This window comes from Sarcophilus harrisii, chromosome 3 (assembly GCF_902635505.1).
Source record: "Sarcophilus harrisii chromosome 3, mSarHar1.11, whole genome shotgun sequence".
In the NCBI taxonomy this organism is placed as follows: Eukaryota; Metazoa; Chordata; class Mammalia; order Dasyuromorphia; family Dasyuridae; genus Sarcophilus; species Sarcophilus harrisii.
In genome coordinates, this window is record NC_045428.1 from 340298862 (window position 1) to 340355570 (window position 56709).

At 36.8% G+C, this 56709-nt stretch overlaps 1 protein-coding gene across 1 annotated transcript; it reads right to left on the minus strand.

Annotated features, from left to right (window-relative positions):
• Positions 1-403: 403 nt before the first annotated feature.
• Positions 404-42312, minus strand: MCM6 (minichromosome maintenance complex component 6). Its single transcript, XM_031960019.1, has 17 exons — positions 42103-42312; positions 37381-37527; positions 35413-35523; positions 32619-32868; positions 28924-29089; positions 28335-28480; positions 25005-25155; positions 17696-17837; positions 16250-16391; positions 14786-14893; positions 14038-14193; positions 13286-13414; positions 10609-10770; positions 8646-8781; positions 8075-8230; positions 5475-5614; positions 404-927 (listed from the first exon to the last, which is right to left on the minus strand). Exons 1-17 carry the CDS (start codon positions 42207-42209, stop codon positions 811-813), a joined length of 2466 nt encoding a protein of 821 aa, XP_031815879.1. The 5' UTR covers positions 42210-42312; the 3' UTR covers positions 404-810.
• Positions 42313-56709: the final 14397 nt, after the last annotated feature.

Consider the following 56709-nt stretch of genomic DNA (forward strand, 5'->3'; position numbering starts at 1 on the left):
GATGCACATCAGATTGAATGAATGAAAAAGCATTTACTGACTGCTTGCTATGTGTAAAATCCCAGGACGAGGTCCTTTCTATACTTTAATAGACTTAAATGAATCACTATGACAAAAAAACAACCCTTCAAAACCAAAAAAATTTGTGGCCAATTCTCTGGTGATGAGTTTTTTTGAATCTAACAGATCCTCTGATGAATACCCTTGAAGCCCTTCCAGCAGGGTTCAGGTCCCAAAGGCAGATTTCTAAAACTTGGGGTCATTGCCATATCATGATAAAGTATTGAACAAGATCATAACCATTAAAAACCCTCCTGTCATTTCTTTCTTCTCCACCACCAATATGAGAAAAACGATCAATAATCACACCATCAAAATTAAGTAGGAATAAATTGTATACAAATGAGCTTTTGAACAAATTATTTTATTTTTCATTTGAAAATTAAAAGCAGTGTCAAACAAGAAAGGCTGCTTTTTTTCAAACAAAGGAACAGAATTCATGAAACAGACGCAATGTTTTATCTCGTGAATTAAGAATTAAAACAGATGTAGTTTTAAGTTCTTCCTTTGATTACAGAGACTACATAGTTGCTGGGATCTAGCCTGAACTGGACAAGAACTGGTGTGAGCATAAGTAAATTCAAGGAAAGTGAGACAGAAACATATATTCCTTTTCTTGCCTTTAAAATGACCCTCTTTCCTACTGCATTTGTGAATATGCCATCATTCCAACACTAGACATGTTTAATTTATACTTTTCATCAGTTTTCCATCATTAAACATTAAAAATAAAGTCACTTAAAATCCCCTTTAATCTTCAAGCAAGTAGTTGGGGTTAACGACCAGGTAGGGGTCTGCCTCAAAACTCTCGCTTCCTTCTGAAGAACCTTTCAATCCAGCTTGAGTGAGTTCGATTAGAACGTGATCCTGAAAAACAGACAAATAATTCTCAGAAAATAGAAGTATTGTGCAAGACCTAAGCAGATGGTGATCCCCTTCAAGAGCCTTGCACCTGTCACCTTATCAGTAGCTGCCATGTTCTCTTTTTCACCTCAAAAGAAATCAATACATTCCAACACTACCAATTCTCTTGCTCAATCCCCTTTCAGAAAGACATTGACCCTTTCATAGAACAAAATGCATTATGTGTAAAATCCTTGTTTAGATGGCACCCCATTTTCACACCATGATATCCTCTCTCGGAGTCTACCACCAAGCCTGGCTTGTTTGTCTGAAGTTATCTCCCCGCTTAGGATTTTTTTTAATTTAAAATTTCTAATGATGCTTATCTTTATATTAATCACTTCTTCTACCTCACTGAGCCCTCCTTTCTGGTAAAGGAAATTTAAACAAAAATATCCAGTGCAAGAACTACCTAACAATTTATACATTAGTGACTGCATCTAAGTGGTAAGTGCACAGGGCACCAGCCTGAGTCAGTAACCACTGAGTTTATATCTAGCCTCAGACATTTTCTGTAATGTTCTCTGGTTTGTTTTTTTGGGGGTCTTTGAGGCAGCCGTCGTTTCAATTCAGTAATCACCACAAGGACAGCCAGGTGTTAAAGTCCAAATCCTTTATCTCCTTCCTGGGGCTGGGCAGCTTTCTGGAGAGCCTTTCAGACCGGCCTTGGTCTGGAGGAGAGCCTGCCACCAGTGCCCTGACGGAAGATCGAATGAATGTCTGTCCTTGGTTCCAAGAGCTTGCGCTCCTGCCTGTCTTCTCTGCCCTCTAAAAGCTTCTCCTCTGTGGTTCTGAGTCCCAGCTTATATGCTGAGTATAAACCAATCATTATATCACTAGGAAACCATTATGTGTTGTAAGATTAAATCAATCATACTGAACCATTCTAAACTAAATAATTGTCTCATCAATTCCACTGACTTAGCTCCTTGTTTCAAGTTCAGAGTTCTGACCCACAAAAATTTTCTCCCTATATGATGCTGGACAAGTCACTTAATCTGTTTGCCTCAGTTTCCACATCCGTGAAATAGGTTTAATAGTACCTACCTCCTAGAGTTGTTATGGATCAAATGAGCCATGTGTACTTTACTTAGTACAGTGCCTGGCACACAATAAGCACTATGGAAATGTAATTATTACTTATGCTAGCATAAGTAGAGGGAGCATAGAATGCTCTCCCTCCACCTCCTGATTTCCTTCAAATCCCAGCTAAAATTCCAGTTCTTTAACTTCCTCATTTCCTATCCCATGACAGCTATATACAGAGAAAAAGATACCCTTCCATCTTTCTGCCATTTACAAGTGTTCCACACAAAACCTACATCTGATCCCCATCTGTGGTCATGGCTTTGCTTCCTCCGCCTAACAATTCCAAACCCTGTTCTCTCAGGACCTCCACTCTGCAAACCAGTTCCTCTGAAGCCTCTTCCCCTTGTCCTATGGCTGATCTTGTCCTAAGCTGCCCCAGCTGTGAATGTCTCCTGCTGAACAAAAACGGAGAAAATGAAACTGCTCTTCTCTGACCCTGTGCTCTCACCTTCCCTGCCATCACTAAATGTCCTTTGTAGGATCTTCATCCACCTCACACTCAATGGAGAGGTCCATAAGGCTCTGTCCTGGGCCCATACTTCTTCTCTTGGTGACTCCATCAGCTCCCAGGGATTCACTTATGCAGATGACTTTCAGGTCTGCTCACCAAATTCTGAGCTTTCTCCCAATCTCTAGTCTTCAGGGGTAAAGGGGTATAGGAGAGCACATGAGGAATTACAATTCCTCTCTACTGCCCAAGGTCGCCCAGGTCATACTATTGAGCGTCTGAGGCTGCCTTTGACCTCAGACCCTGCTGACCCCAGGGCCGATGCTCTATCCACTGCCCCCACTTTCCAGTCCTGCTGGACGTCCTGCAGACACCTCCAACTCAAGAGTCCACTTGTCCTTGAGCCCAAACGCTCCCTAAGCACTGCTGAGGATTCCACAGGTTCCCAGCCTACCTGAACTATCCCTTTCTCATTTCCCTAGGTCCACTCTGCTTTCAAGGTCCATCATGTCTAGCCTGGCCCCTTTCTCTGCCCCCAGCCTCCTTCCTGGATGCCAGACAGCCTCTCATCCTCCTTCCTTAGTGCTGACCTTCTTTCCTCCTCCCCTATCAGTTAACCTATCTTCTGCCCAAGCGTCCCCGCAGTCCAACAAATACAGGGGGCTCTTTTCTGCCCCCAGAGTCAAACATGAACACCTGGGCCCACCATCCTAATTTCCCTGCTTCCACTCCTCTCCAGGACACTACAGTTCTGGATGTCCCAATGCCTGGCAGGCCAGCTCTCATCTCCGCCCCCCAGCTCTGCTCACGTCTCATCTAAGGAGTCAGGGGCTCCAAGAAGCATTTCTCCCTAAGCTGAGCACTTCCCTCTAAGACTGCCCTCAGTTTATCCTGTACAAAGTTATTGTACAAACATAGTGGTTTGTTCCCATTAGACTGTGAGCTTTTAGAGAGCAGGAGCTGATTTTTGTCCTACTATCCATTTTCAGCACTTAACAGTGCAGGCACATAGTAGGACCTTACTAAATGTTTAGCTGATTTATAAGTCTCTTAAAAAACAGGGAGACAGTGTCTACTGAAGTTGCTTGTATCACACTAGGCACAAGCTTAATAAATAGGCAGTTAATGAATAGCACTGGCATAGTAAGCCATAAACACACCATACCATATGGTGATAACTTTTAAAGACATGATTTATTTCAAAGCAGATGGACCATACCATCCTAATTTTTAAATTTTACAAAATGGCACAAATTCCTGACATTCAAAATTCTATCAGATTTATTTCAATATTACTCTTGATGACTTTTTAATAAGTGACTAGGTAAATTCCTCCTCACACATGTCTAATCTACTTTTTAGTATCATTTTTTATCATGTTTCACTTGGAAACATTTTCATCTTGTGCTTAAAAAAAAAAGTAAAAACATGCCATCTGGATTATTTAATGGCATATGGCTTCATGCCCATGTTTTCTTTTGATAGCAATGCCTGTACCACACTTTCCAAAGTCAATTTAAAATTTCCACTAAAAAGAAGAATTTTCTTAGCCAAGTCTAAAGAGAAGTAGAAATTAGGAAACAGTTCAATAGCACTCAAAGAATAAAAACAATCCCAAAAATTTTAAAATCACTAGGAAATCTGGGAGCAAAAAGCCCTAGCAAAGGTACACATCGTAATAATAGATAACATATAATAGATAGAATATAATAATACATTATTTGATAAGACAAGGGCCATATATTGCTAGCTCTGTGATTTCCTGTGTCCAGTTAGCACATTTGCATAAAACACAGTAGTAATAGTTTAACATTTATATGCACTTTAAGGTTTGCAAAGTGCTTTATACCTAAATATATATCTCAGTTGGCTATCGTAACAATTCTGGAAGGCAGACACTATTGTTATCTCTATTTTTACTAATGAAGAAATTGATGCAGATAGAAATGAAATGACTTGACTGAGGTCACCTGACTATTGTCGTCCCAACTCCAGGTTCAACACTGCCCATTGTGCCACTTAGCTATCCCGCCCCCTCTACCCCCAATTAATCAAAATCTCACAAGGATCACAGAAATGGCTCTCTCATTCTCTGCAGTCTCACTTGGGGACTTCTCCACCATGTCCCATTATGACCAAGATGACGTCCCCGTCTGTGAGTTCTCCACTTCTCCCCTGGCTTAACAACTCTGGGGCTCTGACTGACGCCCCCATGCCCCGTGTTGGGTGCCTACCCCTCCCAAGGCTTCTGTCCCCATAAGCTTCCTTTATCTTCTCCACCAGACTGTAAGCTCCTTAAGGGCAGGGAAGGCCTTTCTCTTTTTGTATTTTGTACCCCTAATACTTCTCAAAGTGCCTTAAGCAGAGGTATTTAACTGCTTATTTGGTTATGGAGTGTAAACTCATTCTCCACTAGTGAAGAGGCAACTCAACACACACACACACACACACACACACACACACACACACACACTCCTATTTTAAGACAAATTAACACACCATAATTTGTTATTATTCAATTCTGATTTTCAGTTTGCTGTTTCCCTAATACAAATCTGTCCTTTATAACAGCAATCATAACCAATAGATACAAGAAATGAAATAACAACAAAAATTAATCCTGAAACCAGATCTGCCCTTATTATCTGAATATAAGAAAATAAGCTAAACAAAGCTAACCAAAAAAACACCAGGAGAAGTTTGATCAGAGATCCTGGGGTATTATTTACCTCCATGAACTTAATCCTTAAGCAAGCCTATGTTTCTTCCATCAGAAGAAATTAAGGTCTTTGGTTTACCTAACAGATTCTCTAAGGCCCAACTTGCTTTGGAATTCATAAGAATCTGACTCTTTGTTAAAACTCCAGTGTTAAATACAAAATTGATAAACATTTACCAATGAAATTCCAAGCCAACAAAATAATGTTAAAATCTTCCCCCATTAAGATCTGGGCACATGAAATTTTTTACATACATAATGTATGAGCCGATGAATGACTTTCTCTATGATTCTCTTTTTATTTATAAGTTCCTCTTCAGAGTCTATTTCCGATTCTATTTCTTTCAAGTACCAATTAACAAGTTCACTCTTCTTTAGTGCTGACTCATCCTCTTCTGCAACGAGAAATAAATTTTTAAAGGGTAAAATTATTCTTCTACAAAATGCAATGCCAATTCCTTGGGTTTATGTACACAAGAAGATACACTGTGCAGTTTAGATTATTGCCAACCTGTCAGAAAGCACAGCTGCTATAATAAAGTTCATATTGCACCAGCAGGAGTCTGAAATAACCTGTCATATTACTTGTATTAGAGAACTTACTTTAGGCTAAAAGGAGAAAAATCTAATAAAACAAGGATTACATTTAATGAGCTGCTTAAAGTTATTAGAGTTTAACGTACACAAGTTTTTCTGTCAGAAAAATTTCTCCACTCTATAATCTGAGAAGTGAGTACCTACCAAATTCAGCTGAAAACAGGAGCAGGATGTCAAGGATCAGCGTGGCAAGCAGAGCCACTCAGAAGAACAAATGTGTAGTAAGAGAAGTTCATTAAAGCGAGGTTTTAAGGAACAGGGAACCTTTGATCCCCAGTGATCAAGTACATATTAACACCAGGGTAGAACTGTAACTTCTAGCCAGGCTGAAGTTAGGACTCAATATGTTGCTGCACAGATCAAAACTTAAAAGTATTTTAACGTGTGTTCATTGAGCTTTGTGAACTTAAGCACCACGCTCCAGATGTCCAAGAACGGGTTTGTAAATCAACGGATCTCAAGCTTCTTAATAGCAGTACTCCTTTATGTTCTTAAAAATTACTGATGATTCCAACCTTCTTATTAGACTATTTCTACTGACTTATTATGTTAGTAATTAAAGCTGATAAAAACATAAAATATCTATTGATTCACAAAAATAATAAACCCATTTAAGCATGTTTAACTATATTTTCCAAAAAAAAAATAAATAAATAAAATTAGTGAGATAACTAGCATTGTTTTTATATATTTTTGCAACTATTGTTAATGTTTGGCTTAGAAGACAGCTGGATTCTCATATCTACTTCAGCATTCAATTTTTTGTGCTATGTTGTTTTGATTGAAGTATATGAAGAAAATCTGGTCTCACAAAAAGTATGTACTTGGAAGAGGGAGGATTTTAATAGGCAAATAACTATTAAAATTTTTGATATTGTATACTTCTTGATAAGGTTTCAGGTACTCCTAAAAGTCCATAGACCCCTTGAAAACCAGTTATAGATATGCCTCCTGAAATAAATAGATAAGCTAAATTATCAGTCTTTGTCTGAACTCCAGGATAAAGTGGAACACAAACTTTAAACTGACATGTCAATGAGCTGAAATCACTTGTCTTAAATATCAACTAACTACATTCCACTATGGGCAGGAACCACCCACTACATAGTTGGAAATTTGATATTTTCCTTGATTAGTTGACCTGCCCCCTCACCAGTATCTTTTTCATAAAGGGGGGAAGGGAAGATGATACAATTGCAATTTTTTTGGAAAACAGTCATTATGACTTGGAAGTTAGAGCTAATCTTGGATTTCATTTCCTGTCTTTCAAACCTCTTCACGACTCAGTTTCTTTATTTGCCAAAGGAGGAGGCAGAAGCTGATCATGTCATAAATCATTTTGTAGATGTTATAAAACAAGTTATATTAAGAACTGATGAGCTTCCTTCTTGGGAATTCACTTCTTTCCTAAACGAGAAGCAAAGGAGAGAGACAGATCTTGATGCTTCTTCTAAATGGCAGCTAATCTGTCTCCTTCCCCCTCTTCCCACTCCTAAGTGGTCGAGCAGCTCGGGGTCACTCTTTCTTAGTCCTTGACAATAAAGCAGATCCCACGTGGACAATGTGCACAGCTTGGATAATGTCGGAAATTAGTCTCAAAAATTATTCTAAGAACCACCCACCCCCCACTGATTTTTAAGGAGTTATTTTTTTAAAATCTCAAATCTTGTACCCCAATTTTCTTCTTTCCAATCTCTGAAAGAAATGAAGAAAACTTTTCCAAGTACAATTTACACTAGTCTCTGGACTTCCTTCCAAATCAGGGAAATTATTAGAACGGTAGGGTGTACAAGGAAGATAACCTGATATTGAATTAAACACTTGGGTGCTTAAAATGATTAAGATGAGGAATTCATTTTATTTCTAGCTCAAAATGGCCTTAAGATAGTTGACATTTATTTCCCTGGTCTTAATTTCTTGGCATGTAAAATGTGAATGCTTATATAGCACATAGAGCAACTGTTAAAAGCAATAATTCTGAGTGTTCAGGAATAAAACAAAGTCATTGGGGTTTTTTTTTTCAGCTTCCAAATAAATGTCATTTTAAAGCGTTAAAAATACCAAATAAGTAACAACAACAACAAAAAGCAACTGAATATATTCTCTTGACCATACCCCAAAAAAAATTTGCTGGGCAAGTTAGATATTTTCATAAATTCATTCTTTACAAGACCTCAAATGTTAAGATGATAGAGTCAGTATTTCAATAGAATTTGTGCAAATGCCTGAAAACATATGTATTAAGCCTAGATTCTTACCTTCTTCCATCTTCCTAAGGTGTAACACAATGAGATTAGAGATGCGGCAGTATTCAGAGAAGCCAAGTCTCAAGGATGCTTTGGGAGCTGCATCCTGGTTCACATCTTCACTGTGACCGTTGATTCCATTGACAGTAACTGGGACGTCAGCATGACCTAATTTAAAAAGTCAAATCTAGTAAATATTTTGGTGGCCATATACAGTTACTCAACTTGTATGAGTATGAGGAGAGGATCACTCAAAGAGACACTGAAATTTAGCTTGTAAATACTTCCTTGCCAGGAGTAACTAACAAAGATTTTAGGACTAAAAATTTTTCCAAGTTCACTTAAGTTGTTAATAATAATATTAATAGCAAATGTTTCTATACAAAGTTGAGATTTATAAAGCACTTCCCTAAATAAAAACAAGCCTGTACAAATAAATGCACAAAATTTTGGTATATTTTTCCTCCCTTATCCCAAGTTTCTCTACTGAAATGACCTTTTGCCCAACAAGTTTTTCTGAAAAACTTTTAGGAACCGTTTTGGGTTTCTTTAACTCAAATAAGCTCAGATTGCCAAAACTCACCATTGATGCCATCTGGACCTTCTTCTACTTCCATTAGGGGCTCTTCCTCTTGATCCAAATTGATATCTGGTGTCTCTACTCTAATGATAGACTTATTCAATAACCTGAATGCTTCCTTCACATGTTTAGGTTGTACCTGAACAGAGGGAGAGAATTAAAGCTGATGTTCATTGGAGTTGACTCACCAAGCAGAATCCATCTAAGCGTAATTAACACACACAACATACCAGTTAAATATAACAAGGATTAAATGAAAATCTAACCTCTCTCCCTCTCTACAATAAAAGTATTGAAAAGAAAAAAGAAACCCTACACAAATGGAAGGTAGTTCATTATCTAATTTTCCTCCCCCAATTATCAACTAGTTGATAATAGTGACAATACTGATAACATCTATGTGGCACTTGAAGGTTTACAGCACTTTGCTTAAATTATCTTGCTCTAAAAAATTAGCCAAACAAATTTTCACACTATTCTCTTGGAGAGAAGAGAATAGCTGTTTTCCACCAATTCTAATTTTAAGGAATTTGGCACTGAGAAACTCGGTACTATTAATTACACAGAGTACTATATCTTTACTGTTTGGATGCAGCTGAATATAGTCCCATGTTTCCATACATATTACTACATTGCCCAGCACATGCTGAGGATGGAGTGCAAGATTATAGGAGATCTGAGATGTTCAAACAGATGAGGACTGTGAGAGTAAGCTACTCAGGTCTAGAATACATTACCTAGCCTTATGAATGGGCCCTTCCTTTTATTTATATTATTTCTCCCTCTTATATTATTTCACTTGGAAATCTCATCAGCTGCCATGCATTCAATAATTAGCTCTATACTGAGTGTTCTCAGATCTATTTATCTAGCCCTAACCTCTCTGGGGATCTTCAGTCTTCTGTTTCCAACTTCTTATTGGACACCTCAATCTGGACATCCCACGGATATCTTAAACTCAACACATGTCAAACTGTATTCATTCTTTCTCCCCCAATTTCTCTCCCTTCCCCATTACTGTCAAGGGCGCTACCATCCTCCCAGTCTCCAACACACCCCACCTAAATGTTAATCTTGTCCCTTGTTATTTCTACCCCCACCCTCAGCCCCAATCCAATCTGCAGCCAAGATCTTATTGACTTTTACTTTTGCATTATCTCATATATGGACCTTCTCTCCTCTGAAAAAGCTGTCCCCCTGCACAGGACCTGACCACCTCACACTGGGCCTGGGACAATGGCTGGCTACTTGGATCCCTGCTTCAATTCTCTCCCCACTCCAGCTCATGTTCTCCTCAAGTCAGAATGACCTTTCAGGCCTGACCAAGTCACCACTCTCCACACAATAAAGTGCCTCCAAGACCAACAAGAAATTCTCTGCTTAGTGCTTAAAGCCCTCCCCAACCTGCCCCCTCTACAACCTTTCTCCCACCTTCCACCACCACTCTACCCTGAATTCCGGCCTCCCCCTGCTCCCCAAATAAGACTCTTTACTGGCATCCTCCCTCTTTACTTCCTTCTCCAGGAAGTCTATCCCATTCCACTCCTAGCATTTTCCTCCTGCTGGTCACCTCCCAGGACCCTTGTGCTTGTAGTTTTTTGCATGCTCTTTCTCCTTCCCTGATTACTCAGAGCTGCTTGCAGAAAGGCCAATGCTCAGCTTGTGGCACAGCGCCCAGATCCCTGCAGGTGCTTAGTAACCATTTACACAGCCGTGGGGACCGGGCCGGTGACTTGGAGAAAGAACTCTGGGTGAGGGAGTCCCTTCTTGCCAGGACCTTTTTCTGCCACTCACTCTTGCTCGCTTTATCTCCCCACCTTGTGAAAGCTCCTAAGTGCTCACTGATGGGTAGCTTAGGAGATCCTGCCCCATAGCTGTCCCTCACAGCGATAAAGCCTGCTTCCCTATAGATAAAGATCTGCTTCCCTATAGAGCCACCTCTAGCCCTCCTCTTCCTCAGCCAGACCTCGTCACAGCAGTGCATGCGAGCCATGGCCTCCGAGAGTCGGATCATGCTCTCCAGCTGTCGCACGGTGATCCTCCAGGAGGACTTGGTCACCCCGGAGCCGTCCCTCTGGCGCAGGCGCTTGTACTGCTCAACGATGAAGTCTTCCGACTCTTTGGAGATCTGTTCCAAGACACCCGGGGGAAGGGGGAGCAGGGGGGAAGAGAATTGTAAAGGCCTCTGTTTACAGGGAGGACTGGGGTCGGACAGGCGACATGTCTTGTTTAGTAATGTGCCCTAAGAGCCTGGAGACACCTCGATAACTGGGCCAAGAGTAAATGCTTCAATGGCAATGTCACTGGACTGCCATATTAAAGTTCCTTACAAAACCTCCATGCCCAGGAAAACTTGTGACTTCACAGTGCTCTTAGAAAATGAAATGTTCCTATATTGGACTACCTGCCATCTAGGGAAAGGGGTGGGGAAAAGGAGAGGAAAAGTGGGAACAGAAGGTTTTGCAAGGGTCAATGTTGAAAAACTATCCATGCATATGTTCTGTCAATAAAAAGCTATAATAATAATAATAAAATGAAATGTTCCATCAAGTTTAACGTACAGAGGGTGGGCTCATTGTAAGCAAAGGATTGTTTCAAGATGTATGACTTGCTGAGGCATGGGGATGTAATGCCTTTCACATGGGGATGTCAAAGCTCATTAAATGCATTAATACTCAAAGAATCCTTGAGAAGTAGTTCATTAACTCATGTTATCTTTGGAAGGATTAAATGGTAACTGCAAATATAAATGCTAATGATTTTAGAAAACTCTACTTCCTGAATTATGCAAAGGAAAAAAAAAGAATGGAAGATTAAGAATTATCTCAAATTTTCAGATCAAATTGATCTGAATATTAATTGAGCTGTGTCAAGGTCAGAGTATTCAGCTCTGGAGAATATTCTGGATGGACTATCACCTCTCTGAAAACTTTTGCAAATAATATTTATTTCCACACAGTCTCATTCTGCCTAAGCATTTAAAAATCAACTTGAATGCCATGGACAATCAGACAAGTATGGATAATTAGAATCTAATCTAATCTCAAAATAACATTTTTATCAATACAACCAGCTCTCAATAAGTTAGAATCTAATGGCATTGTGTTTGTTTTGAGGGGGAGGTCTCTCACTTTTAAGATAAAATAATAAAATGACAAGAAAATAAGATCATTTTTCTGAATTTATTAATGAAACAATCCATTCTTCCCTTCCCCTCCCCTCAAACAAACCACAAACTTCTAAGGGCTGCCCTGACATCAGTACAGATTCAGGTCAACCTCCTATATTATATTATATTATATATACTATAAAAATATAATTGAAATTCAGAAAGATGGCCTACACAACCATTACCATACATCAGAATGATTTAATTATATTAATAATACTAATCTAAAAGAAATGAAAATATATTTTATTCATTTATTTGGCTAGACAATCAGGATTAAGTGACCTGCCCAGGGTCACATAGCTAGTAAGTGTCAAGTATCTGAGGCTGCGTTTGAACTCAGGTCCTCCTGATTCCAGGGCTGGTGCCCCATGTAGCTGCCCCCAATACACTGTTTACTTATTTTCATTTTTCCCCCCAGCCAATACATTTCAAAGAATTTTTAGGAACAAGAGTAAAAAAACAAAGGACTTTCCTGATTTGCTATAAATGATCCAAGAAGTTACGTTCATAAAAACATGACATTCTGAATATTTGATTAGTTTCAAACTCTACTCCCCACATCTCCATTTTTTTAAAGCCAGAGTCTACCTAACAGCCAAATACAAGCTGAATTTTCTCCCTGATAAATCTGATTTATATTAAATTTGAGTGTAGTTTATAAAGTATAGTTTTTTTAGTGTATAACTATAATTTTTCTTTCAAAAAGTTTAGAGGTATGGCTTATAGCAGATTGTATAGTAGAGTGCAGTACTGGGAAAAGAACTGTAGATGTAAACTCAGAAAATATCAGTACCAATCTGAGCACTTCTCTTCGTTGGCTATATAAACTTGAGCAAGTTGGAAACTTAGTTTCTCCATTTATAATAAGGGAATATACTCACTATCTATATCATAGGGTTGTTATGATGCTCAAATGAAATTAAATAAAGCACTCTGTAAACTGTGTAGTGACATGGAAATATCAACTACGTTGATAGGGAAAGGGATTCAGATCTGTCATCCCATATAGTTTTTTAGTATATGGAACTTCCATTATGACCAGAGTAAACTGGCACACTGTGAGTTGTCTAGGGCACATATGCAAGTTCAAGAAATGAGACTGAAACTCGGGTCTTCCAGACTTACCGTTGGTTCTCTATCACACTGAGATGTCTCAGCTATTATCATTACTCAAAATATATAAATATGAATTAATTTAACTTTCTTACTTCCCCTCTGATAGCCACAGAAAAGTTCAAATGTTAGGTAGCTAGAGGACCCAGATAACATTTAATTGGTAAGTGGAGGCTGGACATGTGTACTTGATTAGTTATGTTTGACTCTGTTCTTTTCCTAAATTCAAATATGTCTTACATTATAACAGAAAACTTTTAAAGCCAGCAGAATTCATTCCCCTTGACATTTTGTGTAATGCTCCTGCCTGAAGTACCACCTTGTACATATAATAGAATGGCAAAGAAGGTTAAATTACCTTAGGTTTAAACTGCCTTGCAAAGAGCAGATACCTTCTAATGTCATCAAGGGAGTAGACTCGATCAATGGATTCCTCTATTCTTGAATGCAGATCCACTATCCGCCTGGCAATGGCATAATCTGTGACCTAAGTCAAACCAAACTTTTTTGATTAGTTGCTCGCTGTCTGCCTGTAAAGTCTATACCCAGCTGCCAGAGATATTAAGAGACCTTCACTTGGTTCTTTTCTAAAAAAACGCCCCCTTAATCTTTTTAAGTCAATGTTTTGTTTAACAACAATATAACATAGACTTTCAGAAACAGCACGGAAAATGCTAAATGCTGGTTCTAGATGTAAATAAAACATTTTTAAAACAATAGGGATAGGAGAAAAATGTACCCAATTTTAATTAAATTTCTATCCATACATTTTGCAGGATCACCCTGCCCTCTCCCAAATTTGGATGATCAAACTTAACAATAAGTAAATAAATAAATAAATGGGGGTGGGGGAGGATCTGAAATGCTTGTAGGCTTTGGATAGTAGCTCAGTCCAGTGTAATTCTCACCTCCAGTTCCACTTAAGTAAGGTTAAAATTCAAATAATTTTTACTTCAGCTGTCTAACACATTTCCTGCCCACCCCTTGATATAAAAGGTCACTGCACACATGTGTGTCAGCTGTTTATCAGTGTTAACTTCCAGTATTGTTTCCCTCATTCTTTCAAAGGGAAAACAAAAAAGGAGAGGGAGAACAACAGCTCCCAATTACCTCATTACACTCATCCACAAGAATAAAGAAGAGATCAAATCGCGACATGATGGGAGCCGAGAGATTTATGTTTTGCTTCAATGATTTTGACCTGTCATAGCGTCCACTCACTGGGTTTGCTGCAGCCAGAATGGATGTTCTGGCATTCAAAGTAGCCTGGCCACAAAACAAAGAAAAAAAAATTAGAATGGAGAAACCCAACTCATTCCCCTTCTTTGATACAAAACAGCAACAAAAAAGGCGACACTTCCTTTTAACTACATTTGTCCATTTTTAAATAGCATACATCTGGGATGCAAATCCAGGGTCAGAGCTAGAAAAGGATAAAGGAGATGCTGAGAATCTGTCCGAAATACCTGGAGCCCCAGGCAACCAAGGAAGAGAAGAGAGAGAGAGAGAGAGAGAGAGAGAGAGAGAGAGAGAGAGACAGACACACACACAAAGAATAAATGGAGAAATCACCAGAATTTCAAGAGTAAAAAGTCTCTAGTGCATGCTTTCTTGCAGAACAGATCACCTTGGAAGGGAGGTTATTTTTGATCTACAAACAATCCCAATATTTTCCCGACTCTTTCCATATTAGTGAGTGTCAAACCCACAAAACTCCACAATACCCCAAGAAAACCAGTAATTTCCAGTGATAAAAGACAGTGTTCTCAATTCTTATGAAGTAGTACTTTATTTGAGGGGCCCCCCATTACCTATTTCTAGACCTACTCTAAATGGTGAGGCTAGAGCTATGACATACCTTAACTCCAGCTTTGGTAATGGAGATTGTTTGCTGTTCCATTGCTTCATGAATGGCAACCTGATCCCTCATATCCATTTTATCAAACTCATCAATACAACATACACCCTGAAAGTAAATGAAGAATCAAGAATGGGCAGTCTAATTACAAGCTTCAAAGAAACAGGACCAACTTACCAAAAACACAAGGTTTTACCAACACGACAAATTAAGTTCTCATTTTATTAACCAATAAGCATTTCTTTGTTAAGGGCCTACTACATTCTCTGCCCTCTAGAAACATTGGACTTGGAGTCAGGAAAACCTGAATTCAAATCCTGCCTCAGACACTTATTTAAGCTATGTGACCCTGGGCAAGCAACTGTTTGCCCCAGTTTCCTCATCTGTAAAATAAGGATAATAATAGTAATTATTTCCCAGGGCTGAGGATGAAATGAGGCAAAATCTTAAAGCAATATACAAATGCTAATTATTATTTATTAAAGATGATGCTTGAGCTGAACTAGTTTCCACATAAACAGCTAATTTCACATAAATGTGAGTTGTATATAAAAGACACATCCAGTTACTGTAGAGACAGATTTTTTTTTTTACCTTAAATCTTGAATTTGCTCCCTGTTTGGTTCAATCCCTAAGTCATAAGTTACTTAATGGTCCCTTCTTAACTCACAACTAGATGTACTAGTACACATCTCAGAATGCTACAATGGGTTTCTTTACTCTTTGCCCAAATCTGGGGTCCCTGGGGAGCAAAGTGTAAGGAGCACAATACATTCATCCTGGTTAAGAAAAGTTACAGCCCATCCCCACCCCATAAGCAAGTTTCCCTCCTTTTGGGGGGCCAGACCTTGTGGTTTAAATGTGGGGAATTCCTAATGGAGAAACACCTATCACTGCAGACTGGCAAATCATCTAATTTACAATCTCAATGTGGTCATGGGACCCTGAAAGATTAAATGTGATCTATGACCATACTATTAAAATAGTATGACTAGTCTGTCTCCAAGGTAGGATTTGAACTCAGCTCAAGAAGACCATTATCTATTATACTAAACAAAGGCTGGAGAGATGACTGGATGAGGAAAGACACATTCTCCAGTGTGCTGGCTCATGCAGTGGAGCAACAAATTTAAAATTATGGCAAAAAATATTGGTTTTTCACAAATCTATCTATCAGGATATAACAAAAAGCAATGTACCCTGGAGAGTTAGGCAAATGCCTATGGACAGCATGATGTAATCATTTTGTCAGGCTACTAAATCAGGACAATTTGAACACCATTCTTACGTCTTTTCTGAAGAAAATAATAAAAAAAACCAAACCATTAGTTTATTCCATCTTTTTAACCTTAACCTATTCTAAGAACACAACCACATACCAAAAATAGGCACTGTCTCCACTTATTCCTATCATGACAAATTGATTCTTAATTTTTAAATTCAAGAACCCAAACCATTTCTTACATTATCCGCCAACATCAGAGCTCCAGCCTCAATGACAAACTCATGGGATTCTTCATCTCTGACCACAGCTGCAGTTAAGCCAGCAGCACTGGAGGCTTTACCGCTGGTATACACTGCTCGGGGACTGAATTCTTCCACGTGCCTATTCAAGGACATTACATGGAAAAGCATTAGATTAATCTGCAATTCAGGTCCATTCCCAGAGAACCTTTTCCAGGAACAAGAGTATGTAGGGGTTGTGATAATTAGACATTAAATGGCACTCTAGGATAAGTGAGAGTCACACAATGAGTACAGTCTATTCACAAAAGACAGAGCCCATTCATTGGGTAGGGGAAAATGAATGTCATACATAGGCTAATATACTACTATGAAAGCCTTATTTTCTTTGGCCTTTTTTGAATGGTTAACTTACTCAGTTTCAAATGATGATTTGAAACTAACACAGGGACAGTGTAATGATTTTAAGAGTAGGAAAAAATGATTTTTGGAACATATCTATTCAAGATAACCAGATACAACAGCATAACCTTAGCATACATTTGACAAAGGCAACATAGTTCTCAGAAAACATTTTTTTTCAAGTTCCCATTTATCTTAGAGTCTCTACTTACACATCTAAAAAGCAATCCAGAGGAATGGCATTATGATGCAATGGAAAGGGTACTTTGTGAACTTGGAATCAAGGGATTAGGTTCAAATACTATTTCTCTAGCTGTTATTACGTGTAAGATCCTCTCTAAGGTCTCCAATGTCTGTCTGTGACTACAATGTTATAATCAGTGGCACTCTCAAGTAGTTAATATCTAACCATAAAACTCTAGAGCAGAGGTCCTCAAACTATGGCCCACAAGCCAGATGTGGCAGCTGAGGACGATTATCCCCCTCACCCAGGACTATGAAGTTTCTTTATTTAAAGGCCCACAAAACAAAGTTTTTGTTTTTACTATAGTCCGGCCCTCCAACAGTCTGTGGGACAGTGAACTGGCCCCCTATTTAAAAAGTTTGAGGACCCCCGCTCTAGAGCAAGAAAAAATTATATAAACTTGATACCCCCATATTTTAAAGTTTTAAGAATGGCTGTCTCACCAAAAACAAAACAGAAAAAACTCAAAATATCATAAATATTGTATTTCTTATTTTACAAGTGGTTAAAACAAGATTTAGAGAGATGATATGATTTTTCCATAGTCATATGTAATTAGTGTCAATGCTGGGACTGAACCCAAGGTTTCTAAGCACTATGTACATGTACTGGCTTCCCCTCAATATACACACATCTTAAGAGTATATAATGTTTCTGAGTATAATATACTAATGTAACACATATACTCCTCCCCTGCTCTCTATTCCTTATCAGAGAATGCATATCAGGTAACCTAGAAATCCTTTAAAGAAAAAGATCACTGTTTCTATCCCTGCCTCACTGTAGGTAACGATGCTCACTTAAGGAACTGGCTCTTGGCTGTGCTGGGGTCACCAACAATGCAAACGTTTATGTCTCCTCTCAGGGAGGTGCCTTCTCCTGTTGTCTTAGGAACGCCTCCAAAGAGCATCAAAAGGACACCTCGCTTTACCTCATTGTTACCTGAAAGGGAAGGAGAGAAGTTAAGGATGAAGTAAAAGTTAGACTTTACTGATTTATTTAAGGAAATGTGTAATGCCTGAAATGATCCAAAGCTACATCTTGCCATTAAAGCTCATTTTTTCCATAATATTCTCCCAGTGATGTTATGGAGAGTCATGAACCGCAATACAAAATGGTCTCCAAAAGAATCACAACTGTAATTCTCCAAAGGCCAATGGAGAAATGAGTTTAAAAAAACCACAGCCTATTACCCTTTCATTCCAAAAGTGATATTTCTATAATAAAAAAGAGGGAAACTAGGGAGTATGGGGCTCAATTTGATACTGATGTGAGGGAGGGTACTGGGTAAAAAATAAAAACGTTGATTAGTGAAACGGAGGAGCCATATAACAGTGAAACTCAATGAATACAACAACCTCATGTTCAAAAAAATCCCAAAACCCCACAGACAAAAACTAGAAAGCAGTCTGGTAGACATAACAAGATAATCTCTAAATAGATACATGACTTAAAACACAAAAGGTCAAACTATAAACAAGTTAGAAGAACAAAGAAGAAATTACCATTCTGACCTATGGATAAGGGGGCAATTTTGATCACATAAAATTTAAAGCCTTTTGTTCTACCAGATCTAATGCAATTAAAATTAGATGAGAAACAATTACTGGAAAAATCTTTTGCAGTGAATTTCTCTGATAAAGTCCTCATTTCTAAGATATATAAGGAATGGGTTCAAATGGGATCAAAAATCATTCCTAATTGATAACCAAAGATTATGAACAAGTAGATATTGAGAAACAATACACTCTACCAACCACACAAAAATGCTCTAAATTACTAGCAAAAGAGAAAGAAAAATTAAAGAAACTCTGAAGCATCACCTCACCTCAAGTAGATTAGATTGTTAACCTCTCAACATTCTGTAAACATCCCAAGTTTACACAGCTGTCTCCAAACTATTACTACCTTCTTCCTAAGAGGAAGACAAGTGCTATTGGTAGAGTTTTGATTTCTCCAGCCTGGGACAAAGCTTTCTCCACTACACTTATAGATTCTGAGGATCAGTGCAACTCTCCAACTAATAAAGACAAAGATATAAACAATTCTCAAGGAAAGAAATCTAAACTACAGATATGGAAAAAATACTCCTAAGTATTAAATCAGAAAGAATGCAAATTTAAAAAAACTCTTAAGTTCCAAACCTCACTCATCTCACACCTACCAGATTGACAAAGACAATGGAAAATGATAAATGATAGAGGGATAGTGGAAAAGGGCACATAAATCCACTGTTGGTAGAGGTGTGTACACATGTACACAAATATTTGTAACAACTCTTTTAGTAGTAGTAAAGACCTGAAAGCTCAGGGAATAACTGTCAACTGCGAAATGGAATAATAAATACATGAAGGTGGAATACTACATGCCACTGATTTGGTGGTTGTCCTTTGTAATTAGAGTATCAAAAAGACATTATCATGTCTGGGTCAATGTATAGCATGTCAGAATAGGTGAATAGACCAAGACAAGCTTGGAAGGCTTGATTGCAGTAGTCCTGCCATACCAAGTAACAATGTGGCAGGTAAGGATGGGAACTTTAGTGCCAACCTTGCAGACAAGGTGGTCCAATGGACTGAAGATTCAGCAACCCCGGGGATGTCTGAACAGCTTTAAAAAAGGACCACACAGCACATCTTCTGATGTAAGGAAGGGACTTGAAAAAGTGTCCTAAACTGGGTGGATGCCCATCAATTGGAGAATGGCTGAATAAATTGTGGTATATGAATGTTATGGAATATTACTGTTCTGTAAGAAATGACCAACAGGATGATTTCAGAAAGGCCTGGAGAGACTTACACGAACTGATGCTGAGTGAAATGAGCAGGACCAGGAGATCATTATATACTTGTCAACAACAATACTATATGATGACCAGTTCTGATGGACCTGGCCATCCTCAGCAAGGACATCAACCAAATCATTTCCAATGGAGCAGTAATGAACTGAACCAGCTATGCCCAGAGAAAGAACTCTGGGTAATGACTAAAAACATTACATTGAATTCCCAATCCCTATATTTATGCCCACCTGCATTTTTGATTTCCTTCACAAGCTAATTGTACAATATTTCAGAGTCTGATTCTTTTTGTACAGCAAAATAACGGTTTGGTCATGTATACTTATTGTGTATCTAATTTATATTTTAATATATTTAATATCTACTGGTCATCCTGCCATCTGGGGGAGGGGGTGGGGGGTAAGTGGTGAAAAATTGGAACAAGAGATTTGGCAATTGTTAATGCTGTAAAATTACCCATGCATATAACCTGTAAATAAAAGGCTATTAAATAAATAAATAAAACAAAAAAAACTCTGGGAAATGAGTATGAGCCACTACATAGAATTCCCAATCCCTCTATTTTTGTCCGCCTGCATTTTTGATTTCCTTCACAGGTTAATTGTATACTATTTCAAAATCCGACTCTTTTTGTACAGCAAAATAACTGTATGAACATGTATACATATATTGTATTTAACTTATACTTTAACACATTTAACATGTATTGGTCAGCCTGCCATCTGGGGGAGAGGGTGAGGGGAAGGAGGGGAAAAATTGGAACAAAAGGTTTTGCAACTGTCAATACTGAAAAATTACCCATCATATATCTTATAAATAAAAAGCTATTAAAAGAAAGAAAAGTTGTCCTAAAAATTGTCTGAGTCATCTAACTTAAGTCTGGACTGCTTACTACAGCATGCAGGAATCCTATTGTACAGCGGAAATACACAAAAAAATTCAAATGTTCATATGGTCTATTGTGCTATAAGAAATGATGGAGTTTTGAGACCATTTTGGAGAATCAAAATAACAGCTTATACAATATTGTAAAGACAAACAATTCTGAAATACTTAAAAACACTAATTAATTCAATAACCAATGACAATTCCAGAGGAGCCAAGATGAAGCATGATAACCAACCGTTTGAAAGAGAAATTATAGTCACATATTTGAGACAATTCTTTAGTGGACAAAGCCATTATAGGAATTTGCTTTGCTTTTTTAGGTATATTTGTTACAAGTGTTCTCCTCCCCCCCCCCCCCCCCTTTGGGAGTGACGGAGAGTAAGGGGCAGAGAAAATAAATGCTCATTAACTGAAAAAATATTCTAATTTTTCAAAGGAGTAACATAACCAACCACGTAGAAGACTCTCTAGTATCTCAATAGCATGTCATTTTTGGGCTGTGTGGGTGAGATAATTGGGGTTAAATGACTTGCCTAGAGTCACACAACTAGCAAGAAGTAATAAATGTCTAAGGCTGGATTTGAAGTCAGATCCTCCCGAGTTCAGACTGGTGCTCTATCCACTGTGCCATCTAGCTGCTCGAAGTGTCTCAATTTTATTTTTATTTTTTTTTAATAGCTTTTTATTTACAAGTTATATGCATGGGTAATTTTACAGCATAGACAATTGCCAAACCTTTTGTTCCAATTTTTCCCCTCCTTCCCTTCCCCACCTCCCCCAGATGGCAGGATGGCCAGTAGATATTAAATATATTAAAGTATAGATTAAATACAAAACAAGTACACATGACCAAACCGTTATTTTGCTGTATAAAAAGAATCGGGAAGTGTCTCATTTTTAAAAGAAATATGTGGATAAGAAAGCATGGGTGGCTAGGGATCTGCATGTATGGTCAGAACCTCCACAATGATGAGACCAGAGGCCCTCTTTAATCAATAGCATATCAAGAATGCATGACTTTAACAGTCCACACTGTTGCCTTGTCTAACTTAATAGGTAAATCTTGGAGAATTGTTAAAAGTCGTTAAATGACTTGTTCAGTTACATAGTTAGAGAAATGCCATCTTCTGGACTCCAAGTCCAGACCTGATCCACTATATTCAATATACCCTTGGTTCATAAATCTCTTTAAGCCCTGCACTCACCATGTAACTCCCCTCCTTGATAAACTTCAGTGGTTCCCTATGACTGCCAGGACCAAAATATATTAAAATCCTCCTCTTTGAGGACCTACATGAGCTGTTTGTGGCAGCCCTTTTTGTAGTGGCAAGAAACTGGAAACCAATTGGATCCCCATCAGTTGGAGAATGGCTGAATAAATCATGGTATATGAAGGTTATAGAATACTATTGTCTGTAAAAAATGACCAGTAAGATGACTTCAGAGAGGCCTGGAGAGACTTATATGAACTAAATGAAGTGAGCAGAACCAGGACATCACTGTACACAGCAACAAGATTATGTGATAATCAATTGTAAGGAACATGGCTCTTTTCAATATTGAGAAGATTCAGGCCAATTCCAATAGATTTGTGATGAAGAGAGCCATCTGCATCCAAAGAGAGAAGTGTGGCAACTGAGTGCAGATCACAACATAGCATTTTAACTTCTTTTATTGTTGTTTGCTTGCTTTTTGTTTTCTTTCCCATTTTTTCCCTTTTTGATCTAATTTTTCTTGTGCAGCATGATATTTGTGGAAATATGTACAGAAGAACTGCACATGTTTAACACATATTAAATTACTTGCTACCTAGAGCAGGAAGTGGAGGGGAAGGGAGAGAAAAATTTGGAACACAAAGCTTTGCAAGGGTGAATGTTGAAAATTATCTATGCATATGTTTTGAAAATAGAAAGCTTTTAAATAAATGAATGAATGAAAAATAAAACCCTTCCCATTTGGCATTCATAGCCCTTAATAACATACCTATTCCCTCCCCCCAAGGACAGAACACTCTTCTTTCTGAATTCCTTAAACTCCCAGCTAAAATCCTTTGAAATCATCCTTCTGATCATTTCTTATAGAACAATAATATTCCATAATATTCATATACCATAACTTATTCAGCCATTCTCCAACTAATGGGCGTCCACTCAGTTTCTAGTTTCTTGCCACAAAGAGGACTGCCACAAACATTTTTGCACATGTGGATCCTTTTCCCTTTTTTATGATCCCTTTGGATCAAAGTAGAAACATTGCTGGATCAAAGTTTGATAGCTCTTTGGGGTATAGTTCCAGATTGCTCTCCAGAATGGTTGGATCTATTCACCATTCCACCAAAAAATGCATCAGTGTCCCAGTTTTCCCACATCCCCTCCAACACTGGTCATTATCTTTTGCTGTCATCTTTGCCAACATAAGAGGTATATAGTGGGATCTCAGAGTTGTTTTAATTTGCATTTCTCTGATCAGTAGTGATTTAGAACACCTTTTCATATGACTAGAAATGGTTTCAATTTCTTCATCTGAAAATTGTCTGTTCATAATCCTTTGACCACTTATTACCCAATCTCTTTTAATACTAGAGCCTTTAATTTTGATTATTTCCAACTTATCCATTATATAGCTGATTTGTACAGTTATTTGTATACTGCCTCCCTTCATTGGATTTTGATATTCTTGAGGAGAAAGATTATCTTTACCTCTCTTTGTATCCTTTATCAGTTCCTGATACATAGTTGGTACTTAATAAATGTTTGCTAACATTAAAAAAACCCAAAACAATAGCTTACACTTATACATGCTTCAAGGTTTTCAAAGGGTTGTATATATATTATCTTATAAAGAAGTCTGCCAGTACCATTTGGTAAATGCTTTGTACATGCTCAAAACCTATCTCACCACCATAATCAATCATAACTGTAGAAGACCCCATGATGAAGCATGAGACCCATAGGCCTGATTAGGGAAGACACTCAGGATACCAATTTTGAGATATCTATTTTTGGATATGGCCAATGTGGAAATCTGTTCTGCACATTTATCATAAAGGTACTTTTTTCCTTAGCAGTGAGAAAGAGAGAATCAGAGGGAGGAGAAAAAAAGCTTATTAACTGAAAGAGAAATAATTTTTTTTTCTAAACAAAAGAATCTAGGACTGCCTACACTTTCTATGATAAGGACTTGGAGGATGAATTCAGTAAAAGGATTAAATGCAATTTCTTCTAAGTGCTCAGCAAATCTTTAGAGAAAGGAAACAAACAAAAAATTAATCCTTTGAAACTGTGCTAAGAAAAAAATACTCTGTGGGGTTAATTTAGCGGTTGTGAGAATAAGTACATGTTTCTGGTTAAGGAAAAAAGGTAACTTCAAGGCAAAAAGTTCTTCAGTTATCACACACAGTCAACCAAACCTAAAACCATCAGAGATACTTCAATTTTCAAACCAAATCATTCCACTCAATGTCAATTCATATTCCATTGATACTTTCAATATTCTAATAAATGGTCAGAGTGGAACTTTCCTTCCTCTCTAGTTAAAAATAATTTACATGTTTGGGGGAAACAAGTTCAAAAAAATGCCTAACATTGGATCAGAGGACCTAGCTTCACTTTCAACCTTGGTAAACTTGAGCTAATTACTTAATTTCTCCTTGCCTCAGCTCCTAATCTAGGAGTGGGTTGAACCAGATCCTCTAAGGTCCTTTCTAGTTCCAAATCTCTGATCCATGTTCAATTTCCTTGCTTGGGTAATTGGAAAAAAGAGACTATTTAAATGATTAAAAGCATGCCCATAAGGAAGATGCAACAGCTTTACAAACTCTTGACTAAATTCAAGGATGCTGCAGAAGAGAAAGCAAGAAGAAAGGGGGCAGGGTGGGAGAGAACAGGAGGAAAGTTATAAGATTCAATCATATCCTTAAAATGAAGAGGTATTTTTTGAGGGATTGTAATCTGATTTCCATTTCAACTGAGGATAAACCCCCCAGGAAAATATAGGAACAGGAAATTTAATTTAGAAAGGTGTGAGGAACAAAATGAGTTTTACTAAGAGGCTTTCAAATCTTCATAATAAATTTAAGGAAAAAAAAAAGAAAAATATTGTTCGTCATGAATTTATTTTATAGTGCATTAGGGTTTTCAAAGTGCTTTACAAATATTATCTCATTTGATTCTCACAATAACCCTCTGAGTTAAGTGCTACTATTAACAGCATCCCCATTTTACAGCTAAAACTAAGGCAGATAGAGGTTAAGTGCTTTGCCCAGAACCACAAAGCTAGGTAGTGTATGACTCCAGGTTCAGGACTCTGAATACGTGTCACCGGGTGCCTTTGTGAACTATGATTCCTTTCCATTTTAAAAGTATGTACACTATTATTACAATAAATGTTTCGTTTTTAAGTTTAAATCATTTAACTCTTACCGTGTATAGTAGGGAAAAGGCTAGTACAAAGATTATGGTAAAGGTTTTTATCTTGACTCATTTCAAACACTTTCTCCCACTCCTTTACAGACATCTGGTTCTTAATGCTCTCAGCTGTTTGTTCCTCATCTCGGAGCTCTTTCCCACCAAACTTCAAAAAAAAAAAAAAAATCAAGTGTTAGTGTAATGACAACCCAATATGATCTGTGACAGCATAAGGAAGATGAGGGGGAGAAGGAACATCACTAGCTTAGTCAAATAAAACAAAAAACCTTCAATTGGAAAGTGAAAACAGGAATCTGGAAGCTGTGAAGTTCCATTAAAAAATTAATTAACATACATTTAGTAAGTATTAGGTGTTAGATATTAGAGATTCAGAGAAGTAAAATATTCCCTGTCCTTGGGAATTTTAGTCTACTGGGGAATATAACGTGTACATGTAGTCTTACCTAATTATAAAAAGTACATAGAGAATACAGTATATAAAGATAAATGTAAATTTCCAAGTCACATTTAGCTCTTAACTCCAATAAGATGGAGAATTTTCTCCTATTCTCACCAATCTCTCAAATCTCTCCAAAATAGGAATTATAGGACACCAAGAACCCAATAAAACTGAATGAACAGTAGAGAAGACTAATACCTAATTTCTAACAAAGAGCTCACTCACTCACTACCTCCTTCCATAAGGCTTGTAAGAGCAGACACACAGACTTGCAACAGAATTCAACTTTATTATCCAACTCCTAAACTACTACCAGTGCCTCACTGTGCTTAACTCCAAGGGGACAGAAACTTGCTAAAAATACAATAGTGGCTTGTTTGTTACAGTTCTCTGTACCAGAGAACTCATAACTAATTGGAAATGCAAATACCTTTGCATTCTATCTGGATTATCTAGAAGAACAGCCAAAAAAAAAAAAAAAAAAAAAAAAAAAGATTTTCATAAAAACAAAACAAACTCATCTCCAAGACAAGACTCAGAAAAACAACTTAAGGATGAGAGATCCCCACAAGCCCAAAAATCTGAATCTCACTATAAAAAATAGCACTAAGAAAACCCTATAACTTTTGCTCACAGAACATAAAATGCCAATTCAGAGATCACCTCTATAACAAAAGCCCCGTGTTACACTTCAAGACACAGAACTTGTACTTAAAAGACAAATAAAAATTTCCACAAGTGACCAGTAGAAAAAAAACTTTCAAATATAAAGGAACTTCTAGAAATTACAAGAAGGAATACAATATGTTCTGAAAAGCAAAAAAGAGTAAGACAGAATCCAGAGTGACAAGTCCTGTAAACTTAAGCCTAAATATTAACGAAAAAGGATAAATATTCAATAAAAAGCATTCCTTTCTCAAATACTCCCAACAATAGAAAAACAAGACAAATACAGCAATGAAAGATGATAATAACATTAAAACAACAGAGAGACCACTGCATGACTTCTTTCTGAAAATACATAAGGAGACAGGACCAAAAACAGAAATCACAGGCCATTTCCAATGGTCTTGTGATGAAGAGAGCCATCTGCACCCAGAGAGGGGACTGTGGGAACTGAGAGAGGATCACAACATAGTATTTTCATTTTTTGTTATTGTTTCCTTGCATTTTGTTTTCTTTCTCATTTTTTCCCTTTTTGATCTGATTTTTCTTGTGCAGTATGATGATTGTAGACATATAGAAGAATTGCACATATTAGATTTCTGCTGTCTAGGGAAGAGGATGGAAGGAAGGGAAGGAAAAAATTTGGAATACAAGGTTTTGCAAGGGTAAACATTGGAAATTATCCATGCATATGTTTTGAAAATAAAAAAGCTTTAATTAAAAAAAAAAAGCAGAAATCAAAGAGAAATGATACAGGATATCACAGACTAAAGTTCTCAAAATTGTCTACAAAGCTGTTTTTATGCAACCAAATTACAGAATGGGAGGGTACAAAAAATAGGAGAGGGGAGGAAGAAGATAAAGGGGAATATGTAATTCACACTGATCCAAGTTTAACAATTAAAAGAAATCAGAGAAATGCACATTAAACAGCTCAGAGGTACCACCACATCACACTCATTGGACTGGCAAAGTTTATAAAAAAAGGAAAATGACAAATGAGATTCATCTTAAAGCAAGAAGAGACTCTATAAAGAAATCAGGGAAGTCAAAAGACAGAAATGAGCTATTCCAAGAATGGGGTAATCCAAAGAAAAGATATGGAAATGGGAGATAAGAGATAGTGTCCTAAGTGAAAGAAAGAAGACCAGTTTGGCTGCATCACAAATTCTGGGAAAAAGAGTAATGTTCAATGAGCCTGAAAAGGTTGATTGGGCCATTGGGGCCAGTACTTTGGGCTTTAAAAGCTAAATATATGAATTTAAATTTTATTCTAAAATCACTAGGAAACCATTGCAATTTCTGAATAGGGAAATGCCATGGTCTGATCTTCATCTGAGTCCCTCTAATCTTTGACCTGGAAAGAAATTCAAGAGGCTATCTAGTTCAACTCTGTCCTCTTACGGCTGAGAAATGAGGTCTAGAGATTCTTTTTTAAGGAGAAATCATTTTGATAGCAATACGTAGAACAGACTAGAAGGATGAAAAACTTATAGGTGTGGAAATCAATGAGGAGGCAATTGTAATAATCTGGGCCAGAAATTATGGTAGTGATCACATTAGTGGAAAAATTAACTAAAAAAAAGCAAATTTTCATTTACTCCACCCTAAACATTCAATTCCTATGATATTCTTGCACAAAATATAATTTCAATTTGTGTCCTTTTAAAGGTCAACTCCATTTCTGTTATCTTAGTTTATAAGCTTCTCCTGAAAAAAGATCTGCTTAAATAATTCTGTCTAGTATCATAAAGGGATACATTTAATTTTGTTAACTGTAAAGAACTAAGGAACTTTACCACATTAAATTTATACTTCAGAAATAGAGAATTTTTTTTAAACAAATAATAAATCAAAATTTCCCTGAAGTTACAGAAAGATATTCTTTCAATATTAGATAATCAAGAACTATTAATCAAGAAATAATTCATAGATAAATTTCACTTAAAGTCTTAATCAAAGTAAACCAGCACGTATTTCTTAAGCATCCACTAATTGCTAGGGACTGCACTAAGCACTGGGATTTTTAAAGGAAAACAAAAACAAGCATAAAAAAAAAACAAAAAACCTCTCAATATGAGCAAGATAATAATACTTAAATAAATAAATAAATAATATTTAAATAAACAATACACAATAAGGGTAAGGGGCTTTGGACCCTTACCCAACAAACAATTCAGTGTCTTTAAGAAGGATTAAAAAATAAAAATACAACTCACCCTTGGATTGGTTGGTGCAACATAGCAGGCCAGGAAGACCAACTTATAGGAGAGATCTCTCACACCCAGAGCCCGGAGGCCCCTGACACCTTCTGTCTCATAACCATCTACACCACTGACACGGGAATCTGTCTCGGCACGCACACCTGAAAGAAAAAAGTGAGTAACCCCTTAACATAGCTCTTAATTCAGCCAACTCTCAACATTCTGACCTAACTCATCTGCCCAGACAAAAGGTAGCTATCAATCTCCAAATCTCATTCTGGTCGACACTTTCAACTTCTGTCCCCTAAAACATTTGCGTTTTTAAACATCATCCCCTTTTCCTACCAACTCTTTAGCAAATAGCCAAGAGACAAGCAGAAAAGAAGTAACTGAACCACCTACAAGTTGGAAAACTTAAGACCTAAATACAAGGAATTAGACTGGATTGTGAGCCCCTTGTCTTTTTTTTTTAAACATGTTTTAATATTCCTGTCACTTAGAACAGTGGCTAGAACACAGTCCACACTTAATGATTACTGACTGACTTAGTGAAGCATAAGATTCGTCCAGAGAACCCAATGCCCCTCCAATGGGGATTACCCACCCGGTGTGCTCAGCTTAGCTACATCTGGGACAACAATCAGAGTGCCTGTGAAGTCACACTTGTCACCAGCTTGCGCAGATTCCACAGCTTCGGCTCTCAAAATGACCTCCAAGCTCCGCGGAATGCTCCCCCGCGGGAGCTCAGCCTGTGTCTCCTGAATACGAACCTACATGAGAGGACAAAAAAAAAACTGTTTTGTGCTAACCTGAAATGAGGTAACTTTTAAATTCCACTTTGTAGAAAACTTTCTGTGTGCTGGCATTTGGCCACACAGGGTATCACCCTGGGGGAAGCTGAGAGATCAGAGATCCCAGCCAGCAACAGATTGAAAACTGATCATACTGAGACTATATATATGGGGAGCCCCTCAAAGAAATCTCAAAATCAAATGCAGAAATCAATCTTTTTTCAGATCATGATGCAATAAGAATTACATGTAATAAAGGGCCAGAGAAAAATAGACCAAAAATGAACTAGAAACTAAATAATCTAATCCTAAAGAATGAATGGGTGAAACAAATAACAGACACAATTGATAATTTCATCCAAGAGAATGACAACGAGACAACACACCAAAACCTATGGAATGCAGCCAAAGCAGTTTTAGGGGAAGCTTTATATTTCTAGATGCTTACTTACAGAAATAGAGAAAGAGAAGATCAATGAATTGGGCAGGCAACTAGAAAAGCTAGAAAAAGAACAAATTTAAAACTTCCAATTAAATACCAAATTTGAAATTCTGAAAATAAAAAGGGAGATTAATAAAATTGAAAGTAAGAAAATTGTTGAACTAAAACAAAACTAAGAGTTAATTTTATAGAAAAAACCAACAAAATAGATAAACCTTTAGTTAATTTGATTAGAAAAAGGAAAGAAGAAAATCCTATCATTAGCTATCAAAAACGAAAAGGGTAAACTTTCCACCAAATGAAGAGGAAGTTAAAGCAATAATTAGGAACTATTTTGCCCAACTGTAGGCCAAGAAATCTGATAATCTAAGTGAAATGGATGAATACTTCCCAAAATACAGATTGCCCATATTAACAGAGAAGGAAATAAATTACTTAAGTAGTCCCATTTTAGAAAAAGAAAATGAACAAGTTATTAATCAATTTTCCATATGGGGAGCCTCCAAGTAGAAGGTAGAAAAGACTACCAAACTGCCTAAGAATTTGTGAATTGGCTCAGGAAATGGAGCAGGTCCAAGGTTTCAGGTCAATCAGCAGCCTTGAGTAGCCAATGCATTTCTGGCCTGGGTGAGACTGTAATCTAGTCTCCCAAAACAAATCAAAATAAAGCAATTTCATCCCATTCTTTCATTAAGAAAAAAAAGAATGATTAATAATCTTTCAAATATGATGAATTAATCCCCAAGAAATGATCAGACTGAACTGAGAACAATTATGTAAGTATGGAAAACTTGTCTTCATAAGGATAAAAATTCAGGCATTTAGATACTGGAGGTACTTTACCTGGTTATTAATTCATTAACAAATCAAAAAGAAAATTTGGCTCTTTTTACTGATAAAAGTTTAGGCACGGAGGAATCTAAGAGTATTACTACCAAACTAATAACTATAGGAACTAGTGCAATTATGGGGATGAGGGAGGGAGAAGAGTGAATTATATATGCCCTGATCGTATGACTAAATGGAATTAAGGAGTAACTAAGATGGGGGGGAAGGGGGAGAGACAAAAAAATCAAATTAACTTGTTCTGCTCCAAAAAGCAGAAGACAATGGTATTCCAAGAAATTAAAACTTATTATTCCCACCCTACAAGTTTCAACTCTTTCCCATCAATTATAGCCAGCAAACTCTGTCTGCTTAGAAGAGAAACTTACTCCAAAGGAATATTTGATGTTAATCCTCTTAAGTATATCCTCTTTGCTAATAATTAACACACTTCTTGCCCACCTTGGAAGGTGGTCCACAACTACCAGGCAGTCTATGTTACTGCAGAAATATCAACTAGTTTTAATGTGGAACCAAAGAAAATCTCTAAGTCTACAATGTTGTCTAAATTCAAACAAATACTTGTTTCAGCTAGTTTGGGACTGATTCAACCATCACACCCCTCTATTAATAGAATTTTTTTTTTTTTTTAAGTGCTCATGTGCCAACACTAAACTGATGTGGAGTTTCATCTGTCAAATACATTGAGGTAGCTTGATGAAAGGGTGCTGGATTAGGAACCAGAAAATCTGTTTTCAATTCCTGGATTCAATAAGTGCTAGGCCTATCACCAAGGGCAAGCTGCTTAACTTACTTTTAAAACTATTCTTTTGGTAGTATTTACACATATTCCCACTTGACAAGATTAAAAAAATATATTTTGTAAACCTTAAATAACAAGATAAATTAATAACAAGATAAATTAGTCAAGATAAATTGACTAACAATAAAACAGAAACTTAAAAAGAATGCTTCCTGATTGACTGGCGGGCTGGAAGCAAATGGAATCAAACCAAGAATTAAATATTTATTGCTGATTGATATAAAATTGGGAGTATTGGCCAGGATTGACTAGAATAGCAGACCACAGCTCCTTCACAGAAAAAGAGAATATCTGTCATGACACTTTTCTAAGCTTTTATGTCTGACCATAAGAAATCAGATTTCACATCCTCAACAACTATTATACCAAGTTCTAAATCTTATGAATTCCTTGATACACAAGCTTAGAAAATTATTAATAGCATTACTCTTTTCAACAAAGAAAAGGTATTATGATCTGCCATTCTAAATGAATACTCTAGCCAATATTCTAATATATTAAAGTATTTTTTAAAATTAAAAAACTAGCAAACAATACTGAGGCTTAACAAAAAATCCCATAACAATCCAAAAAAAGATTAAATTAAATTAATAGAAAAATGGTCTGGGGTTGTTTTTTTCTTTGTTTTTGATATCATAGGTGATGTCTTGACTTGTGTATGAACTGGATTTAAGTGAGGCAAAATTGCCAATTGGCCTCGATCTTTTCCAGTCATCGAAGCGCATCAGCAAGACAAAAATCAGGATGATTAGCAACAGCCTACGATGCAGTGGATGATTTCAATGTTTTTTCAAGTCCTAAACTCTTCATAGCACTTGTTTCAATTGCTTTGACGGATACTGGAACAACTGTTCTCATCTGCCTATTCTGCTAAAAGTCTTCACGTGCTTGAGGTAGATCCCTAGCCCACCAAAGGGTAAGACAGCTTACTTGTCTGTCAACTACCCTCAACCTAGTTTAGCCCATCAGCTATGGTGATTTCACTGGGGTGTAGCCACTGCACCTGCTACAACTACCTGGACCCACATATGACAGCTGAGTGACAGGTAGACACTAAAGACAGGTGAGCAGACCTGAGGGGCTAGGCCTCTCTCAACACCCCAAAAGTCTGCAATAGTGAGTGGATAATTAGCCTTGGAGTCAAGTTCTCTCTTAGACACATACTCGCTGTATGATTTTACTCAGAGCCTCAGGACAATTCTCTTAGCCTACAAATCAGAGTAGCAGCAGATTGGTATTAGTGGAAGTAAGTTTCTATACTGAAATTCTCTCACACCAATGAAATCACTATTCTAGTATTTATCAAACTTACAAATGGTAATTTGATGGGCAAAATACTTAAAATACTTCCCCCATTTTTTTTTAGGAGTTATTGACATACAATGAAACTATCAAAAAAACATCAAACAAACAAAAACCTTTTGAAAGTCAACAAATCTTGATTTGTTTGTATCCAGCAGGAATCTTCTCCTGTTGGCACACACAGGATTTCGGCAGATGTTGGGCTGTGTGTATTTAAACTGCTGTTCCACGTCCTTGATCACTGTCTGGCAGTCTAGGCAAAGGAATGTGCCACTTACAAGCTCTGGGTGCACGGGGTGGGTTCGGACCACCTGCCCACTGATACGTGTGAGTGAACCAATTCGGGATGAAGTCAGCTCCCGAATTCTGCAAAAGGAAAAAACATTTTATTAGTAATCACTCATTGCCCAAACAGAATTTGCCAAATAAGTTGCCAGAAAAAAAGTTCTTTCACATTATTATAACTTTTCTCTAGTTCATTCCTCCTCCTATCTTCAACCCTGTCAGATACTTCAATGGAAAAGGAAAGTAAATTGGAGTATTTTATATCTGTGATGTAAGATAAGTTAATTGAAATTTTTTGATTTTGAAGATAACATCCACTTGAGAGAAAGGATTACTTGATTCTTGACATTTGGTAACTCCTTTGAAACCACTTAATAAATGCTTGATGGTTGGCTGATTTTATAATACACTTCAATTTCCACCCACTCAACAAAACCCTCAAATTCTTTGCAAAAACAAAAACAAAAACAAAACTATTTCAAAGTCTTGTCCACTGTCTGCTCTGTTAACTCAGCTAAATCTTGCCCTCGATTTCTGAAGATGTCATCATTCTTTTCACCTCTTTTCAGTATCAAAGTCTTTTTCAAATTCTAAGATATATCTGTTTGCTCTAGCATGAAAAATGAATATTTGCTTTCTCTTGAATTTATATTTTGCCCTTAAAAAAAAAAAAAACTTTTCTCCACAATTTTAAGACCAATTTTAAAACAACTTAAAAACAGACAGAAAGCATGCACACACACATGCAAACATTATTTTTCTGCTAGTGTCCAGCATTAACCCCATTATATAAGTTTACAATTCTACCATTAACAAGGACAGTGACTGTCCAAAATATTCTAAGATGGACTGTTTTAAATAAGAAACACACACACACACACACACACACACACACACACTATTTAGTAACTAACAAGGTCCTGTTTGATAAATTCTTGAATAATAAATCCTCTTAGAACAGTTTTTTCTTTAGTTTTACAATGAGATATATGTATATCCAGAAGAAAAACGTCCCAGAATTCTAAAGTATATGTAAAGTTAGTAAACTAGTTAAGAGTAAAGTTAATGTATAAATATGTATGCACATATTGTATTTAACATATACTTTAACATATTTAACATGTATGAGACTATCTGCCATTTAGGGAAGAGGGTGGAGGGAAGAAGGGGAAAAGCAGAAACAGAAGTTTTTGCAAGGGTCAATGTCAAAAAATTATCCATGCATGCATATGTTTTGTATATAAAAAGCTATAATAACTTAAAAAAAAAAAAAAAAAGAGTAAAGTTAGGTAATCCTTATGTCAGGTAGATGAGGTTAGAATTACTTTCATAGAAAAATAATGTAGTAATCTGTAAAAAGCAAGAACTAGTAGTAAATGCATTTTTATATCTGTGTGACTTTTTAAAAAAATGACTTAGGTTAAGAATTTTGGCCTTCTACATAACTTCTGTTTGTCTACCCAAAAGTAATTTACATTTTGAATTTAAGCAGAAATGACATTAGCTTATTTTTTGTTTATGGTCCAGTTCCTTTAAGAAAATAAGAGATTACTGAAAACCTTTCTATGATGATGTGATTCTGTTAGAGGGAGGGAAGAGGAAGTACATTAGCCACTGCCCACTTCGAATACATGTATCTAGCAAAAACTATACAATGACAGAAGAATTTTATGAAAATTGTAAATCCTACCTATACTTTAACTGTGATAATATCTTCTTTAAGGATGAGAGTTCAGAAATAGCATTCAAAAAAAAGACGAGGTGTTTAAATACATGTAGTATTTTATATAAAACATAAAAGCTTATGTTTCCTTTATAAGCTTCAGGAATGGTCTACAAGTATCATTAAGCAAAAACAAAAAACAAAACTGTTTTAGGAGTTTAGGAGCCATATATACTCTTTTATAGTACCATTACAAAAGAATATGTATTATTATATGAAAAAAAATCCTTAAGGCATTGTTGTTTAAATATTTAGTAATTATCATTAATTTTTTAAAACATTTGTCTGTGTAGACACTAAAAATATAAGACAAAATAATGAACTGAAGATGTCCTTTTTATCAGCAATTTAAATAATTTTTTATGTGTGTATATGATATATACTTTGCAAATTGCTCTATCTTATATTTCTCCATCTTTCCCATTTGTAAGTGTCTTTTTTTCAATAATTATATATGCACATTTTTCATTTTATAATTATTATTTGAATTATTAAGTATGTTAGTTTTGTGGAAGTCACATACAGCTGACCTATTCTGTTAGGTGGATAAGAATAGCTGTTTGCTTCCTTTAGAGTTAAAAGCTAATTGCATCTGAAATGCAATATTAAACTAAATGTTAAAACTAAACTGAGTTAATTGAATTTATTTTACAGTTTCTGTAATAAAATTTAATTGATTTTGCTTCTGTATGAATTTTTCAAAGCCAAAATAATATCCAATAATGATTACAATAATAACAATGAGAAAAAGAAAGGAGGAAAGGAAAAAGGGAGGAAGGGAGGAAAGAAAGAAGGGAGGAAGGGAGGGAGGAAGGGAGGAGAAAGCAAGGAAGCAAGGAAGGAAGGAAGGGAGGGAGGGAGGGAGGAAGGGAAACAAAGGAAAATACAGGCTGGCTTCTTACTTGTGTCTGGTAGGGAGGTCTTGGAACGCAACATAAAAATCTTTGGCAAGAGGAATTTCTTTACGATCTTTGACGAAGTTTTTCAATGCTCGACACAAGTAGGGATAAACTCTGAAAACACAGAAAACCAGTGTATAACCTATATATGGGTAACAAATTTTCCTTCATGTTTGTCAGAAGAATCAAAGAGAAGAAAGAATTTTCAGCTTGTGAACAATTTTAGGCAACTTAGCAACCGAACAGAACATTTCTCCTGAGGAGGAATCCTTTGTCCCTTTTGTGTCAGAAACTCCTGGGGCAACTTAGTTAAGTCTAAGGACTCTTTTTTAAGAAGGTTTTTAAATAAATAAAATAAATAGGATCCCAAAGAAAACCAATTCTGTTAAAATACTGTACAGTAATCAAAATATTAAAGTAAACAAATTTATAGACATCAAATTACGAACAACTAGTTTGCACAAACTCAGTGACAAGCCCTCCAAGTGAGTTTTCTTAGTATTTTTGCTACTTTCATCATTCTTTCTATAAAACCATTAAAAAATACATTTATGTGGCATTTTAAAGTATTAAAAGCACTTTACAGAATCATATAGATCTAAGTTGGCTTCACTAAAAATAGGATATACTGGATTAACATCCTATTTTTTTTTGGAAGTCAGAGGGAATTCTCAAGATACAATTTACCAGGTTTTAGAAGAACACTGATCAAATATTAAACATTTATTTTTCCCCCTTTTGTCCATTTGCTGTTGTTCAACCATTTGACTTATTTTGATTTTCATTTCTTTTATTAGCATTCTTTTAAATGCCTGTTAAAAGTTTGCAATTTTATGTTGCAAGACTTATTAATGCCCTCTGGTCACTGATTTATTCGGGAATGTTTTTGGCTAGCTGCCTACATATTTTGGATTATCAGACATGTATCAGAAATATTTCATGATATAAAGATTTATCTCATATTTTTCTGGCCAAAAAAGAGAGGCAGGTTAGAAGCTTTTTAGCACCTTTAGATGGATTCAGACTCAAGAGTAGGTATAAAGGGATCAACTGTCAACTTGAAAGATCTCCAGTGGAGTGCCTTAAAGATCTTTGCTTAATCCAGTGCCAAGTTGTTCTTTCTCCCCTTCTCAGTAACTTGGGATAAATCATTATTATCAAATTTACACATGACAGAGTAGGGAGGGAGGATTCCATCCTCTGTCAAAAAGATGATAACCTAAAATGTTGGGATGAAACTAGTAGATAAAATTTAAAAAGGATATAATCAAAGGTTAAATGAATTGCCCAGGATGATAAAGCTAGCGAGGTCTAAAGCAGGACTTGAACTAAACTCTTCCTAATTCCAAATTCAACATTATCATTGTGGCTCCCAGCTGCCTAGATCCAGGCCATTTTCCCATTACCAAAAACAAGGAACTTCTCCCTGACTTCCTTCCCTTTTGTGACATCTTTTCTCCTTCAAGGCTGCCTCAGATATTCACTTAACACTGATTTATTCTGTAGAAAGGAGAGATATCCTGAGGACTACACTTATACACAATCCCATATACAGTTCTTGTCCTCTAGGGACCTTTATGAGGGAACAAAATAAATATTAAGTGCAATGTCCCAAATGAAATAAACTCTCTTATATAAAACTTGAAAACCTGTAAACAAGACAGGTGCTTTGATAAAACAGATAGTGATTGACAAGCATGAGAAAACCAGCCCCACGGGCATACTAGTGTGAGCTATGTTTGTTTCAGAGCAGAACTCTTGTGGACTTCCCCTATTTTTTAGTGCCTTGGGAGGTATATGTCTCCAGTGTCAAGTACCTTGCTAGCAGGATACCTTTTAACCAAGACAGAGTTTGGACTGATTTCAAAGGTCCCATATGGCTCTGATGGCCCAGTAAATCTCAAAGACTAGCTAGTTTGGGGGCTTTTGTCCTCAATCAAACTCTTGTGGGTTTTCAATACAACATCATACCTGTAGAATTCCTCTTGAATAGTAGTGGAAAGTTGCTGATTAAATTCCTCCAGGTCCAAAAAACTCACCACCAACGTGTTTCTCTCAGGACGAATCAGCTCTTCTGCCAGCTGCAAATATTTTACTTCTCCATCACTACTCTGGAATCTGTTAGAAACATCAAGATCAGTTCAAATTAAATAGGTCAGCATGAAGCACTACAATAGCATATATATGTGTGCGGAGGAAGAGGGGGTACCTACCCTAAAGTCTAAAAAAAAATGCCTTCTTCATAAGTCCTAGAAATTAAATACTGTATTATTATTTCCATTTTATGATTGAAAAAGATGAATCCCAAAGGTCAAATAACAAAAGCCTAGGAGAAAAAAATTTGGATACCTGATATTACAATATAAAGAGGAAAGATTTCTTCTTTAAAAGAAAAGAAAAACCCCCAGAAACCCAAATTTTCCAATGGGGCTTACATAAATTGACTAAAATGCTGGTCCTACAACCAAGGCAAAATTAAGCACAATGGATATGCTTGAATCCTTGACAATTTTTGGTAGACAGTTCTGATGGACCAGGCCATCCTCAGCAACGAGATCAACCAAATCATTTCTAATGGAGCAGTAATGAACTGAACCAGCTACGCCCAGAAAAAGAACTCTGGGAGATGACTAAGAACCATTACGTTGAATTCCCAATCCCTATATTTATGCACACCTGCATTTTTGATTTCCTTCACAAGCTAATTGTACAATATTTCAGAGTCTGATTCTTTTTGTACAGCAAAATAACGTTTTGGTCATGTATACTTATTGTGTATCTAATTTATATTTTAATATATTTAACATCTACTGGTCATCCTGCCATCTAGGGGGTGGGGGTAAGAGGTGAAAAATTGGAACAAGAGGTTTGGCAATTGTTAATGCTGTAAAGTTACCCATGTATATATCCTGTAAATAAAAGGCTATTAAATAATAAAAAAAAAATTTTGGTAGAGGAAGGAAATGGAAAATTCACAAACATGTTGATACAAAGATGAATAAAAATTTTGCTAGTTTTATAGGACAAAACAGAAAGGTTACAAGAATCTAAGATTTTTAAAAATTTATGTATTTTTGTTCCTTGTTCTTCAAAACAAAATACACTTGACTGAACAATTGAGGGAATAATCATCTATTAACATTTGGTTGACCTAGTAACAACTCACATCTGCAATTGTTTCAGAGTTCACAAATGGCTTTGAGAGGTTTAAATGTATCATTTCCATTTTACACAGAACCGCATAGAAGTTAAGGGACATATCTGCCACACAGACAGAAAATGGTAGAAGAGAGAAATAGAAAAAGGTAGATAGAAATGGTGAATTCAAGTCCAAGCCTCCCAACTTCACAACTAGAGCTGTTTACTGCACATATAGCTGCTCCTTTATACGAAATTGCTCTTAGGGAAGGAAAAGATATATAATCTCCAATCCTAAGGTAAAAGAGCATAAGAACAAAAAATAGATTCATCTTCTACTATAATATAATTTTTTCAGGGGAAAAAAAAGCATCACACCAAGGCACAAATATAAAATGTTCAAGTATACAATGCTTAATTCTACATTATATCCCAATCTGAAGCTACTAAGTCCATCAGAAGTCATATAGCATGGAATAGCCAGACAAATTCTTGAACATGAAGTTAGGTGGACTATTAGATTTGAGTTTGATGCAAAACTAATGCAGACAAGATTAGAAGAAATATTTTTTACAGTCAAAGGTTCTGATAAAGGCCTCATTTCCAAAATGTATAGAAAATTGACTCTAATTTATAAGAAATCAAGCCATTCTCCAATTGATAAATGGTCAAAGGATATGAACAGACAATTCTCAAAGAAATTGAAATTATTTCTAGCCATATGAAAAGATTTTCCAAGTCATTATTAATCAGAGAAATGCAAATTAAGACAACTCTGAGATACCACTACACACCTGTCAGACTGGCTAGGATGACAGGGAAAGATAATGCTGAATGTTGGAAGGGATGTGGGGAAAACTGGGACACTGATACATTGTTGGTGGAGTTGTGAACGAATCCAACCATTCTGGAGAGCAGTTTGGAACTATGCTCAAAAAGTTATCAAACTGTGCATACCCTTTGATCCAGCAGTGCTACTACTGGGCTTAAATCCCAAAGAGATACTAAAGAAGGGAAAGGGACCTGTATGTGCACGAATGTTTGTGGCAGGTCTCTTTGTAGTGGCTAGAAGCTGGAAACTGAGTGGATGCCCATCAGTTGGAGAATGGCTGAATAAATTGTGGTATATGAATATTATGGAATATTATTGTTCGGTAAGAAATGACCAGCAGGATGATTTCAGAAAGGCCTGGAGAGACTTACACGAACTGATGCTGAGTGAAATGAGCAGGACCAGGAGATCATTATATACTTCAACAACAATACTATATGATGACCAGTTCTGATGGCCCTGGCCATCCTCAGCAATGAGATCAACCAAATCAGTTCCAATGGAGCAGTAATGAACTGTACCAGCTACACACAGAGAAAGAACTCTGGGAGATGACTAAGAACCACTACATTGAATTCCCAATCCCTATATTTATGCCCGCCTGCATTGTTGATTTCCTTCACAAGCTAATTGTACAATATTTCAGAGTCTGATTCTTTTTGTACAGCAAAATAACGGTTTGGTCATGTATACTTATTGTGTATCTAATTTATACTCTAATATATTTAACATCTACTGGTCATCCTGCCATCTAGGGGAGGGGGTGGGGGGTAAGAGGTGAAAAATTGGAACAAGAGGTTTGGTAATTGTCAATGTTGTAAAATTACTCATACATGTAACTTGTAAATAAAAAGCTATGAAATTTTTAAAAATTATAATAATAAAAAAAAGATTTGAGTTTGATGGAAATGGAGGGACTGGATTGTATTTAAAGGTATTTATAATATAACTGAGGGGAGAACATTATTTTAAAAACAGAGAAATATATATATGTAAATAAAAATATATAAATAATGTAAGTGAATGAATATACATATGCAAACACACATACACACATACATACACATATACACATATCCCAGCTTTGTAGCTTACAACTTATATGACCAGGGACGATCAAGAGTAGAATACACAATTCTGATGAATGTGGCCCTCTTCAACAATGAGATGAACCAAATCAGTTCCAATTGAGCAGTAATGAATTGAATCAGCTACACCCAGCAAAAGGACTCTGAGAGATGAATATGAACCACTACATAGAATTCCCAATCCCTCTATTTTTGTCCGCCTGCATTTTTTATTTCCTTCCCAGGCTAACTGTACACTATTTCAGAGTCCAATTCTTTTTGTACAGCAAAATAACTGTATGGACATGTATACTTATTGTGTATCTAATTTATACTCTAATATATTTAACACGTATTGGTCTACCTGCCATGTGGGGGAGGGGGTGGAGGGAAGGAGGAGAAAAATTGGAACAAAAGGTTTGGCAATTGTCAATGCTGTAAAATTACCCATGCATATAACTTGTAAATAAAAAGCTATTTAAAAAAAAAAAAGTGGAGCTATACCCAGAAAAAGAACTCTGGGAGATGACTAAAAACCATTACATTGAATTCCCAATCCCTATATTTATGCACACATGCATTTTTGATTTCCTTCACAAGCTAATTGTACAATATTTCAGAGTCTGATTCTTTTTGTACAGCAAAATAACGTTTTGGTCAGGTATACTTATTGTGTATCTAAGTTATATTTTAATATATTTAACATCTACTGGTCATCCTGCCATCTAGGGGAGGGGGTGGGGGGGTAAGAGGTGAAAAATTGGAACAAGAGGTTTGGCAATTGTTAATGCTGTAAAGTTACCCATACATATATCCTGTAAATAAAAGGCTATTAAATAAAAAAAAAAAAAAAAAAAGTGGGATACAAAGGCAAAAAAACTTGAATCCTGTTCTCAAGCATCATCCTCATCCTATTATCTAATAAAAGCTTTTATAAAGCACTTTAATGTTTGCAAAACGCTTTATAAATATTATCTAAATTGATCCTTACAGCCACCAAGGGAAGGGAGGCTTCTTTGACAGAACATAGTGACTTGCCCAAGGCCACTCCACTAGGAAGGGTCTTAGGCAAAACCGGGACTCTGAGACTCCGGGTACCTCTCCCTGCACCATCTAGCTGCCACATTCTAAAGGAGAAGGAAAAAACAAAACAACAAGAAAAACTTCTAAACCGGAAACCTATTCTAGAATGGGCCTTTCCCTATCGGCCAACCCCTTCCGATATCCGGTTCTTAACCAGGTCTGCAATAGGCAAAGCCGCGGCTCCCGGCGCGGCCGAGGCTCGGACCCGACACTAGAGAGGGAAGAAACTGAACGCGGAGGGGTCTGGGAAGCCCCGGGGTGCACGTGGGTGAGGGGCTGGGTGAGAAAAAGGGGACTGGGGGGGGGGAGGGGGAGAAGGATGTCCCGGGGACAGTGCCCAACTTCTCCCGGAGGGGGAGCTCGTGACAAAGCGGATCGGGTGGGTTAGCACGCCGACCCCAAGAGCTGGGGGATGGGCAAACACCCTGACCCCGGAGCAGTCGGAGTTGGGGACGGGACGGGGGGGGGGGGAATCACCACCCCCAGGCACACCCCGGAGGGGCGGGGAAGAAAGCCAGCTTCGGGGCACTGCAGACCCCGTCCCCTCCCCCTTTTCGAGGCCCCCCCACTCACTCTTCTAGGAAATCCAGGAAGAGCTTCTGGCACTTCTCCGCCACCTCATCGCGGACTTCCACATGCTGGCTCCCCGCCCCCGTCTCCGCCGCCGCCACTAGGTCCATGGCCACTAGCGTCCAGCCCAGGGAAGTCTGGGCCGCCGGTTCTCAAGCTTTCTCAAAGCAGCCACACGCTTTTTTCGGGGCCCCGGAGAGAAAGGTGTCTCCCCCGCGGCCTCTCCCGACGAGATGGCCCGAGCCAATCGCGGGCCCGGAGTCCGGCGTTTTCGCGCCAAACCTAGCCAATGAGAAGTTGTCCTCCGAAGCTCCGCCCATCCAGGGAGGCTTTTCGCGCCAAATGCTGGAGCGCCGGGTCCCTGGATTAAACCGATGCCCCGGCCCACTATTTACCTCTATTTACGGATCGATCGTGGATCTAAACCTTTCAGGAACCTCAAAGGCCATCTTGGTTAGCCCATTTATTACACGGCACAGGAAACTGAGGCTCAGAAGGGAAGATTGGAACACGGGCCTTCGGATTTGGGGGGCCTGGTTCTTTTCACCATCAGGAGTTACTCTAAAGTGTTTTATAATGATTCAAATTATTGTTCTGCCGCTGAACAATGTTCAACATATTTTTGTAAAATTTGTAAACTATTGTAAAATAAAAATGTGTGAAAAACAGTATTTTTGTAAAATACCGTACCAGGCACTGGGGGTACAAAAATGAATAAACAATGTCCCTACTTTTAAAGGCCCTACAATCCAATGGGTGAGGAAAACATTTTACAGATAAAGTTGTAAGTCTGTCATAGTCACTGATGTTCATGGAATAACTTGTGGCTCTCCAAGTGTTTTCTCATTTGATCATCAACGTTGTCATCGCAAGCATTGTTATACCCGTATTCTTATCATCCTTCTCGACAGGACCCTTCCCTCCTAACTACAAAAGTACTCATCTCTCCCTTATTTAAAAAAAAAAGCTCTCAATAGCGATTAACATCCTCAAGTTTTCATTCTAGATCCTTTCCTTTTACAACCTTTGCCTCCACTTACTTTTATTTCATTTGCTTCTTTTCCTTATTAATAATAATCAAATAGGAACATTCCAATATAAAAAGAATGGATGTAAAAGTATTTATTAATTACACTGTGCCAAGCACTGTGCTAAGTGCTGGGGATACAAATAGGAAAAGCTAAACAATCCTTGCTTTTCGGGAACTCACTCTAATTAAAGGAGAAAATGTTTACAAGAAGAGGCCTATAGGTTAATAAAAGAAACCAAGAAGTTCTTAGAGTGCATGCAGCAAAGGAGCAAATGTTAAAGCCCACGGGGTCCCTAGGTTACATAGAGATTTTCATGGGTTGTCAGTGAAATCTAGAATTTTTGGTTGGAGTGTGTTACCTATGTCTATGTAGAATGGTTGAATTACTTGACTTTAATCTTAAAGTTTAAAAAAATGGCCATGCATTGAATAGCTTCATAAGCCTCAAAAAAGTGCTTGAAAAGGCCTTGGAACTGGAGTCCCTGTTTCATATGCTAAGGACTTTGGGCCAAGCTTCATGGCATTTCTCAGAGCTAGCAATCCCTCCTGAGAGAAGTTTCAAAAAATGATCGATTCTTCCTCAACTTCCCTTTCTAATGCTTATCTACAGATACTAAGATAATTTGCTGCTTTACTATTCAAAGGTTTTTAGTAAACTGAATTTTTCCTCAACCATAAAGAGGTCAGCGGTTAGAGAGAAATGTAAAGTTTGAAGAAAACTCCAACCTCTGCCTAAAAGTTAGGAATTTTCTTAACTGGAGGTTTGGCTAAAAGCATTTATGACTGCCCTCATACCTTTTCTTTTCAAATAAACTTTCTAAACTATGTTTAAGAAGAATTGCACCTGTTTAGTCTATCTTGGATTACTTGCTGTCTAGGAAAAGGAGGGAGAAAAATATGTAGCACAAGGTTTTTGAAACATCTTTGCATATATTTTGAAAAATAAAAAGTTATTAAATACACAAAACAAATAAACTCCCTAAATTTGACAAGGAAAGAAATATGTGAATCTTAGGGATTTCTATTTTGTCCCCTACATTTTAAATAAAGTAATTATGATAACAGTTACATACAATTTATATTTAAAGCACCTATTAAATTAAATATAATAAAAAAAATTGTCCTGCTTGTGCCCTCCACCAATTTTTTCCTGTGTGTTTCTTTATAAAATATTTTATCAATGTTATTTTCTTTTTCTTTCTTTCTTTCTTTTTCTTTCTTTTTCTTTCTTTCTTTCTTTCTTTCTTTCTTCCTTCCTTCCTTCCTTCCTTCCTTCTTCCTTCCTTCCTTCCTTCCTTCCTTCCTTCCTTCCTTCCTTCCTTCCTTCCTTCCTTCTTCCTTTCTTTCTTTCTTCTTCTTCCTTCCTTCCTTCCTTCCTTCCTTCCTTCCTTCCTTCCTTCCTTCCTTCCTTCCTTCCTTTCTTTCTTTTTCTTTCTTTCTTTCTTTCTTTCTTTCTTCCTTCCTTTCTTTCTTTCTTTCTTTCTTTCTTTCTTTCTTTCTTTCTTTCTTTTTTTTATATCTTTTGTCTAACTTAACTCATGAGGACAGCTAGGTGGTACAGTGGATAGAATGCTGGGCTTGGAGTCAGCTAGACTCATCTTCCTGAGTTCAAATCAGGTGGCAGATACTTACCAGGTGTGTGATTCTGGGTAAGTCACTTAATCCTATTTGCCTCCCTGTCTTCATCTTTAAAATGAGCTAGAGAAGGAAATGGCAAACTAGTCCTATACTGCCAAGAAAACTCTAAATGGGGTCACAGAGTTGAACATGAGTAAGAATTGAACAACAAATTAACTCCTCATAGAAATCTTCCCTTGTAATAAATAAGTATAGATAAGAAAAACAAATGAACACATTAAACAACTAATGGTGCTAGTGGCATAGTGGACAGAGTGCTGGACTTAGCGATAAAGAAGATTTAAAAGTTCAAATCCTCAGACATTTCCATAGCTTTGTGATCCTAGGCAAATCAATTAATTTCTGTCTGCATCACTTCCTTTAACTTATAGTGGTGATAAAATTAAATCGAAATTTTGTTAAATTCTTTGAAAACCTTAAAAAAACTATAAATGCTAGCTCTAATGAAGATTGTATCTCAGAATTGGGAGGATTAAAATTATCTCACCTACAATAAAAGAGATGAGACAGTTCTCTGGGTCAGTGGCACTTTATGAAAGAGTCCATGGTCCTCTCTATGGAATGGAGTTCAGATCTTGTGAATCAGATCAAATGAATGGATCTGAGGTCCTTTCTTACAGAACAATAACATTCCATAACATTCATAAACCACAACTTACTTATTCAGCCATTCTTCAATTGATAGGCATCCATTCAGTTTCAGTTTCTTGCCACAAACATTTTATGCATCTCATTTTTACACCCTATAGGACTTTGTATTCCTCTTTTCCCCAAATCCTTACATGCCCAACACTCCTACCCTATAGCTTCTTTTTATGTATAGTCTTTCCTTATTAGATAGAATTGGGACCTTCCTATGCTATTTCTTTACATTCCTAGAACTTAACCCAACATCAGGCTTGTAGCAAGTGCTTAATAAATGTTTATTGAATGACTGTTGCTTCCCAAGCAGGAGTGGGTTGAGGTGGGACTCCCCCTATTTGGACAATTCTGACTGGTTCAGAACCAATGTAATTTCTAGAGACCATCCAGATATATTTCCCAGATTACTAAGTCTCACTCTCATTGAATGTCTGCGAACAAAGATACTGAGGCAGTTTTTCCCCTGGAACTGATGCTGCTTAACTCCTAAAAGTCAAGACCACATCCCTTCCAAGGTTTGAAATTGTTTCATTTGTATTTGAAAGGATTTGATCCTTAAGTTTCTTTGATTCTATCCTTGCCTCTTATAACTATATACCTTAACTATGTATTCTCTATGTTTTTATTAGTGTTTCATTGATCTATTTTTGTATTCCTCATTTACCACCCCCGCCCCCTAAATCTTTGTCACTATCCAACAATTGGCCAACTTTTTTCAAATAGAAACCCTCTCTTTTAGCATATCAAAATAATGGCAAGCTCTGGAAATTTATGTCTCACTTCACTTATAGTCCATCACTTTTCAGTCAAAAAGTTTTCTAAAGTCATGACATTAAGTCTGCAAACATATTTCTTATTAAAACTTTTCTGCCTAGAGTCTTTTGTCTCCTTGCATGAATACACTTACCAATCCCACATGTCCAATCTATTGTAAAATCTTGTAATTTTTACATTCTACATTCACATTTCTTATATACATTGCTTTCTCTCCACTAACCCAATCATGATCCCAATTCAGGCCCTTATCACCTTTGACCAACAATCAGTCAATTCTAATTTATTAAATACCTACTATGTACTATGCATTAGGACTAAGAACAAAGCCTATTCAACACATCAAAAAGAAAAATTCATGATTGGAAATGATGAATTGCTAAAACTAATTCTTAATACTTTTGTTCTTAAGTTTATCACAACTCTATCTACTCCAGGACATCCTTGTTTAGGCAATCATTCCCTCAACTATATGCGACTTTAAATCTAACCTCTAGTGATTCCTTCTTAACTATCTGTCAGTCAGATACAGATCAGGACCTGGAGGTGACCTCAGTCAAACTGAGACCTGCTGAAGACTTTAGCTTAAAAAGATCAAGGTCTCCCAATGCATCCAGGAACATCTTCAGTTGTTCTGATTTATAACAGGCCAATGGACTTGGATGGTTCTAGAGGGGAAATGAGGCTGGTGATTTTGCACAACGATCCCCCATTTAAATCTAATTCACTTGCATTCCATGACATCACCTTCCTGATGACATGATCCTCTTCGAGAACAAAGGACAAATAACAACAATATTAATAATAATAAAAATGATTCATGTAGTCTTTAAGGTTTACAAAGCACTTTATAAATATTGCCTCATTTCTTCCTCACATGAATCTGAGGAGGAAGGGTACCATTATTATCCCCATTTGACAGATGAGGTAAGGAAACTGAGACAGAGATTAAGTGAATTGCCCAGAGCCATACAGCTATGCTGCATGATCTGCACTCAGGATCAAAGTGCATTCTTGACTCCAAGTCCAACAATCCATCCAGTGTACACCCTAGTTAACTCTGTATTCCGATGGATAAGAAACAGTTATCTATTAATTATACATAGCATAAATATAAAATTAAATACAAATGTAAATAACCTTCAAGCAATTAAGTCATACAGTTATTAAGTGAAAGACCTGAGCACAGAAACTCAGGTCTTTTGGCTCTTCCCATGACATCTTGCTGCTCTATGTAAACTCTCAACTTCTATAGATCAAGGATCAGGTTCATTTAATTCTCTTCAAATAATCAAATTCTCTAATCAAATAATTCTCTTCAAATAATACACATTCTAAATAGCCAGGCACTTAGATGAGTGCTCTTGGATGACTAAGACAACAATATAGTTGTCTATATTCTATCTATATATAGAAAATTTTATAGGCAATCTGTGTTTGTCTATTTCATTGTCAGACATTTATTCTTCATTAGCAGCCAGGAAAACCACTAATACTAGAGAAGCAATACTTGCCATCCTAATGTGATCTCCAAGTTCCTGCAAAATGCTGTGTAGATGTATACTTTTTTGTAGTTTGGCCCCAAAGGCCCAGAGTCTGCTTTATAAGTAGGGCATTGATCCAATTCCATGATTCAGAATGATTCCAGGAGTCACTATGACACTGAGCTCTCTCAGAACAAAGAACAATTGAAACACCAAATAAATACTATTTTAAAAAAATAATTTTTAAAAAATTACACTGAAGAAAATTCATGTGGGATACTCTCTTTTGTATCTAATTTCAAGTTAGACTTGGTCACAAAAGTGTCTTCTTTTCTAGTACGTTTATCATCTCTATTAAAAAAAAGGTGAAAAATCATAATATAATTCAACTAATATCAATTTTAAAAATATTGAAATTGGCATGTTTATATTAGTTTTCATTAAATTTTTGTGTATATGTAGTCTAGATTTTTAAATGACTTTTTAATTTCCACTTTCATTTTCACTTTATGTGTTTTTACCTCAACATTTGTATAAGAATTTAAAGAAGCTATATAGTTTAAGATTTTTTCAAAATAGTTCAACTTAAATAGTCTTATATAGCTGTGGAGGTTGTGGGCAACCTTGCCTTTCTATGTCTGGTCAGAAAGGCCTGAGGTTAAATTTCCCAAAAAATCTGTCTGTGGCTCATGCTATCTTTGCTGATCTCTGGATTATGCCTGACACAAATACTCTGCCTATAGGTGTCTTTCCCCTCACTCCTCCCCATAGAGACACAAAGTGTCTCCGTGTCTCCTCTCATCCCTCATTATGTCTCTATGCTTTCTCCTTCTTTTAGTTAGCTAACTCTTTTAGGAGACTAAATCTTTTTTGCTATTTAGCCTGCCAGCTAAGGGCATACTCTAACTTAATGGGGGGGGGGGGGGTTCCTTTCTCCTGGTTAATTGTGAGTTTCACTAGGGAACTTATCTTTTCTATTGTTAATAATTATATGTTCTTCAAACTCTAGTTCATATCTATCATTTCTGGTTCTATTGTATTTTTTCATTTTGTCTGTAACCTCTTCTCCTAAATAAACCTACCTTTTGCCAAAAATTTTTTAAAAATAGTCTTATATAAGATCTTATTTCTTATCTTGTTTGAATTCATAAATATTTCTTAGGTGTCAAGAAGTGCTTTTCCCATACATTTCCCTTTCCTTCTCTCCTCTCTATTTTGAATTAATAACTGCTGATTATTGAAGGCTACTAGCCAATCTCTCTAGACACCTTTCATTGGAGATGACTTTCTTTCAAACCACTTTACTTTCCTGTCCTGTTGGGGTCTATGATTATTATTGACATGTGAGACTTCCCAACCTTAACTCATCATCCTCATCATCTATGTGGGGGAAGAATTCTCTCTAGTTCTCATTTTCAGTGTCCAGATATGTCACCTTGTATGTTATGGTACCTGAAGGAAAATTCTTAGACATAGGTGCTAATCAACAGTTGTTTTTACTTGCAAAGCAACAGACACATTTGAATATCTGAAGATAGTGCAATTAGATTTTGCTATAAGGCTTTAAAAATAATGAAAATCAATAAGATCATAGGAAATGCTTACTCTATTCTGATTGACTACCCTAACAATAGTGCGGGAATACATATGAGTCTAGAAAAAAAATTCATAGTTAAGCCCTGCTTTTAAAATGATAGAAATGACATGTGATAGAGACTATTAACTTCAGCTAATGAGACATCTGCACAAACAGAATATTGTGATATCTTGTATAGGCAATTAAATGCAGAAAAGATATATCTGTTGGAAAAGGATAAACAGTGTTTTTCAGGTAAACATTGTTATGCATTGCACTTACTCTGCAAACCATGGTAGATCTGTAATTATTTAAAACCCAGATGGAGTTACTTAGGTTCACATAGTTAAACAACATTTCAGCAGACCTAGATGAAGTCCCTCTCTATCACATAAATCTTTACAGATGTCCTTTAAAGGCAGCATTTATTGTTTTTCTAGATTTGGACAATTTATTTAAAGGGATAAAGAACAACTTCTGAGTAATCTCTCATCACAGAGATCCCTCTCTTCCCACATCAATTCCAGGTAGGACTTTATCTTGGCGAACTGGTGACAGAAATCTTCTATAGACCCAATTGTTACTGCCAATTAAGAAAGTTGCCTGCCAAGGTAGGTCCCATAATCAGAAAACTCTAAGCTTATTATAGAACCTGGCTTTATCTATTCAATGTAGCTATGATGGTGTCTTTTTAATTTACAGAGTAGAAGAGGTATTGAGTGGATTGATAAACTTGCAAATTATCTTCCACACAGAAAGCTTCCTGATCAATTCTCAACACTATATGCTTGAGCAATTTCCACCACAAGACCAGGGTTCTTTAAAAAAAAATTTGTTTTGAATAATTGTATTTCACTATAACTGATTTTCTTTGTAATCTAATGTATTTCATTTTATGCAACAAGAAACATTCTGAGACAGCGTTCATAGGTTTCCCAAGTTTGCTATAGAGATTCATATGACATAATGAAAGATTAACAATTTTTTTCTTTGACTAGTTAAAAGAGGCCATTCTCAGCATCATTTTTCACCTAACCTAAATCACTGTTTGAGCCTTGTGTCTGTCAAATTGAGACCTGTAAAAGACCTGTAAAAGATCAAGGTCTCCCACTGCATCCAGGGCCATTTCCAGTTACTCTCATTTATATCCAGTCTCCAGATGGTATCAGAGGAGAAAGTGAGGCAGGTGACCTTGCACAGCTCTCCCTTACATTCACTTACATGTCATGCCATCAACCCCCCTCCCCCAATGTCATGTTCCTCTTGGAGAACGAAGGACTAACAACATCCTTTCAAGCATTCATGTTCTCACACACTTCATCTTTAGATCCTTCATTCTCCCTCATTTTCCACAAACAAGCAGTTGCTCAAACATATCAGCATTACCTCCCCAAGTTCTCTTCTCTTTATTCATTTGGTCCAGCATCTCCTCCCTTCTCTCATCTAGACCACTACAATTACCTTCTTAATTGGTGTCCCAATTTCAATTCCCCCCCCCTCTAATTCATCCTCTAAGTAGTTGCCAAAATGATTTTTCTGAAAACCAGATCTGATCATGTCACTTCCCAACTCAAAATCCTTTGGATGCCTATTGTCTCTGGCTTAATATTCCCTTCTTAAAGTAGTCTTTTAAGGTACTGTTCTCCTTCACCCCTATTTCAATGCTTAGCTCAAATCCTATCTACTCCACTGACTAATCCAGAGAGGTATGGTCTTTCTATCCTTTCTACTTCTCTAGTACTTAACCCCACACCATGCTAATAACACTTTAAATTTACCATGTATTATATTTAATTATATTATTGCTATTGTGATAACTATGGCATAGTTAATATGGTTATCGGCCTTACTTGCTTATAAACTTCTGGAAGGAAGGTATTTATTTTTATATTTCTCAATATCTCCTTTTCCCTCTTCAGCACATAGCAGAGGAAACAAATATATGTTGAATGAAAGAATGAAAAAATGAATCTGCTTTCTATGGATAAAAATTTTTTTATAAAAGCAGTCTTAAATATTTTAGCAAATGTTAAAGTTAGTTACAGAATCTGTTTTTCAAAATTTCAGTTATTTTGCATGCAAGAGATATCTGTAAAAATTGGTATCAAATCTAGAAAATAGAGATAGAGTGGCTAAGATATATAAGCAGATTTAAATGAGGTGGTCAGAGACCCTGTCTACACTTTTAGTCTAAATGCTGTTTCTTCCAGGTAAAATCACATTTCTACAATGCTTTCTTTTTCAACCTGACACAGTGTTTCTCTGAATAGTTGGCTCACTTACATCAAAGATCTTGTCCAATATTTTCTCCTCTTTGTATAATACCTCATAGATTCCACTGAAGTTATCAAAGGTGGTAGGGATAATTCAATTCAGCAAACATATGTAAAGCTGATACTCTATTCAAGTCATTCTGTTATATGGTGGTGATACAAGGATAGAAAATACATTCTTGTTTTTGAATGAAGGCAAAGAGTCCTTAACCTCAAGGTGATCAAGTTTATGGGGGAGGCATGATACCTGTTCACAAATAATAAATGCAAAAGAAGTTCCAAAGAGGAATGAGAATAATTGAGGGGATACCTAGGATGGGTGGTAAAGTTCCATTACCAACAGTGGACTCTGAAGGACCTTTATGACCATCTATTAGATTTTTATTCTCTAATTTCTACTTCCTCTCCACAAGCACTTAATTACTGGTCTCTTTTCTCTCTAGCTATACAGCATTAACTCAATACCTAACAAACAGATCTCACACCCTTTGCTAAATAATAATCACCTGCAAGAAGAAAGGGCTTCTTGACAATTTTTAGCCTACGGTGTGGATGGTTTTTTGTTTTTTTTTTTTTGAGGGCATAATTAAGGATTGATGACAGCTATACACGTGCCATATAAATATCTACTACAGTGGTACTGCTCTTTCTCCAAAAATTGGAACTCCAGTAAGGAAGATTTAATTAGCCCCAGGAGCCCTGCTCAGCTTCAGTCTGCCAGTGCACAGCCTAGGGCTCTTCAAGAAGCACGCATTAAAATACTGGAAAGCATAGTTTTTTTTTTTTTTTTTTTTTTTTTCATTTTGAAGAAGTCTATAAACTTCAGAAGTGGTAGCTGGAATGGCTGCTGCTCTCTAACTATGGCTGACAACAACCCTGTGGGAGAAACTAGCCCCAGCTATGATTACAACTACCTACTGGCTCAAGTCAGGGTAGCTAGGATTTATAGTGAGTGCACAATCTGGAAGTTTAATTAGATGCCTAGTCAGGGAAGTAAACAGCTGTCTGAGAAGTTCTGCCAGATTAGGATTTTTTCCATTTATCACCCAACTGGAATTTTGGAAGCTTTACTCTGAAAGTGCCTCTGAAGCCTTTTTGGTATCCACTTGGCCACACTTTACCTGACAGATAAGAAATTTCTGAGAGTTTCTTGCTGGAGTTTTGGGAGATTTACAATAGCTGCCAACTTCCTATTGGAATTGCTACTTAATTGCTATGCTAGTTGCAAGAGGGGAAAGAGTTGCACTGTGGAATACTGTATACCTGCATCTTTGGGATGCTGGCATGTGTGCGTGTGTAATATGTGTGTGCACATATGCATGCAATCTATGTGTGCTGTGATATGTGCGATAAACGTGTGTCATGCGTCACATGAGTAGCATGCCGTGTAATACAATGTGTCATGTGAGGCATTGTGGGATCCTGGCCATGCATATATACATATGTGTGCGTATATAACATGCATGCATTGCAGGCAGGCATGTGTGTACATACACATAATCTCATTGTGTTCCCAGCTAAAGACCTAAGGAGGCAACTAAGGGAATCAAATTTTCTATTGATTTATACTTGAAAGTCTGTTACTGCCCCTTCCCTAAGTACTGCTAGGATGATGGCTAGTTGGGCTAATCACTCTAACTGGTTTCAGTTCTTTCTCAAATTATAAAGTTCCAGGCATCCTCAAACTACAGCCGCGGGCCAGATGCAGCAGCTGAGGACGATTTCCCCCCCTCACCCAGGGCTATGAAGTTTCTTTATTTAAAGGCCCACAAAACAAAATTTTTGTTTTTACTATAGTCCGGCCCTCCAACAGTCTGAGGGACAGTGAACTGGCCCCCTCTTTAAAAAGTTTGAGGACCCCTGTTATATACTCTTCACTAGTGTCAACCTGAAATAAAGAAGATTACCCAAACAGCAAAACCTGGAATCTTTAAATTGAGGCAAGGGAATTGTGATTCAGGGTATTGCATAATACCAAGTACTGGAGTACCCAAGAGGGGCAGAAGGAGAGGGTTTAAATAACAACAGGGAGGGAGTCTCAGAGAAGACACAGCATCAGGGACTCTGTTATATGTTTATTAGAGCCATAGAGAAGATTGGGAGAAGATGAGGGTTGGGGGGGTGGGGTGGAGAAGGGGGTGACATCTGGTCAGAACAGCTGACAGGGACCAGATATACCGAAACAGGGAAACATGTTCCAATCATGGGGTCAGTTGGGATCAGAGTTTGGTAGCCCCTTCTGAGACCTGTATTCAAGACTAGTAGGAACCATCCCTAGCCCTTGTATTCAGCAGAGTTAAACATGCTTAGGTTTGGTCATTATTATTGAGACTTCAGTGCTGTTATGGTACAGGATGAGCAAGGACCCTTTGCCCTGACCTGCTGGATCAGATATATCAGCTATAACCTGTTGATTAAATTGGATCTTTGGGGTACTCCCATGGATTCATTCATTTAGATTTGGGAAAGGGACAAATGAGATGTTCAGGGTTCCTTCCTATCTCCCACCAGACCACTCATTGACAGTTTGAATATAGGGTTATGTTATTTTTAATGTACAATGCTTTAAAACATTTTACTAACTTGACCTTTCTCCTGGGTTGGAAGTAGAAGAGGCTCATAGAGTAAGCCCTGAAAGTATTTATGCTTAAGATCAATGCATCATCACTTAAACAATAACAATGGCAGCCCCACCACCTTCTAGTAACTGGGTTCTAAAGGCCTAACTGCAAAACTGGAGAATTTTCTCATTTATAAAACAAGGAGTCAGACTAGACCAGGCCTCCCAAACCTTTTACGGACTCCATTCCCCTTGACTTTCTGTACTGAATATTCTATTGTTCAGTCATTTCAGACTCTGGACCTGGTAGACCATAGCCCAACTGTCCCTCAATCTTCCGTTTGTCCAAGCTCCTGCTCTTTGTTTCTGTGACAATATATCTATCTCATCTTCTGCTGATTTTTTTGTTTGCCTTTAGTCTTTCCCAATATCAATGTCTTTCCTAAGGAGTCCCTTCTCATCATATGGCCAAACTGTTTAAGTTTCAACTTTAGATTTTGACCTTCTAATGAAGTGTTTTTCTTGTTCAATATGAAAGGAAAAATTCTAGAGTTTTCCAGTACATATGAATAAAAAATGGATTAGAGAACCTAAGATGTGACAACATCATAAATTTGTTAAACATTTATCAGATCAAATATCCCCTGTACCTCCAATCATGTTCCACATTGGGAACCTTGGACTAGAAATCTAAAGAATGAAATCTATGATTCTACAAAAGTGAACAAAAAACTCTAGGACTTAACTGTACCATGCTAGCTAGGTTGAACATATGATAGGGAATTTATAGATAAAAAATGTCTTCAAAAAACCTGGAAAATCAAGCAACAGGACTTTTTCTTCATACAGTTCCATACACCTGGAAACTGTAGCTCCCTTTAAAATTTTTTCTTTTTCCAATTAAGAATTTCTCTCTCCCATTTCAATTTACCATTGACACAAAGAAAAATAAACCATTTGCAGCATGCAATCAATTAAAACAAAATTTGTTGGCCTTATCCAAAAAAATACATCTTTCTAAGCATATTAAGTCAGAGGGTAGGCAGCATTCTTTATTATCAGTACTCTAGCATAGCATCTGAACATTGTATTGATTACAATTTTTAAGTCTTTCAAAATTTGAATTTTTATAATTGATAAATTGTTCTAATTCTGTTTTCTTCATCCCATGTTAGTTCATATACAACTCTTTCCAGAATATTAAAAAAAATGTTTTCTTTCACACAATGTAAAAGTACTACACTACGTTCATATGGTATCATTTGTTTAACTTTTTCCCCAATTGACAAGTACCCCCTGAATTTTTAGACTTTTTATCTCCACAAAAAAGCTCCTAACTGGAAATTAAATCGATGTCCATCAGTTGGGGAATGGCTGAATAAGTTATAATATATGAATGTAATGGAATATTATTATTCTATAAGAAATGATGAGCAGGTTGATTTCAGAAAAATTTGGAAAGACTAACATGAACTGATGCTGAGTGAAGTGAGTTCAACCAAGAGAACATGGTATACAGTGACAACAAGATTATGTGATGATCAAATATGATGGACTTGGTTCTTTTCAACAATGAAGTGATTCAAGGCAATTCTAATAGACTTATGATGGAAAGATCCATCTGCATCCATAGAGAAGACTATGGAAATTGAATGTGAATCACAGCATAGTATTTTCACCTTTGTTGTTGTTGTTTGCTTGTTCGTTTTTTTCTTATTTTTTCCCCTTTTGAGTTGATTTTTCTTGAGCAGGATGACAAATGTGGAAATATATTTAGAAAAATTGTGGATATTTAACTCTATATTGGATTACTTGCTGTCTAAGGGAGGAAAGAGGTGGAGAGGTAAGGGAGAAAAATTTGGAACACAAAATTTTGTTTTGTTTTGTTTTTTACATATATTGTATATTTTATTTTTTAAAATAAGTTTTTTTTCAAAATATATACAAAGATAATTTTCAACATTCGTCTTTACAAACCCTTTTATTCCAAACTTTTTCTCCCTCCCTTTCCCTCATCCCATCCCATAGACAACAAGTAATCCAATATATGTTAAACATGTATGCAATTCTTCTATACATATTTCCACAATCATCATGCTACACAAGAAAAATCATATGGAAAAGGAAAAAAATTGAATAGAAAGCAAAAACCAAGCAAATAACAAAAAAAGGGAAAATACTATGTTGTGATGCATATCCATTTCCTACAGTCCTCTCTGATTGCAGATGGCTATCCCAAGTCTATTGAGAATTAGCCTGAAATCAAATCATTGTTGAAAAGATCCACATGCATCAGAATTGATCATTATATAATCTTCTTGTTGCTGTGTACAATGTTCTCTTGGTCCTACTCACTTCACTTAGTATCAGTTCTTGCAAGTCTCCAGGCCTTTCTGAAATAATCTTGCTGGGATGAATACAGAGAGGCTTGGAGAGACTTACATGAACTGATGCTAAGTGAAATGAGCAGAACCAGGAGATCATTATATACTTCAATAACTATACTGTATGAGGATGTATTCCAATAGAAGTGGATATCTTTGACAATGAGAAGATCCAGTTTAGTTCCAATTGATCAGTAATGAACAGAACCAGCTACATCCAGAGAAAGAATACTGGGAAATGAATGTACA

Coding starts and splice junctions, on each gene's coding strand:
- MCM6 (XM_031960019.1), bottom strand. CDS start 42,209: ATGGACCTAGTGGCGGCGGCGGAGACGGGGGCGGGGAGCCAGCATGTG. Junction 37,528..42,102: donor TTCCTGGATTTCCTAGAAGA/GTGAGTGGGGGG, acceptor TGTTTCTAACAG/ATTCCAGAGTAGTGATGGAG. Junction 13,415..14,037: donor TTGTGGATGAGTGTAATGAG/GTAATTGGGAGC, acceptor GGTTTGACTTAG/GTCACAGATTATGCCATTGC.